The sequence below is a fragment of the Rhipicephalus sanguineus genome, unplaced genomic scaffold (genome assembly GCF_013339695.2).
Source record: "Rhipicephalus sanguineus isolate Rsan-2018 unplaced genomic scaffold, BIME_Rsan_1.4 Seq2699, whole genome shotgun sequence".
NCBI classification, from domain to species: Eukaryota; Metazoa; Arthropoda; class Arachnida; order Ixodida; family Ixodidae; genus Rhipicephalus; species Rhipicephalus sanguineus.
In genome coordinates, this window is record NW_023614909.1 from 1 (window position 1) to 59999 (window position 59999).

Consider the following 59999-nt stretch of genomic DNA (forward strand, 5'->3'; position numbering starts at 1 on the left):
GTAGCACAGTGGCAGCTGTTGGTCTCCCGTCACAGAGGAAATACTTGTTGTCGGTAAGTGGAACTGTCAGCCATAAAGTAAATCTATTTACAACATCGCCTCTTATCAATTGACGTCGGAGTTCTCGTTATTTTTATGCCCAAGTAATTCTCATATGATGTCAACTCGAAATAAGGCTTTTACATTGTGATTTATGTTTACAATAGCAGTTACGGTGTTTTTGTCGTAGTAGTGTCATGCATTACTGTGGGAAAAGTGAGGATTGGGATTATAAACTGCATTACCATGATATCCGCTGAAAAGTACCGAATTTAAATTAAATTGATTTATATGGTGCCTAGATTGCTGTGATGTGCACAGTAGAATTTTATTTCTACATTTCTTTGGGCTAGAAACATTGTAATCTCCCGGCTACGATGAAATGAGTTTTCCTTAACAACAAGAGTTCGAAAAAGAATTCATAGTTGCGACACGACATGTCTGCGATACGTTATGGGTTACTACAAGAAAAAGATTTAATTCTTGCTTCCTTTACGATGTAGTTTTAACGTGAAACTATTAACATTAAATCTCAAGGTTCCTATTTCGTTGATGCGTGATTGTAATCCTAGTCGTAGGTGTGTATGGGCAACAAACGAAGCAGTAATGCATTTAAGAGCATGCCATGTGTTAGAGAAATAAACAAAAACATCAGAACACAACTGCGAGAGACCACTCTGCTCTCTTAGGCATTTTGTTTCTGATGATTTCTGTATGCCTAGGATAGGGCGCCTCGCTGGCATAGCATAGGAGGGGGCGCGATTATTTTTATGAGACACGATGTACTCGAGTTCTTCGGAAAGTTTTGATCACTTGTGGCTCTTTTACATACACTGACATAGCACTGCCAATACCATGCACTGACATAGCGCACAGTACTCGAACAGCAACTGTCAACCTTGGTTAGAAGGACGGCGTCGCGGTCACTGACGTGCGTGACATTTCAGCAGACATCAGCACACGGCTCGTATTCGCAATGCCCATAAACTGTAGGGCCACCAAGGGAATCTCAGGAGAACCAACTGGAGGAGGGTTAGCAGACTACAAACCGGCAGCCGTTCCTTGTTCGGCTGAGCTAGCCTCATGTTAACGCGTTGGTAGGAAAGAAACAGAACAATTATGCATTTTTCGTACATCAGTGAAGAAACCGGGCACACTGCGACAAGATAAATGTGATTCTTTCTTGGGAGACGCGAAGTTCTTGTGAAAATGCGTGATGAAGCACCCTGCGCAAGTCATGCCACCAATGATGCCCCACAGCAAACACATTTCAGTTCCTCGAATGTTTGTGCAGCCATACAGGTTATTGAAATATTAGTGTCTGCCTTTTCCGTTTAAACTCACTCTGTCATGCTTGTATATAGCATCTATCGGTGTTGTAGTGCATGAAACCGATAACATTGTACGTGGGGAGTCGCATGAGCTCACGCTGTCTTCTGTACCTAATGAAGATCAGGGCTTTCGAGATAAAAAAATCGAAGCATATTCACGAAGTGAATGATGACGAGTAGAAGAAGCTTTGGGGGATCATTAACCTTGAATCCCCCCGGAAGTTGCCCACTCGAGCATGCAAAGACGTGACAACACGTGTGTGCAGTATATACAAAGTTGTTTATTAATCACACTGCGTATATGGTGTTTAGATGTGGGCGGCGTTATTCTTTCATTATGACCGCCCTATGATCGGTTAAATGTAAAGCTGAAGGTTTTTGTATGGTGAAATGTAAAGCCGAAGGCTCTTCTTTGTTTCTCTTCCGTTTTCTCTTTCTTCCTCTCTTTTTCTCTTTTTTTTCTATTTATTTATCTTTATCTGTATTTTTCTTCCGATTTTTTATTTCTCTCTCTATTTCTCACTTGCTTCCTCTTTTTCAATGTTTATATGCGATTTTACCTGCGCCCATTCGTCATGAATCACTTCGTGGTTATGCTGTGATCCTGAAATTTTCTCATTGAAATCATCATCAAGGCGCTCGAACAAGAGGAAGAATCCTTCTCTTTGGCGCCAGCGGAGCTTCGCTCACTCATCATCACTTACTTCGTGGACATGCTGCGATTCTGAAATTTTCCTCATTGGCATCTTCACCAAGGCGCTCGAAGAATAAGAGAAAGAATACTTCTCTTTGGCGCGAGCGCGACAGTGAGCGCTTCCAGTTCTAGCGTGTCACAACGAGGGAGGGACGTGGCTCGACCCTGAGGAGCTTCAACCCTACTAGGGGATATAATAAAGTAACAGGATTTATATTTTGTGAGAAAACAGCTGTATGAAACGTGCGAGCGACCGTTCTGTCTTTCGGGGCTGCGCGAGCTCCACAGCTATTCTGAACTATGACCAAGTACAGGCTGCGTTGAAGGTTAAATCTTTTACTCAGAATAAAAATTCCCGTGGATAGAGAAAGTACAACTTTATTAAGATTGCAGTGCAGACGCAGAGGTTGCCCCGTGCCACCCGGCTACTCCCACGCTGGGACCGGCAGGTCTAGCCTAACGGCCCTGTCGCGGGCGCACTGGAGGGCCAGGATTTGGTCCTGTAGGTTTGGGCTGCGCGAAAGCGCATCGCACTCGGCCTTGCTGTAAGTCGGGCCGAGCGACCCGCACTCCCAAAGCATGTGATTGATTGATGTAATCTGTGTATATTCACGTTAATGGACCCGAGGTGGCGAAATTTGATCGGCAGTCGCACTCTCACCGTCGTCTCTCACCCGTGTGTTGCTGTAAGAGCCAGCGCTGCGCTGCATTTTTGTACATTGTCGATAGGGGGCAGCACACAGCAAGCAAAGTATTATCTGAGCCCAGAACGCGGAGAAGGCGACGCGGCTCTCAGGAGAGGAAATAGATTGCAGTGATGTTGAGGAAGACCACCTTGACAACGAGGAATTTTACTGGACATGGAAGGTTGTAAAAGCACTGATAGTGCCTGCGCCGACAAAGATTCTGCAGCAAAGTCGTGATGAGCGAGTCTCATTAAAGTGCCTCCCTGCTTAACCATCTATACAAAGTGTTTTTAACATTCGTAAATCACTTCGAGTTTACTTGATCGAAAACAGTGTTGAGATCAAAATAAAAGTAGAATTTATCTGACGCGATGCACATAGCGCCACTTTTGGGGCCGCATGCTGCCAACAGGCTGGACGAGCGGAAGCGAAGCGGCCACAACAGTTCCGCTGAGTTGCCAAATGAACCTATGAACGGCATTGTTGCTGACAAATTCGTCGACGTTACGAAAAACGTGCGTGTGAATTTGTTTTGGGGTTGTTTTCAAAGCTGCAACATCCGAAGAAGTCAACTGTGCACCCCGCGTTCCTGACCACGCATGTAATGAACATGTTTATAGAAACCGTCGTCACGTTAAACATGTGGTGTCGTGCAGCAACGGTCGCGTTACTCGCTAATGGCCGATTGCTACGGCAAATCTATCAGGCTGTCGCAGTACGCATATTTGGAATGCCATTCAGTTCATACGTTTTCTGTAGCACGCGCAAGATTTCACCAAGCATTGCTGATACATGGCAATGAAGTTTAATTATAACATTTCACACCACGGTAATTATTGAGGTGGCAAGCATTTAGCGATTTCCATGATATAGAGAGAGTATTTCGGCCTAATATCTATTTCAGTGCAGCTTATGAACAAATCCGGGGGAAGTGACACAGGGCATGCCTCCGCACGTCCGATCCGACACTCCTCCGGGAGCCATCTTGAATCGCAGAGCTCGCCACCCATAGTTTGTGGACATTGCGAAAGCCCTTCAACATGCTGTGCTCTCAACGCGAAGACACTATGCCAAAACCGTTTCTGTCCCTAGAGCGGTCATATTCACTTACACCAGTGTTTAATAGAGTTACGCGAGCTGGATCTAAAAAAGTCAGCTGCCAACCTTACTTCGTATAACATTACAAGTTGTTGCTATCGCATTCATTACGTCACCCTTGCGGTGAAACTGCGATTTTTAACAGCGGAGCTCTTTAAGCCTGCCGTAAAAATTTGACCGCCATAGCCCTCGCGATAGCTACCACAGACACCAAGGTGATAAGCCAGGTATCACAGCACATGGGGCCAATATTGTTTATACGCTGGCAAACTATGACCCAATGAAGGCCTATTCAAGCCATTACAAAACCCATGTTGGTAATACCAGCCTATGGGGATGCCAACAATGGTCCATCGTAGCCAGCCAAAAGACAATATTGCTACCGCCATCGTAGAAGGATGGCAACAGAGGCCCATCGTTGCCAGCCAACACACAATATTGGCAGCGCCATTGTGTACAGACGGCAACGGAGGCCCATCGTTCCCAGGCAACATAGAATATTGCAAAGCCAATGGAATGCCATTACCAGCCAATTTTCACTATTGGCAGTGCTGTTGATAAAGATGGCGAAAACAGGACATCGTTGTGAGTCAACAAACAAAACTGCAACTGTCATTCTACAAGAAAGGCAACATTGGCACACACAAGGTCTTGATTACTAAGTTGTCATTCTGTGTGGCACAAAATATATGCTAAACAGTTGGTCAAACGTTTTAGATGCGAAGTATCTTAAGGCGGAGCTCAATACGGTGGTGGTGGTGTGCGGCGTGACCACCATTATTGCGCATGCGCATACCCTCTTCACACACCTCCTCTCCACTTCCCCTCTCCACTCACCCTCTCCCATTCCCCTCTCCACATTCTCTCTCCCCTCCACCTCTCACATACCCCTCTCCACTTCCCCTCTCCCCCTTTCCACTCTTCCTCTGAAACGCGGGCTAGACACGCCGAAATTCTCTCCTGCGCAACGCCGCGATGAGCTCGAGAAGGGGAGCTCGATGAGCTCCCCTTCTCTCTCCACTCATACGCTGCTCCCCTCTCACGCGCCTGTCGACCGCGTTCCCCGCTCGCCCTGTGAGAATTAACGGTCACGCTAGATGGAAGATATAACGCGCGTAGCGTCCCTCTTCGCGTTCCACGACGCGAGGTCGGTAGCATGCCCAACGAACACCAACGGAACGCGATCGTGCAAGTGCTCCGGCTTCGCATCGCCTCATGGTCCCCTTTAGCGGGAGATGGTGTAATTTTTACAGATGTTGAGCAATGTAAAATAAAATAAGTACCAAACTATCAATTTAGTGTTACGAGCTGCTGGAAATATTTCTATGATAAAGGAAATGCAAGACAGAATAAAATCCAACATCGCACTGCTTGTGAAAAGTTAACGTTATTTGTGTGATACAGCCAGCGTATACATCGCAACTGTATAAAAAACATGGCTGATCCCTCCGTCATAGGAATCGGTATAACACGAAAGTGAAACGTGTCTTCACAGAAGTAGTGCTTATCGTGTACTGATATATGAGAGCTTGTACAATGTCTATTGGTGTTTGGCAGCTACAGCACCGTTTTGACGTGGATGCACCCATGTTCACGGCATGTCTCCATCGCGACGACTAACGCCCATGATCATGATTAAACCGTTGTGGTAGCTGAAGTTGTGAACATATATTTGGAATCAGCGAATTGTGAATCGCGCGTAGAGATGACACCAACAAGCCCATAATCAACACTGGTACCCGATATGCACTTCTTCAAAACGTCGTCAATTGAGGAGAGAAGCGGCACGGTGTGCGCTTACTAGTAATGGGTTACCGAGGCCTGTGTTCATGCCTACACTACCACACTGCGCTTCAGCAACGCGGGAGGCAGAGGTTCGTAGCTTGAGCCGCAAACGCGTGCGTCCCGCTGGCCTCTGTCTCGCTCAACCAAGACACGACATTCGCCCGTCGAAATCGCGTCCTTTTAGCAACGCGTATTGCAGCAGTTTTGTTAGTCGGTGCTCTCGCAAACGAAGCAGTCGGCGGCGGAGAAACCCCGTTGGTGCATGTGGAACTTGCACTAATCCGATGAGACGGCGCAGGCTAACACGAAGCGAAATTCAAAGAACGTAACTGCGTCTAGGTTCCCTAAGCGACGCCAGCGCAGCAAGTGTCCCTCGCGGGTATCGAGACGCATTAACCATGACGTCCGGTATCACGCGCAATCTCGGAGTAAGCGCTAGTAAATGTCGATCGTGACGCATTACTTCTTTTTACCTCTCACAGACGGCGGCACCGCCCTGCTCCGCCCCGCCTACCTACACCGCCAACAGAGAGCACCGTGCGAGAGAGAATGTGTGAAAGATATAAGGCGCGTTCGTGGAGCGTCCGTCATCTGCTAAGTTGGCTTAGTTGGTTGAGCGTCGGGCGCTCACCGTCGCGGCCGCAAGGTCGTGGGTTCGATTCCCAGCGGCGGATCCTTTTCTTAGTTTTTTCTTTCTCACCCGTTGGCGTCCATTTTATCAACGTCATAACCGTGACGGAAGTACTTGGTGGACCCCGGCATAAAACACTTTCGTGTTAAAAACAAAAAACCCGAAACCATGCCGTTACATTCATTGAAGCTGTATATAGCGTTGATGATTTAATGGAGTAGAACGGAATTCTAGTTTGCTTCGCAATAGGCTTTTGCACTGGTGAGGCTTTTGTGCACGTGCACCGAAATTATTCAGGTGGCTTTATTAGCGCCGAACAATCAAATCATTTCACGTGACTTCAACCGCACCACGTATTCTTCTGTTTGCTACACGAATGGTTGCGTTGCAGGAACGTAGCTTTTTTGTGTAGGTGCTACAGGGTTGTGCCGTCCTAGACTGCGTTATCGCCCGCGGAATCTCCAAATGAGCGATCAGTTATGTTTGCACTCCCAACGCTTCATGCAACCAGACATGTGGAGTTCAAATAAATGTTGTCGATGCTCAGGAGGGCCGAGAAGCAGCGCGACGCCATGTTACGAGCTCTCCTCCCTGCAGTGGGGTAGCGCGGTGGTTGCTCGTCATAAAACACTTGTCACTTGATGATGCTTCGCCCACGACGGCTGAACAGTGGTTCTGTGCTTTCAATGCCTTTAAAAACGAGGGGTGGAGATGGCGGGAGACGACGGCACCTTGGAAGATGCGTACGCGTTTCGGCCCCTTCTGGCTGGCGACTATTCTTTGGCAGTCGGTGGTGGCAACTTTCCCTCGTTCGGGCTCCCGGTATCGGCGGGCGCGCGCCCCTCAGTATTCAGTCTGGAGTCATTGGGAAAAAACAGTCGGATACCAAGACAAGATGCCGAGATTCTACGGATACCGAGATTCTACGGCGATGCCACAGTGAGAAAGCAGCTGTCCTGTGCTTCTTCTAACCTGATTGTTTGACTTTTGAAGAACCATCCGCAGATGAGCGCCGATGTGTTTCGACAACTCGCAAACTTTCCGCTGGATGTTCCTGTTCGTATCGCGTTCAGAAAGTTGTTTCTTTCCTTCGTCGGATGTTACATTCCGTGTTTTTCGTATGTGAAATATGTGCTCCGTTTAACAATGTCTATATTACCGCGTATTTTTTTTAGATTTGTTCTTTTGTGAATACCCATGCGGTGGGCTTTGTTGTGCGCGTCGAAGTAGGTTAGTGAAGTCCTCGGCCTTAGCGATGTTTTCAGCATTTGCATGTGTTATTTTGTTCCTTTGTCGTGTTGTCGTGCGCCAGCTAAATATCCGTTTTGTATTTGCTCTTCGCCGCTGCTTTCGCGCCAAGAATTTATGGATTTGTAACACCCAAATTCTTATTAATTGTGAAGCTGTCGCATTCATTCAAGCTCTAGCCGTAGTCACCATTTAATAAATAAATAAATAGGGGACGAACTTTCTGGTATTTCAAGGTGGTTGTGGATTTCGGTTGTATCAAATGTCTGTTCAAGTGTAGATGTTCATTTCTTTCATTTTCTCTCACACTTCACTTTTCACTCACTTCCTTTTGAACCTTCGATGAAGTGACAACTCAAGCACTAACAGGGAGGCTGTGTGTATTTGTGAGTGGGCCCGTTTCCGCGATTTCTAATATAGGAGCGTTATTCTAGGTAGTTATTGTAGGTTCTGTGCAGCTGTTATCGGCGAGCAAGCGGCCAGCAGAGCAAAGCGTGAAATGCGAAATTATTTTGAAAACTTGCAGTATCTTTTCCAAATGTATAGACGCATAATAAACTTGTGTTTACTCTCAGATTTTCTACGCTGGTTATCCCTCTTGATTGCCTGAAAGCAAAAGTGTGGGCAACATGCATTTGTTTATGTGTACAAAAATCTACCTCATGTTAAACTACACATTCAGTGGAAAATGTCGTAAAGATATTGACATAGAAAACGACAACGCTGACAAGAACCGGCGTTAAACGCTGAAAAATAAAGAAAGATGGTGCAGCCATTATTAAAGGCTGACAAAGAATATTGGAGCTGCCAATACTTATACAATGTTGGCGATAGGTACGATGGACAATGTTGGCTACAGCCACCTTTGCCATTATTGGCAATATGTTGCAGGGACAATATTGGCTGGGGCCATCTTTGCAAACACTTGGCTATTGTTAGCTTCCAATATTGGACCAATGCTCATTTAGGTGTAGCAAACACCCAAAAGACAACGTAGGACGAATATTTCTGTCAGTGTTTGCCAACCTCGGGCCGAGATCGGTGCAATGCCGACGTGCTGCCTGGGAATAGGCGACTCGCAGGCGGTGACACGCAACAACGCCAGCGGCCGGATCATCAGCGAAGCGGTCCGCATTCTCCAAATTCACGAAGGCAACATTTGCCGCAAAAATGACAGTTTCCTCATATCGATCCTCTCCCACAGGGACCCTCCGCTCGCGGACAAAGCGACTGCCACGACGCAGCTCGAGGATTACACGCCGAGCTGCGACGCCTGTTCACAATCCCGATGTCACGCACACCTCGAGAGCGAAGAGGGAGTGGACGGGGGGGGGGGGGGGATCGCATGACTACTTTCAGAGACACCACGCAACACTACAGATTGAACAGATGAAAATGTCTACCACCCCACTCCAAGCTAAACTAGAAACAGCAGGTTAATTGGAGACATACAGACACACAGTACCCGAATCCGGTGATCCTGCGTCTCTGCTACCCAGACATTTCTACATCCGACCAGTGTAGAGCGTGCGGAGCTAGGGCGACGCTGCGGCACATGCTGAGGAAGTGTACAGATGACGAGCAGCAGCTCCCTACGAACCGCGTAGACATGGCAGTCTCGAATCGCGAGGTACGATGGGAGCGTACTGCCAGGTACGCCGATCAACTGTGGGCCGTCCGGCACGCCTAGGAAGCTGCCAGTGTCCAAGGACTCAAGGCCGTCACCTAAGCCGGGGTGCTTGTATTCCGACTCCGCTCAATGGATGCCGGACATGCTTAATAAAGTTTTTACTGACTCACTCCACAGTAAACCACTAGTGAGTATGCGCCACAGGAATTGGGCAAGCACATCTACCGAGTACAGCAGGTGCGAGCGTTAAACTTTGTGCTTAGCGAAGTGGAATACGTGCGTGAAACAGATGAAAGATTGAGAGAGAAAGAAAGAGATATAAAGAAATACAGTGAAAATAGAGAGAGATAAAAAAAGATAGCAAGAGACAAAGAAAGAATGCGGTAGAAATAAACAGACAGCAAAAAAATATCCCGCCATCTCCCCGTAAATGGAACCCTGAGTAGTATGCCAAGCAGCCATGAGTCCTACTTAGATTTCTGTAAATGCTTTATTATCTTCATCACTGTTCATGGTCCTTCTATTCGAGGTTCCTCTCATGTTGTTACTCGTCATATATGACTTTAAGCTCAGGGGAATGGTTCCCCTGATGTTGTTACTCGTCATATATCGCTTTAAGCTCAGGGGAACGTTTTCCCTTGAATATAAAGGCCTTGTGGTCCGTAAAGTATAAAGTTAATGGCTCTTGCGGCAAAGGTTGCAGCTTGAAGTTTGAGAATGCGATGTCAATGCGCCCGTTTGGCTTGGCTTCGCGGTCCCGCCGCTCCGGATCGGCTGGGGCACTGACTACGTCGACGCGACGCTGGGGAGACAGGCCTCGCACATATGCTGCTTCGCATCTAAGGGTACCTTGCATGATTTATGGCGTAGTGGGTACCTTGCATGACTGACGATCATTTATGGTGAAGTGGGTGCCTTGCATGTTTTATGGCATAGTGGGTACCTTGCATGATTTGTACTAGAGCGCGCGCCGCTGTGGAGCGAGAGCTCTATCGCACATCCATATGTCAGGCAAACATTCCTTTCTGCACACCATGCGTGAGCTCTCCGCTCGTGCGAAAACGTCGTTCTCTTCTTTCTTCCATACTTCTAGTGGCACGCGGGGCACTGGTCACGCCAATGGACAGGCTTCGTTCATAAGCTTCTTCGCATCTAAAATACAGGGAAATAAAGGGAATAAATACATACAAATATATGGACACAAAGAAATGTACAGAACGAGAAAGAGAAAGAAAGAAACAGACACGATAAAGAGGTATAAAAAACAGAGCAAGAGCTAAAGAGAAAGAAGGAAAAAATAAAGAAATACAAAGAACGAGAGAGAAAGAACGAGAGAAAAACAGAGAAAAACATGGAAAGATAGAGAAAGAAGCAGAGAGAGAGATAAAGAAGGGGAAGAAGGAGAAATAAAGTTAGAGGGAGAAAGAAAGAAATAGGGAGAAAACAAGAAATAGAAAGAAATAGAAAGTAACAGCGACAAAAAATACAAGAAACAGAGGAAAAGAAAAAAATGAAAGAAAAGAATAAAATAAAACAAGAAGGCCACCCAGCCCCGCTTTTCCTTCAGGCTTGGCACCAATAGTGCGAAGCTGGCATAATTTTGTTCAATAATGAAATATTGATGATAATGGCGACATTGAGACCTACGAGCCGCACAACATAGGCTTGTGAAAGGGTATAATTCATTATCATGTTATTACTGGTCAGTGGATAGATCACTAATGCAGAAAGGAGGTAGTATTGTATTTTACAAGAAAGCGTATACGTCGTCACCTGGTATGATTTGTCCGTCACGGTGACAGATATTCCGGTTACGCTCCACAACATCATAACTATAGTTTTCCTTGCACACCTTGTATATTGACGAATTATAGAGAATTGGAGTTATAATAAAACAAACGTTGGCATAACAGGGAGCTTGACAGTATTGCCCGGCACTTTTGAAAGTGTGAGACCAGGACTTCGTCCTGTTACCTATAACGGCGGCTACGTAAAAATAAAAGCTGCACTATTTGATCTTTTGCTTTAATTTAAAGTGCTACAAACGTTAGTGTACTTATCCCACTTTTTATTGTAGCTCAATATCCCTACCAGCCAATTTTCACCAAACCCTCGAATGTGGATTGACACTCAAGAATGTTCGAAACAACAAAAACTATACAGAAGACTTATTCGATCCGTTTTGTCAGTTATGCTTGGCCAAGAAAACAACGAAGATAACGATAGCTGCAGCAAGAAAGGCCAGAAGCAAAAGCACCATATCAAAGATGATGGAAGCGATCCTGTCCACAAAATTACCGCTGAGATTGTTGAAATAGAAATGAATCTTGCTAAGGTGAGTATCGATTTAAAGACCACCGCATGTAACAAATTGTGGATTTCCATCTGCCAGCTTCGGTTTGTTTCATTTGTAAGAGATATGCATGCTTACATATGCGCACAGAAGGAGCTCCATATGCATGAAAGGGGACTACCTGTCGAAAAATACTGTCCAAAACATATCTACAATACCACAGCAATGTTGAAGTTACCAAGTGGAATATTTTGCAAAGCTAATGTAGTATAAATTGAGAATGATACAATGTACATTGCAGGTAGTACAAGAAAAACAACAGATAACATTCAATATTATGAGGAGTGATACTGGCCAACGGCGATTGTCTAGTTCGCGTCCTTCAATTCAATTCACAAAGATTCACAACTTGGCACCGAAAACACCATGGCATGTACCCTTTTGGTAACACACATTTAAAGTTAAGAAATTGACAGATTCTTCGTAGCCCTAGTGACGTTGACAGCGGTGTTCGTAAACGTAAGAGAGAAAAACAAAAAAAAAAGGTATTATTTTCATGAGAAAGGCAGGTTTAAGCAACAGATAATATAAAATAGGTGATGCGCGCTATAGCTTGTTCTTACATTACACCAGCGCTGCTATTTCTTGTTATTTTTTCGTGTGAATGCCGCAAAGACGCAGTGAAGCATCTGTTGGCGTGGTGGCGTGATATAAGCTGGTATTCGCGCTTTCTGAAATTTTTATTCACCCGAACGTCGCAAAGACGAAGTGGACACACAGCATGCGTGCTCATGTGCTATTTTCTTTACCTCACTAGACCACCTTGAAACAAAAATATGTCAAGCTTTAGCCTCAAAATGGGATGTGCTTGCAAAAGGGAGGGTAAATGGAGATCATTGGTAGAGGCCTTCGTCCAGCAGAGGGCATAAAACAGGCTGATGATGATATCATGCAGTTGCTACACCCTGATTGAGCGTATAGGACATTATCGATAAAAGTTATCGCGCATCTGCATCGTTTTTGCCAAAGGTTTAAAGGGACTGTCTATTGTCCATCGCTTTTCTGTTTTGTAACGCAATAGAAGGCGTACCATCTGAAGTGTCCAACCTTGCAGCGGTTTCTCTGGAAAGTGAGTAGAAACTTTTAAAACAGAATTTTTCGATCTGAGTTCGGTCTTCTTCCATCGGCATGAAACATGCCCACAACACTGTTCGGTGGACGCGATTACGATTGTAGCGCCGGTAAAAATTAAAACCGAAAGCACGTGTGATTTCTGTACGATTACATTACTTTCGCTGAACACTAATGTAATAAATGTGAGAGTCGTTTACAGCGCGCTAGCGGTTAAATGAAGCCTTATTGTACGATTACAGAACCCTCGTCTTGCTGTAATCGCAGTCTATGCGTTTATTTTAGCACTGCTGCCGCAATCCAAGCATAGTTCATTCGTCAGAAGGAGACGATAAATGCACGCCTTCAGGGTGCAGCACATGTGTGACATCCTAACAACAATACAGCGGCACAGTACGACCAGCGCGGAGACGGCATGGTATAGAACATGAGTTCAAGCAGAAGAAATCGATGATGGCGCCGCAAGTAGCGCCACCGGGCGCCTTTTCTGATGGATGAGAAAAAAAAAAGCAAAAAGTTACTTTCTGACGCAACCGAAGGCTGCCTTAAGTGCGTAAAATGCAATTTCAAGTTATACATGTTTGTTTTTAAGCAAAATAAGTCTACCTGCGAGTATTTCTTGTCCTACCTGTGGATTGAACCACATCGCCATCGTGTGACGCTAGCGGCCATTCTTTCAGAATTTTTGAACATCAAATTTAAAAAAAATATTTTTTTATGGGGCAAAATCATGCTCGTTGCCGCCGATGTGACGAACGATCTTCTCATTTTCACCACAATCAGAAAACGTTTTCCGAGCAGTAGACAGTCCCTTTAATTTTACTGGTGATACGATGGAGGAAAATGCTGCTGAATTCATGTTGGTTGCACTGCACTACACTCTTATTTTCCAACCTGGACAATATTACATGGGACAATACATTCTTGACAACGTAATGATGTGGTCTCCCAACAAATAAATACGAATGGGGTTCTACCTTGAATTATTTGCAATAGAGTACTTATGCCAAACTTGTGCTTACAACTTTCAGTTCGCTGGAAATCTTCCTGATGTTTTATATCTGTATTTAAATCCATTTTAGATGTCTCTGGATGCAATACAGGAAGCCGAAGGCAGTTTCAGTGTGGACAGCATAAAAAACTGGCAGGAAAAATTTGGTGAAGGAGTAAGTGACCAAATAAGGCTGTGACGTACTTTGCGACGTTCAAGAAAACGTCATATGCTACATGACGGAAGTGATGGTACCGATCTCGTACCGAATGTCAAAGCAAAAATTTAGTATCATTATTGCGGACCACCACGCGATATTTCTGTGACGTCGCTTCTATTATTGCGTGGGTGCAACTAGGAACCTATAGGCTTCCCAAGCACCGCTTAGCGGCGCTGCTGCTCTTGACAGGCAGCGCCATCTCTGGCAGAAAAAGAGAAACTGAGGTGTTAGCAGCGCGCGTTTTCCCTTCTCTCCGCCGCGTTGCCGCTCACTTTGCACGTGCAGAGCTCTCGCGGTGCACTTGCGCCGCCTCACAATGTACCGCTTGCAGTGTGGCTTCAAAAGGATTTTCAAGCTTGACTGGCACTTCCGAAAAGCGAACTTGATAGAATGAGAAAGGCTCGTCAATCACGTTAACGGTGAAGAGCAGACGATCGATAACAACGACGCCCAACTCAAAGCGAAATGCATTTCCCAAGTCGCGATTACACCGTGTAGGACGTATACCTCGAGGTAAGTCTCATTCTGTCATGTTAAAGATCAATAATGGTTCACATGCACTCCGAAATGAAGCCGTACACGCTATCGATGTTCTGCGGCGTGGACTACGAATCATATGATTGTTGTTTTGATATGGCATGCTTACAGTAGCAGCCGTGTACTTTCGTGAACAAACGTTTGCGGCGTGCGAAAAAAAGATTATACGGCCATGGCACTGCTTCCTGAGAAGGTTAGAGTCAAGTCCTCCGTGCCGCTGGAGAATCACCAGCCGATTAAGACGCGAGGCAGCTAGCTGAGCTTTAACCACTGTGAAGCAATATGAACTGCTCGCCTCGTTTTCTCGGCTCTCGCGTCATGCTTGCAGTCTCGTTTTATGATACCGACTTGACAGGCGTATAAAACCTGCTGCGTGAACGCGGCTAGAAAATCGCACAAAGTCAGAAGGTGGTTACTTCAAGGTTGCAATTGCAAAGCATGTATTAAGTGCCAGTTGTATTTAGCGGCTTAAATATATATCACCCTAATAAAGTGACAAAAACAAAGCAAACCTGCAGAACGATGTCAAAGCTTGCTGCAAATGCACAGACGTCCGTTCCGGCGTGATAAAGCAGCCTTCCCGACCCGTGAAATGCAGGCGCCGAACTTGTGACGATGTGCCGAGTTCAGTTGAATTCAACCAACCGCGCAATGCTAACGGTATAACGCGAATGTGAACGTTCAACAACGACTGGTAGGTCTCACGAACACGGGGAATCAAAACACAAAGTTGCTTCACCTACAACCGTAACTGGACTTTAACAATACGAGAAGACAGCGAGTAATCATTAATGTGGTCGCTGCGTGCATGCGCCGCGTTACTTACCGATTCAGGTAGTCGGAACGAACTAAAGCGATGAACTCAGACAGCCAAAATAGAAGGCGAGACAGCGCTGTCAGCTATCCACGCTTGCCGCCTTTATTTCTCATACGACACGCCCGGGAAACGATACAGTTTAACACGTGAATCGCGTGCCTTGGTGTTGTCTGCACTGTTGTGGCTGGCCGCTAAACCGCAATACTTCGGACCACGCTTGCGCTTCCGCGGGGTCGCTTCTGCCATCGCTGAAATGCGCAGCTTCGCACAGCAAGCCTCTCGGTTCAACGTACCCAGCTGACGGCCCCCTAGTTACCCGCACCGAGAGAAGAACGCGTGCGCACGTGCGCTACCACTTCCGTGAAAGGGGCTGAGTCGGCCGCGCCGAAGGTTCAGAGCTTTCCGACAGAGCCGCAGCGCGGCTGGCGCGGCGCTGTCGTCGCGCCGCAAACTTGAGCTTGGGTTCCCTATATGACTTTTCCCGCAGGACATTCTGACCTACGCGCCAATTTTGTAAGAGCGCTGTCGAACGGTACATGTAGCATTTTTGCTTTACCATGTATGCTCAAGAATAGGCGCTAGCGACTTTTCTCAATAGCAATGAGCAGAGCTAACAGTAAAATACTTTTTTTTTCGAAAATCTGCAAACCAAGGCCTACGTTGTCCCTAGATTACTTGGTTAAGGAGTTGCTTCGTTCCCCTTAAAAACAGCATCCTTGTAAAGATGCACTCGCCACTCCGCAACAGTTACTTATTTGTGTTGTCTTTAGTACCGAGACCACAGGTTCATCACAGCTTACATGACGACCCTACACTGCGCACCTCTGCTTCTCCCGTAAACTTGCGAGGTTTCAAGAAAACTATTACTGACTGCATTTGCACGCCCACGTCGCAAAATAAGTCAAGAAGTGCTAAGCTTTCCGCAAGGTAAGACACCACCGACGAATATAGTTGCTTTCCAGCAGCCTATCTAACATTTCTAGACCCTGTTCCAGTAGATCGGGATGGACTTATTTCCGCCGCTTACGACATCAACTTTTGGTAGTGCATACATTGCCGTGGTTACTAACTGCCTCTTCGGGTATGCCAAAAGGAAATCCGTTTCTTATGTAATGAAGACGGAGCAGAAGAACAAAACTTTATTTGCCCAAAAGACTCCGTTTCCTCTAAAACAGGGCAACGCCGTTTGGTCGCGCCCCTATTCCGAGGCACCGCTGGCCCTCGCCATCCTTTCGGCCCTCCGGACCAGCCTGAGCTGGTCTTCTAGGGCAGGGCTGTATGCCAATGCTTCCCACCTCAATCTCGTATAACACTCTTCTTGCACTTCGGTGCGAGCCGTGGATTCCCATGTAATGTGGGAGAGCGTCGGTGTGCTCCCAGGTGAAGTAGCGAAATTCTTCGTCGGAAATATTTGTGTTAGGGCACGTTAACCTAGGAAACCTCATCGTTATAGCGCAGGAGCAATTTTTCTCCCTTCAGGAAGCTTGTTCCTTCAGGAACAAGCTTCCTGAAGGGAGAAATAATGGGAGAAATAAAATAAAATGAGGTATTGGGCAGAAAGGTGCCAGCGCTTTTCTTTTCACTTGCTTTTTTAAATGCCAGGCATTTCTTACCGAACCTTTGGCACTTTGAGCGTATCTCTATCTATCTATCTATCTATCTATCTATCTATCTATCTATCTATCTATCTATCTATCTATCTATCTATCTATCTATCTATCTATCTATCTATCTATCTATCTATCTATCTATCTATCTATCTATCTATCTATCTATCTATCTATCTATCTATCTATCTATCTATCTATCTAGCCGCCTACGCCTGGGTGCTCTCATGATCGCCCCCTTAACATTGCATGGACCAAAAATGGCATTGGAAGCTAAGAGGATTTGATGAATGTGACTGTCGGGTCATGACACGAATAACATGAAAATCCTGTCACGTACGCCGTCAAACCCTTTCCTCCAGACACGTGTGGCACGTACCCGTTTACCACGGGCCGCGGTGTACGAGTATGCGCCACAGGTGATTGACAGCTTATATCTGCCCAGGAACGGCGTGAACAGACATTGGTAATTTAAATGAGAAAACATTAAGGAAAATCGACATTGGCAGCGTTCACCCGAGGAATGGCATGCATAGAAATTAGGATCCAAGCAGGAATGGAACCCAAGCATTCTGCGTGGCAGTATTCTACCATTGATTTACGTCAGGTCTATAAACTGGTTTGGAAAAACAGCTGGCTGTATAATTTTACAAGAAAGCAATAAATACTCTATACGTACTCCTACAAAAAGGTGTCGTAACAGGTTAATGTCTGTGGTTCCACTGTTGACTCCGCTTTTATAGCAGTCTAATAAACATTACGTTTGTATTCCGATGCTTCAGCAAGCGATATTGAAGCATCGCTCGACCCGAGAGGAATACATTAACGAACGTTACATGTGATATTCCCATGATTGCAACATAAAGTACCCTTATGTTCGATATTACTGACGTATGTACTCTAAGGTGAGGGCTGACAGTTACGTTGACCATAAGTTACCCTTGAAACGCGAGCGTTCTCGACGTGTCGTTGTCGACTACACTTACAAAAACGCGTCAATCTACCTCGTAACGTGGCTCAAAGCCATAAAGTACAAAATAGAAGTACTTACTGACTGTTTCATATGAAACCGATTCCCACAACGCGTCGGATCTGACAAATTTTTTCGTTAACATTCTTGCCGAAAATGTTTGTTTTTGACTTTGCCGGAAAACTGCAATCTGTAGTTTCATGAGACAGCTCACCAGAAGAGAACCCCTATCCACCCAAAGAAAGATGGTGCAATGAGCGTCTAAACAGGACTCTGGTGGATATTGCGGTTATGTTGACGTTGAGCATGAGACGTAGGATTCCATCTTGCTATAGGTGACTTTGCCAAGAAGTCGGCAGTAGAAGAAACAGAGACTCTGGCTTACGGAGAGAACTTTGCAATGATGCTTGTTGCAGTGTTTTCGAATGTCAACGACGAACACAACCGCGGCATCGCCACGTATCTGAAATGAGCCGGAAAAGCTAGAGAGCTTACGAGTCTGTGAATTAAGAACCACAAGACGAGCGATAGACATACTGCGGTCTTCAGGGACGCTGTATGAAGTACCAATCTGCTGACCGTGTTTGTGTTTTGACGCCAATGTAGCGGCGTGCACTCAGAGAGGAACGTCTAGACAAATATCTTCAACCAGAATTTAATTTGAATGCCTCCCTAATTAATTCGCCAGCTCGAATCTAAAATATATGCTTCGTGGCATACACGAGTTTTCATGGCTTTGGCGAAAGGGACGATGAGGTCGGGCAATGATCCCATTATTGAACTGTGGCATCTTTTATTTGTTTGTCAAAATTACTGCTGCATTATGAAAATTTCACTTCAGAATTCATTTCTTCAGGAGCGCTGACGGTATACTTCGAAGACACTAGCCCGTCCCAATTACATCAGCAAACCATTCATGACAAAAACTGCAAAGTCAGCCACAGCATGCTGGCCTCGTTGCACTTTTTTAGGAAACATCTAGCTGGTGGCTTCTCTGTGTTTCTACATAAATTGCAGACTGCCACTTCACAGTGATTGATTTTGTGTGAGACCATTACGTATATGCACAAAACGCCCTAAAGCAGCACAGGTAGATGTCGCGGACGGATGGCTCATTTTTATGTTTGTTGTTTAGTGTTGCAGATCTCGTATTTCAATTTACAAAGGGCCAACACTTATTACGCTAAAATATTGAGGTATTCCCCTCGAAATTACATTTCCCCAAATAAAATGTGCCACTCATGACCTGCATTTTACTGAGTAAACATTTATTTTACATATTGACTTTCCTCGAATCCATTGGTATATGTTTTTTAAAATTACCGACAATGATCGACAAAAGTTTATATATTGATCAGAATTTACTAAAATTGCGTCCATTGCTCTTGAGAAAAATTTAATTGTGTTATTTTTCTGCAGATATTACTTTATGAGAGCCTTCTCGCTGACATTAGCAAGGCAAGGGGTGATTTGGAGAAATCAGATGAAATAATTGTTCACAACTTGAAATATTTTCAATCCTTATCTAAATATCTGGAGCGTCTCGACAAGTGAGTTTCACAACTTCTTTATTTTTTCTAAATTACGCCAATACTTTTTCTAGTTACTGATCTAACATAACTGCCACATTCCTACGACATTTCATTTCGTATTGCCATGCGTGTTTATAACAGTATTTTGATGTATTCGGGTTTCAGCCACCAGAACTGTTAGAAACGCTCGGTACAGACCGCGCCACAATGCTTGAGAAGCTTCGCGATTATTTGAGATCATTCTGTTAAGATAACGCGCGGGACGCGAACAGTCAAGTTCCTTTGAGAGTTTACGCGAGCAGCAGCGATAACTCTAAGGTTCGATGATTGCTTCAAAAAAGACGACGCGGTCCGCCGACTATCAGATTACTCGACGGCTGACGACTCTTCATGCCGCTGTCATTTTGCAGTGTGAATCGTTTGCATGCTGTATTTTCGTTGTCCGGGTGCAAGTTCGACCAAATAAAAAAGTTCACCCCCCGTATTTTAGAACATTCCTTCACTCAACGATTCACTTTGACTTGAGAAAGTCGATGGGAGCAGCGTCTATAGGCAAACAAGTCACTGCGTATCAGTGATAATCTGCAGCAATTCTTGAGGAGCGCGGTGTCATTTTCAATCGAGGAGTGGCGCCGTGCTCAACTCAGTCAACTGAAGGACGAAGTTCGAGTCGATGCTTGTCTGAGAATATGGGAGTGAGTCTTTAACATTCCGACTGCTGTCTTCGTCAACGTCACGATCACGTGACAATATAGTTTGAAACAAGGCAGAGGAAGTTATATTACTTTCTTGTCGAAATAAGAACGTCTTCATTTTGTCACAAGATATGCCGGGAGCCCTGGTGCCTATCTAATATATTAATTTCGCACCACATTCGTATTGTAAAACTAGATGACTCAGCATCGAACTCTTGCATTCTAGTGTTCGTATTGGTTTCCAGTTTCCTATATTCATTGCTGGAAGGCTCCGTAATTTTACTCCTCGTATAACTTGGTGCTCCTCAAGCTCTCTCTACATCTGCCGAAATTCGAGGACTGTGTGACGCACTCTCTACGGGGGAATCACAGTGTGGACGCGAGGCACGCTCATTGGAGGGCACAAAAGTGGCCTCCAACGCTCGAATGATTTATTCCGTCATATCGGAGGAGAGGCGGCATATATCGTCATTATGCTCCCTGCTCCCATTGCTAAGTTACGGAGTTTATAAACGGCATGGCTTTGTTATACTCCCCATGGAGTTTCATGTCACGTGGGAGAAAACTCTCTATGGGATCCCCATTATGCTCCCATTGCTAAGTTATGGAGTGAATAAACAGCACGGCCTCTTTGTACTCCCCATGGGGGGTCACTTGGTGAGAAACTCTCTCCATGGGATATTGCAATGACTGTAATCGGAGCCAGCTCCCCGGAGGACCAGTAGGTTATTTGGCGGTGAAATAGCAAGAAAAATCTTTGTCTGACGTGGTTGAAGCTCACGTTGAAGCTCCACAAAAATTACGCATGCTGGTTAGCTACCCTCATCGAATCGGCCTACAGCTGCTCGTGGCGGTGGTCGTCACGCGGTATAGTGACGGAGGTCGAGGCTTTCTTGGCAGAACATAAATTGACTCCAGGATTCCGAGGCCACTATGGCGCAAATTTTCCTGGCATTTCCGGTAAATGGTTGCAGAAAGCAGCACAAAAGGGGAACATCAACAGGGCCAACTCAGTTCTTAGAGAACCACGACAGAACCCTCGCGTGGTACGAATAAGTAGCATCTAAAGAACCTAAAGAAGCAGGATTGCTCGGATAAGTAGGAGAACCAGAAAAAAGGCTCATAGTATTAGAAAAAAAGCTTAAAATACGAGAGAGCGGAGCTAGTTGGTAAACATTCATGCTAAAAGACTGAGCAGGCAAACACGGACACAAGAAAAAGGTCAAGACCACACAGAGGCCGGCTAACGGAAAAGGCGCACAGAGTTGGTAAAGACAGTAGGCACATTAGTGGTAATGGCTGTGGCGCAAGCGTCATCCAACCATCGATTAGCTGACTTAAAGAAGAAATCAAATGCCTGAACAGATATCAGTTAACAGACAATTTGATCGGACTAATTCGTAATGATCCATCATTAATGTAGGGCAACACTTAACGAAGGAAGGACACAGAAAGGACAAACCGTCCTTCGTAAAGCCTTGCGCGACTTATATTATTGGACAGCTCTCTTAGCAGAGACCCACGCATGCCGGATTGATAGGTACCACCTCTTGCCTGGGCAGATGAGTTCTTGTGCTTATATACCCGGAATTTGGTTGCAAATTGAGTAAGTGTGAGCAGATACTTCGGCGAGTGATAAGGATCCATGATGATGATGATGACGAAGATGATGGTGGCACCAGACAGCATGAACGCTCGTTCTGTGTGATACTCTTTCTTGTGTCTCTTGTGTTTTTTCCCTTCTAAGACCATCGAGTAGGTGCAATTATTGTACGGTTGCAAATCGAGCATAATCATTCTGGCCACATTCTCATCCAGGGCATAGCGTTTCACTCAGTCACTGCCGTTTTCTTCTTCACAATATCATCGGCACTTATCTGATACGCAGTCCTTGGTTGAACGGTTGTCTCTGCCACTTCGCCAAGTCTACGTGCCGCTTCAGGTGACTTACAAAGGAGGTGGAAGTGGGTGTTGGCGGTCGCAGTGATGGTCCACAAAAGCTGCATAAATCCTCAGTTTGAGGAAATTCGGGACAGAAGTTCTATATAGTGCTTGTACTAGCCGGCAACCGTGAGCTTTGACGCGGTTTCATCTATGCGAGGGTCGACTTAGGAGTCGCACTCGCTTTGCACAGGCAGAGCACGTGGACGTCAATTGAGAGCCCTAATGAGTGCTCTGAGGGTGCAGTCAATGCTTGTGCAGTTTGCAAGGTTTACTGAGGAGAACTACTTCTACTTGCAAACCCAGCTACAGGACATACTCCAAGCGCCTGAAGATTCTAAGCACGCTTCTATAAATTTTGCTTGAAATATTCAGGACCGTTCCCTCTCACATATCTCAGCATAATTTGTAACACTTTTATGTGTTATATATAGTTCTTATGACCAAATGGTACTATCGTGGGTACAAGAGAGAACAGATCACTTATTGACGCGCGGAAACTGACGCGCGTCATTCTTTTTTTCGCCTGGTTAATGGGAGTGATGGCCACCAGTTCATTACGGTGATTTCCTACAGAATAATCGCTGCACTTAGCTGCAAGAGCTTCCTCGGCCCCACACACATTTCCGCGCGCTCGGAACTACGCAGGAACACCGATACAGCCAATTTAAAAGCACTAAAAATGAGCAATTATAGCACCGTTGAAGTTGAAGTGTAAATACTATGCGACATTCTAATTATTACACGTTCTGACTACATTACAAAATTTTATGTTTGAATATATCCAATAATAAAAGTGCTATTCGAATGGAATCGAATAAGAAGCAATTATAAGCCAATATTTGAACTTTGGAATATTCGCCCGCTCCTACCATATGCATGTGTCTGCACATTGTCATCGGTGCAATTCTTCGCGGCTCGTCAATGAGCAAGTTATTTTGTATAAGCATAGAGGTACATATGCGAGGTAGAATAGTAGGCGCGGCAAGGCACTGACAGAGTGTAAATGCACTCATTACGCAGCCAGCCTTGCGTCTTTACACTCTGTCTCTGCACTCTCTTCACAGGAATTAGCATATCTTGAAAGTTCCAAGCGCTCATCATCAGTAGAATTACTTATGGGACCCCTTATTTAGACCTCAATAATGCAGAAATTGAAAAAAATAACTTGATACCCTCATTCGAAAGACCACCAAGGCTGCCATAGGGACCTTTGAACGTGCTCCCACACAGCTACTACTACGCTTAGGTCTCCACAACACCTGAATAGAGCTCGTGGAAGCACACAGAGTAAACCAACTCGAGCGACTTAGACTAACTGAAACAGGATGGGCGACACTTCGAAGATTAGGCTATTCTGAATCCATACAACGTGATGAGAAAAGGCCTATCCCAGCAACAATTCGATAGTACATCTCGGTAGCCCGCATCCCACGAAATATGCATCCTACCTACCATCTCGAAAGAAAAAAAAAATCCAGAATAGAGAAACTCCGACAAGACGACGGCCGAAATGCGGACACAAGATACACGAATGCAGCAAAATGCTCATGAATCCCGCTGTGAGCGTACTCGATAGCAAAGGAAAAGAGAGAACGGCAGCTAGCATCTTAACTACAGAAATCGATACGGCTGAAGAAACAGCTACAGCCTTGGCCATCTCAACCTGTGCTGAGGAAGCAGTAATACTAAACAATTCACAAGCAGTTTGTCGAAATTTTCAGAGAGGACGAATTTCCAGGCAAGCCTTAGAAATACTCACAGCTACAGCAAAGAAGAACCTACAAGAAACGTACATCGTTAGGACTACGGGTCACGATTCCCTGATGGGAAATGAGGCAGCCGACGCTCATGTTCATGTTCACCGGGCCTTCCCACAGGACGCACTTAGGAGGTAAGATGATGTATCCAAAAAGTACAGCGACATCTTACAGCACTGCAGGTTAGGCCGAAGAACTTATCCACCAGCTCACCTCAGCCTAACTAGGGAAGAGACAGTAACCCTCAGGGAATTGCAAACAAACACTTACGTTCACGCTATATTACTTCACCGTATCTCACCGACTGAGCATTCGTACATCTTGAAGTACTGAGGTTGTTGTTATGTGATGTTTTGTGGCGCAAGGGCCAATTAATGGCCAAAGAGCGCCAGGTCGGGGGACAAAAGATGTAAGCAATGAGTATGGTAGCTGGCTGTATAAGGGCCTTAAAATTCCACGCCATAAAGGCGGGTAAAAACATATATCTATTAAAATCATGACAGTGACGTGAAATATGTGAGCAGATCTATATATATATACACAACGAAATTATGGCGATGACGTACGGAGTGAATAGCACTTGCGCCTCCTCAGGTCCTTTGTGTCCAAAGGCCTGGAGGTAAGTGCTTTCTTTGGAGAGAACTACCGCAGCAGCGGCCTCTGTTGGGAGGCCGTGCTTCGGTTGCTTGGGAATATAACATTAAAACTATGTATATCTTTAAGGAAACCGAGGAGTGAATTGTATTTAAAAACAGGTTCGCTGCCTATGAACATTGAGGGATGGAGTGGGAGATGTCGGCGGTATGATGGAAAATGCTTTTCTCGGATGGCATCAAGATGGGTGCATTGAAGGAGAATGTGGAGTACAGTGAGTGGCGTGTCGCATTTCTCACACATGGGTGGGTCACCGCCGGATAAAAGGTGTGCGTGTGTACTGTGCGTGTGTCCTATTCTCATTCTACAAAGTGTGACTTCTGTATATCGTGACTTTGACACCGGTGACCAGGCGCCAAGACGCGGCTTGATGACATGCAATTTATTTTTGGTTTCTCTATCCCACAAGCGCTGCCAGTGTGCCCTTAGTGATTTCTTTATAACGGGCTTAAGGTCCGATGCAGAAAGTACAACAGATGTATTGGCAGAGCTTTGTTGGACGGATGCAGCTAGTTTGTCTGCCATAACATTGCCTTGTATCTCACGGTGTCCTGGGACCCAGCACACTACAACATGCTGTTCGAGTGTGTAAACGGTACATAGCAGTGAATACAGTGAGACGATGACAGGATTTTTGTGTTTCTTGAGAGTTTTCAATGCCTTTACAACGCTTAATGAATCAGTGTATATGACTGAATTTCGTAATTGTAAGTGCTTAATGTGTTTAACGGCAGCATATATCGCATATGCTTCTGCAGTGCAAATACTTGTATTAGGGTGCAGAACGCCGGCATCGGAGAAAGAGGGGCCGACCGCCGCATAAGACACACCAGTGTGAGATTTTGAAGCATCTGTAAAGTATTCAGGGCAGGAATATTTGTGCTGTAATTCAAGAAAGTAAGCGTGGATATGTGCGAGTGGTGCGTGTTTTGTAACCTCTACAAAGGATAGGTCACAGTTAATAGTCTGCCACTGCCACGGTGGAAGCTCTACTGCAGGAGGCATCACGTTCTGCTCAAGAAGTGGAACACCCATTTCCTCTGCCAAGCCTCTCACACGAAGTGAGTAGGGCTCTCGCACCGAAGGACGGTTGTGGAAAAGGGCAGACGTGGACAAATCATTGATTGTGGCGTGTGAGGGGTGTTCCTTGTTTGCGTTCACTTTGAGAAAATATTCAAATGATAAGTAGGATCTCTGTAGATGAAGCGACCACTCATTTGATTCGACGTAGAGGCTTTCTACGGGGCTAGTGCGAAAGGCGCCCGTAGATAAGCGAATGCCTAGGTGGTGGACAGGGTCAAGCATCTTTAAGGCGCTTGGTGTCGCAGATTGATAGATTATTGCCCCGTAGTCTAGGCGAGTGCGTATGAGGCTCTTATACAAGTTCAACAACACTTCTTGTCACTACCCCACGTAGTGCATGACAACACTTTTAGAACATTCATTGTTTTTATGCATTTGTTTTTTAAATATTTAATGTGTGATACGAACGTAAGCTTACTATCCAGAATTAGGCCTAAGAATTTGTGCTCCGTCTTCACGGAGAGATGTTGACCACACAGGTCAATATCTGGATCAGGATGAAGGCCTCTCTTTCGAGAGAACAGGACACAGGTGCTTTTTTGAGGATTAAGGCTGAAACCATTCTCGTCTGCCCATTTGGAGATCTTGTTCAAACCTAGCTGGACCTGCCGCTCACATATCGAAAGGTTGCATGATTTAAAACCGACCTGTACATCGTCGACATATGTGCAATAAAACATATTTCGTGGGATGCAAAGACGCAGGGAATTCATTTTGATGATAAAGAGTGTACAGCTAAGTACACCACCCTGTGGCACTCCAGTCTCTTGAAGAAACGGTCTCGAGAGAACATTTCCTACTCGGACACGGAATGTACGATTCGACAAGTAGCTCTCTATTAAATCTAGCATTCTGCCACGTACACCAAGGTGGGACAGGTCTCTTAGTATTCCAAAGCGCCATGTTGTGTCGTAAGCCTTTTCCATATCGAGGAACACAGAAAGAAAGAACTGCTTATGGACGAATGCGTCACGGATTTGTGCCTCGATACGTAGCAGGTGATCAGTGGTGGATCTGCCCTCGCGAAATCCGCATTGATACGGGTCCAGTAGATTATTTGTTTCCAGGAAATGCATAAGTCGGCGGTTTATCATCTTTTCGAAAAGTTTACACAGGCAGCTTGTTAGTGCATGGGCCTGTAACTCGTAACGGAGGATGGATCTTTGCCCTGTTTCAGAATAGGGATGACAATCGCCTCCTTCCAAGACGAGGGGATCTCGCCGGAAAACCAGATGACATTGTACAGGGATAGTAAGGTTTTTTGCGTTTCGGCAGGTAGGTTTCTTAACATGTCATATACCACACGGTCAGAACCTGGGGCTGAATTACTGCAGCTGTTTAGCGATACCTGTAGCTCAGCTAAGCTGAAAGGTTGGTTGTATGCCTCGTTTTTTGTACTTTTCCGCTGTAGTTTTTGTTTTTCTATTCTTGTTTTGTACCGTCGGAAGACTTCAGAGTAATGCGTGGAACTGGACACTTGTTCGAAGTGTGCGCCTAGGTAGTTCGCCTGGTCTTCCAAGCTGTCGCCTTCTGCGCTTACTAGAGGGAGTGAATACGCTTGTCTTCCTACTACCCTAGTGACCCTGTTCCAGACCTTTGCCTCCTGTGTATACGAATTGATGCCTGATAAAAACTTCCGCCAACTTTCCCTTCTAGCCTGTCGGCGCGTCCTCCTTCCTTGGGACTTTATGTTCTTAAAGTTTATAAGATTCTCCGCTGTCGGAGCATCCCGAAACAACCTCCATGCTTTGTTTTGTTTTGCTTGTTGCGTGCAATGCGACAATCATTATTCCACCATGGGACACGTTGTTTTCCAGATATCCCACTTGTTTGCGGGATGCATTTCGTTGCAGCATCGATCAAAAAGGCTGTAAAGTAGTCCACAGCAGCTTCTATACTTAAGGTACACATGTCAGTCCAGCTTAAGTGGGCAAGTTCTTGAAACTGTTTCCAGTCGGCTCTTTCAGTCTGCCATTTAGGGACAAGTGGTGGATATTGATTTGTTATTACTGCGCTTAGAATTATTGGGAAGTGGTCGCTTCCATAGGGATTCCCAATAACTCTCCAATTAAGGACTGGAAGAAGGGATGGAGATGTAATGCTAAGGTCTATGGACGAGTAAGTATTGTTGGCAAGGCTGTAGTATGTTGGCTCTTTCCGATTCAACAGACACGCGCCGGAGGAGAAGAGAAACTGTTCAATGAGACGACCTCGCGCATCGCAGCGAGAATCACCCCATAAACCGCTATGCGCATTTAAGTCCCCAAGGATCAGATAAGGCTCCGGCAGTTCGTCTACCAAGGACTGGAATTCTTGTTTTTGTAGGTTGTATTGTGGCGGTATGTATAGAGAGCAAATCGTGATCAGTTTATCTAAAAGAACTGCTCGAGCAGCCACTGCTTCTAGGGACGTTTGTAGTGGTAAATGTGTACATGCTACGGATTGATTGATTATAATGGCTACACCACCAGATGATACCGTGGCATCATCTCGGTCCTTTCGAAAAATGACGTAGTTGCGTAGAAAGTTTGTGTGTTGTGGTTTTAAATGTGTCTCTTGTACACACAGCACTTTTGGATTGAGTTCGTGGAGGAGTTCTTGAATGTCATCGAGGTTTCGGAGAAGGCCTCGGATGTTCCACTGTAATATTTGTGTCTGCATATCAGTCATAGAAAGGTGCTGGGTGTACAATAAGAAAGTGTGGAGTATTCAAGTGAAATACTTTGTTTCAGGAGGCAGGACGGTCGTCCGGCCCCGTTATTGGTTTTCTTGTTTTCTTGGCGCGGTCCAGAGAACTGCGCCGGTGTTTCGGCACCCGAGGTGCCAATGACGTGTCCATTGCCTCCTCGGAGGCACTGGATGCCCGCACGGGCGGGCTAGTGGCTCGAGTTTCCGGCCTCGCCTGGTGAGACGAAGCCTTGAGACCCGACGGCCCTGGAGTCGCCGGTCCCTGTTCGCGGGTTGGCGGAGTAGCTTGAACTACTGCCGCCTTGGAGGCAGGTGCCACAGCCGACGGTCCGCTTAGCACGGGCCGGGCGAGTGGCGGAGGTCGGTGCGACGCTGCCCCCTGACGCGCCGCATCCGCATAAGTTGTGCCATAAAAGGGTGCGCATCTTTTCCTGGCTTCTCTAAAAGAGATATTTTCTCTCACTTTCAGAGAAATAACGTCCTTTTCTTTCTTCCATTCAACACAGGACCGTGAATATGCAGGGTGGTCATCACCACAGTTGGCACAGTGAGCTGCAGCCTCACATTTGTCTGACATGTGATCTTTAGAGGCACACCTGGCACAGGTGGGTTGTCCTTTGCACGTTAGTGAGCTGTGTCCGTACTTTTGGCAGTTAAAACATCTTCGTGGGTTGGGAATGTATGGGCGCACTCTTAGTTTCGTGTAGCCTGTTTCTATTGTCTCTGGTAGTTCGCTCGATCCGAATGTTAGTATTATGTGCTTGGTTGGTTTCTCTACATTGTCCCTTCTTATTTTGATTCTTTGAACGTTGACGACATTTTGTTGTTTCCATCCATCAAGAAGTTCAGGTTCGGAGAGGTTCAAGAGATCTTCATCTGAGACGACACCACGGACGGTGTTCATGGACCTATGTGGGGTGACTGTGACAGGGATGCTTCCGAATGATGTGAGGTTGGAAAGATTTTCGTATTGTTTTCTGTCTTTCAGCTCAAGAAGTAGATCGCCACTGGCCATCTTAGTCGCCTTGTAACCTGGTCCTAGTTTTTCCGTAAGGCTTTTTGCCACCAGAAATGGTGAAATGGTTCTGGCTTTTTCGTCTGACTGCTCGCTGTGGACAACGTGGTACTTTGGATAGTGTTCATGCGTTTTAGAAAAAAGTTGCATGGGTGCTTCGGTGCGTACCCTTTTGAGAGTACGATCGGTTTTGGAAAAAGATGAACTTAACATAGCATGCTTTATGTTTCGGCGACGGTGCCAACCGCCCACCACCGAGCCCAACAAGGGGACGCGACAGGAGATGTGCGAAGACAGGTCTGCCAGCGCCAGTCGTACACCACCGCTATAACCATATATGGTGAGCCAAGACTGGTCATCCACACAAGGTTAACCCTTGCCGCCAGGAAAAACGGAAGTAAACGGAAGTGAGGAGAAGACAGGAAAGATGTAAAGTGAGAGACAAAGGCGAAGGTGTGAGAAGAGAGGGACAGGAAAAGGCGACTGCCGATTTCCCCTGGGTGGGTCAGCCCAGGGGTGCCGTCTACGTGAAGCTAGGGCCAAAGAGGTGTGTTGCCTCTGCTGGGGGGCCTTAAAGGTCCAAACACCCAGCGTCGGCTCAACCCCCAGGATCCCCTTTTCCCCGGACACGGCAAAGCCACGCACGGCTAGGCGTGGGAGGGGGTCGAAACCCCCCCGTTAGCTCGGGTCCGTGGTGTCGCTACACACCAAACGCCTGCTTGCGCAGACGCCCCTGCGGGGGAAGTACTGAGGTGTCCCGGACAATCTATGCCATATGTTATGGGGGGCATACAAAAGCCTAGCACCGCTACGCTAAACGAAGATCACTGGGAGGCCAAGCTATCGGACCCAAACCTGAAGAATCAGCGAAGCCTGGTTCAACGTGCACGAGAGATGGCGAAGGAACGATGCTACCTGGAATAAAGAGGCCGCCCAGCTTGGGCGCAGAATGCGCTTGATCAAACCAAACGTTTATTCTCTCTCTCGCTCATTGCGGTATTGGCTACTCTGTAGTCACGTGTTTGGCTTCATATTCTTACGAAATATCAGCTGTGTTATGCTCTTCTTTTGGGAATGAACTAAACTGTGAGTTATCACTCCCGCTGTTTTCAAGCCTTTGATGATGCCTGTATTCTTTCGCGCTGCTCATTTCTGTATTTCCAAAAGTGCAGATAAAGCACCTCTACTATTTAAATATTTAAATATCCAGGCTGCCATATATCTTGAGGCTATTGGCTAAATATGATTCGTGCTTTATTTATTCAAGAGTAGGTACGCGCAAGTAGTGTGTTTGCGGATGTGTTTTATCCTCCTTCTCAAATGACAGTACATGCATATTTAACCTTTGTAATGTTTCATTTAAATGCCGACCTCACACGTTTCCATCTACATCCGAGCTATTTCAAACATTTTGTTTACACTTTCAGAAGGAAATTCCACAATTACGTTGGCTGGTGGTTCATACGTGAAATTGCCGACGTATTAACATTAACTGTACGTGAAAAACTTAACCAGTTTCTACAACAGACAACGAAGCCTGGCATTGCAGTGACACTTGATCAGAATACCTGCGTAAAAAAGCTCATCGGTTATAATGGCATAATGGCTAAAGGCATCGCTTTCTTGTACCTCAAACGTTATTTTCAGGTTGCGTCCGTGAGAAAAGTAAGTAACGATTTCTGCACTCTTGAACGATCGGAACGGTGGCTGCTTGAAATATTCCCACAATTTCTTTTAGAAAGAGAGCACCCCTGATACCCTGTCTTTCAAAAGACAGTTGAATGCATACACTCCTTGTATACAGAAGTAATCATCATCCGCCTGTCTACGCCCACTGCAGGGCAAAAGCCTCTCCCATGTTGCGCCAATCAACCCGGTCCTGTGCTTTCTGCTGCCAGGTTATACCTACAAACTTCTTAATCTCATCTACCCACCTAATTTTCTGTCGCCCCCTCACGCGTTTGCCATCTCTTGGAATCCAATCAGTTACCCTTAATGACCACCGGTTATCCTGCCGACATGCTACGTGCCCGGCCCATCTCCATTTCTTCTTCTTGATTTCAACTATGACATCCTTAACCCCCGTTTGTCCCTGACGCACTCTTCTCTCTTCCTGTCTCTTAAGGTTACACCTATCATTTTCCTTTCCATCGCTCGCTGCGTCGTCCTCAATTTAAGTTGAACCCTCTTTGTAAGTCTCCAGGTTTCTGCTCCGTAGGTAAGTACCGGTAAGATGCAGCTGTTATATACCTTCCTCTTGAGGGATAGTGGTAGATTACCAGTCATGATTTGATAATGCTTCCCGAATGAGCCCCAATCCATCCTTATTCTTCTAGTTATTTCACTCTCATGGTTCGGCTCCGCGGTTACTACCTGTCCTAAATATACGTATTCCTTTACAACTCCCAGTGTCTCGGCACCTATCGCAAAGCGCTGTTCTCTGCCAAGATTGTTCCACATTACTTTAGTTTTATGCATATCAATTTTCAGACCTGCTCTTCTACTTTCCGTATCCAGTTCAGTAATCATGAGCTGTAATTCATCTCCCGCGTTACTCATCAATGCAATGTCATCAACGAATCGCAGGTTACTGCGATACTCTCCATTAACTCTTATCCCTAATTCTTCCGAATCTAGGACCCTGAAAATCTGCTGTCAACACGCGGTGAATAGCATTGGAGAGATCATGTCTCCCTGCCGTACGCCCTTCTTTAATGGGATTCTGTCGCTTTCTATATGGAGGACTATAGTGGCTGTGGATCCGCTGTAGATTTCTTCCATTATTACAGAAGTAATATATTTCCCTAATATAGTGTTCATGGGAGCAGATTTCCAGAAACAAATGTGATAAAACTGTAGTGATAATAATGGTCTTACCTTGGCTAGTGAGGGTCTTTATGATCCCGCTGGTAATCGATTGCATAACATTTAGGCTGGTACGAGCAAATACGCCAAGTGCACCGTTAATCTCCAAGCATGTAAATATTCTTAGCTGCATTGTCGCGAAATTCAAGGTCACTATATTAAAATCAGGATTTTCTTCCCCTCATCCCCCTCTATGACGGTGAAGCGTGTGAACCATTACTATTACATCGGCAAAACATATTTTCTAAGGAAATCAAGAAGAGTATATATATATATATATATATATATTGTCACGTGGTCGTGACGTCGACGAAGGCAACAGGCAGCACGTCCGAGATGAAACTGTTTATTTGGCCGAACTTGTGGCCGAGAAACTGAGAACTAGAACTACAGCAATACACGCTGTACAATGATAGCGGCGAACAGGGCGTCGTCCGTCGATCAACTGACAAGCGGTCAAGCGCGTCGGCTTTTATACAGGCGCTATGGAACTTTCCAGCAATATCGCTGGTGGCGGCGTTATCTCTCGACAAAGCTGGAACATTCGCGTGCGGCGCGCAATCTTAACAAAGCGATCTACTAAAATCGTGAAGCTTCTCGAACACTGCTTCGCGGCCAGCGTCGAGCGTTGATAACCGTCCTTGCTGGTCAAACTCGAACACATCAAAATAAAAGAAGAAGCGGGTGTGGCAATATATATATATATATATATATATAATGATACATACATGCCGTAAAAATACCGAGCAAGCGCCCTTCCCCCCCTTTGGTGAAGTATAAGCCGACAAGATTGGAGGGGCGTCCCTTCCCCGGTCGCGGATGAAAATTCAAGTGGGCGGTGGAGAAGCCGCTAAGAATAAAGCATGCACACCCGTGCATATAACTAACTGCTTTATTAAATACACATTCATTCACTGTTTTTATTCGCCCGACGAGGGCGAATAAAATCAGTGAAAATGGCGGGTGGGGAGATGGGAGGCGCATATTTTAAATCTCCCGAAAAAGGGAGGTGGCACTTACTAGGGAATTTACGTATATCTGGTACCAAATGCACGGACCGCATTCGCAGGACGCCTTGCCATAAATTGGAAGACGGTCTCGTGCTTATTAACGTAGATGCATATTTATGTTCTGCACTCTTTATTCGATTCTGTTTGCATTTCATTGTCCAGGTAGCGAACTTGGTCTATTTTCTCATTTGCCGAACTCATGTTAATTTGGGAGAAGTGCTCTGTGCAGTCTTTATCACGTTGTACGCGTAGTTATGATCCATATTACTTGTGAAAAATTTTTATTCATCTTTTCTGTCACGTCTGTCATTCCTAGCGAACATACATTTTTACAGCGGAGCTCTCAAGCTTTTCGCTATGATGTGTGGCGACAACAGAAAGCTATCATAATTATGAACCGGCAAGCGCTCTCTTCGTCCTCGTTTTTTATCTTGGTGTCCTGCTTCGCTCCCAGAACACGTGCGGCGATTGGCCCGGCGTTTGATGTAATAACTTTGATGGGGGAGAGAAGTATGTTCCTGAACTACACAGGCATCACCGACCTAAAGCATTTTTTTTTTCGGGAGACACCCCTGTAGTCACCAAGTGTTGCTACATAACCGTGAAATAACTTTATTTCAGAATCTGTGTCCAAACTGTAGTCATTTTAGAGATGTGTATCGATCTCTTGTAGGAATTTTTGCGTCAAATGCCCTTCAGAAATGGCGTATATATGTAAGTGGCAAGGGTAGCTGACATTCCTCAAAAACTGCCTCCCCGCCCTCTCCCCCGCTCCTACCTTCTATGTCCGGCCCGTGCGGGTCTTTATTCCGTTACTTTTGTCCGCTAGCTGAACTGAGTTTCAGGCCCCTGGTGTAAATACTGCCGTATAAATTATATCAGCCTGCCTTTTTGAGCATATAGACGTCTACGAACAATGGAAGGTCCATGTTTAACAAATCACATACATGCACTTTAACAGACAATATTGCGTGAAAAAGCAATACCTGCTGTTGAACCATAATCTGTCAAATCAATATTTTTCAGGCCGGCAAGGTGGCGCGACGCATTAAAGAGGGATTCTTGGAAGTTATCAGTGATAACGCATGGATGGATCAAACAACAAAATATAAAATGAAAACGTGGGTACGTTGAATGTATTTTTTTAAATATTTCTTTTTATACTAGCGAAAGTGGTAAAACTGCTTTTAGGTGCCTTTAGCTGTCCTTAACGAAATGTGTGTGCTGATGATGAAATAACGAAGAGACAAATAAAGTTAATAACAAAGTATGAAATAATGCATTGTTAAGCATATAGCCGATGGAGCTCAAATGAATGCTCGAAAGAATACGCAACACGACTATTTTAATGTACAGGAATTATATCTAACCGGTAAACTACAATAAAAAAGGTACATGGTTTACATTATAAGAAAATAAGATAACCTAATTTAGATCATCGTTGAGCTAGTTTAAGATGACCCCCACAATGCTAAGGGCTAGTTCGCACCAGCGACTAGCACCAGCCGCGCGAACAAGTTAGTCGCAAAGCGACTGGTCGCAAAAGGTCTCAATAGGCCGCATTAGGCGCAAAGCGAATGGTTTGGCTGAGTAACACGATGCTCGATTATTCATTCGCGCGACTGCACACGCCAACCTCTGAACCCGTCAGACGCGCAGGAACAGGACGCCAGCTTATTTTACGGGGCAATGGCAAAGCGAGCCTCGGTGCGAGCAGACGTGTTTCGGTGTGGCGGAGTGTAGGTCGCATTGACCGGTGTGAGCATCGGTCACCTTTTGGTAGCGCCCACATCGCCGGTCGCGCGACCTGTGTCGTTGCTAGTGTGAATGAGCTTTAGCACTTGCAAGAATCTGAACCTAAAGAAATTCAGCTTTTGAGCCCAAATAGCTATAAAATTCGATTTAGGATCTTGTCACTTAATGTTCACCTTGCTAAATAAAACGTCAACGTTGAGAGGTGGTCAAATTACACATTGCATTTAGTCTATGTTAAGCACAGAATGGCGTTTGAATGACGTTGCGGCTAATGTCAGGAGAAACGTACGTTTCCATTGATGCCGGCAACAGCGTTTCCTTACTTAATATCTGCTACAATAAATGGTGCAGCTTTAATATGGAACGTCACATTCAAAAAAGTAAGTTAAGTGAAAAGTCAAGATTAAAATAACATTTTGTTCAAAGTAAGCATGTCTTATTTAACTTAACCAACTGTATCAATTGCAAAAATTCTGTATGTTATTACTTCGTGGGTAGTTTTTGTCATGAAAAGTCCTAAAATACCAGTCACGTCAGGAATTATAAGTAACTGATGAATTCCTCAGCTGAGTAAAGCTGTGGCATTTACGCAGCTAATTGTCGGAACATGAAATAGAATAAATGTAATAAAAATGTTAGTAAAGCAATGTTAAATGGCTGTGTGAAGTTACAATTGCCCATTTGGACCAAATCTATTGTAAAATGAACTGTGAATTCAAACATGCTGCATGAATTTCTTTTATGCTAGTTCATTGCACAAATCTGTGTTTCAAAAGTGAGTGTGCGAAAATATTATCCCAAAATACACATTCAAAGTGAGATTATTGTTTGCTCAACGTAAGGTGTAGCAAGATCTGCTTTTTGTAAAACCGCAAACGGCCTTCGAGGACTGGGCGGCCGCCTAGTAGCCGGTTCTAGAGACTCTAAGGCAATTGCAAACCTACAAATGAGTGCGAAGCTACTTAACGCACTGAAAATAGAATAAAAAGTTAATATAATAGTATTAATTTACTGAAATTGTTCTTTTGTGAACCAATGCAGTGGGTTTCAGTTTTGCAATACGAGAGTATGGGTTAATAAATAATTGTTGGTGTTTTAAAGTCCCAAACCACGATTTGATTATTATAGACGCCATAGTGGAGGGCTCCGGAAATTTCGATCATCCGGTGTTCTTTAACGTGCACCTAAATCTAAGTACACGGGCCTGAAGCATGTTCGTCTCCATCAAAAATGCGGCCGGGATTCGATCCCGCGAGCTAAAAAAACGAAAAAAAAACAATTTCTTACATCATTTCATGATTGGTAGACAGAAAAAGTGACTGCTCTGCAATTTGAAGGTCTTTGCGACAGCCGGACAGCTGCTTTAACGGACGTATGATGTTGAATGCTCAATGTGCGACTCGAACTTTGGTTTCATGTTAACTAGGCATGGTAATTATTACTCATGTGCTCTAAAATGTATGTGTTCGCATGCTAGAATATAATTTTAGTGTGGTACAGTGCGCCAGGTTATTTGGAGAACAGAAAAACTATCGTATCTAGGACTCATTTTCCCAACCCGCAGTCACCAGGTATGAAAAGAAATGTGACGAATTCGTTGTTTGTTATACACAAGGATATTGCGACAAGTAAAGAATGCGAGGAAAGATTAGGGGGCGTTTTTTGTATTTTTTAAGTTTAACGGCAGTAACTAATAGTGGAAAGAACATGGAACCAAAGCGAAGAACAAACACGCTATCGGTGGCAACCGTACGCAAAGCAGTTGCATTGCACGCGCGATATGTCACATCATGTGCACTACGGTAGTTATTCCTATACCCCCCCCTTTCCCGCACAAAACCTATTTGTTATACATATATAACAGAAACGAGTAAACAAAGGGGACGTGAAGCTGTTTATTCACATGGTTTTGTTTTTCTTAGGAAAATACTGGGTACTCAAAATGAAGCTTTATAGTTTTCTTACGATTCAGCACAGGGAGGTACGTGAGAACCATCTTTGAAAATAGGTTATGTATCCAGGGGGACAGAGAGTATAACAATAGCTATCGCTGTCAGGTGCCCAATCAACTAACATTAGATAATGAACGTTTTAATGAGTGCAGCGAACAAGGCATGTTTGTAGTGAAGAGTTGGATGCAGTCGCGTTTCTACGCTGTTCCACTTGGAAGAATTCTTCTAGCGTGTCTGTGTCCCGAGATATGCCGCTGTAAACATTAATTGGGGTTTGCATGATTACGCATGCAAGGCGGTGAGGATCGGCACAGTGATGCTCCCTGATGGGATGAGCAGTCACTGCTTGCTATCGCCAGCTGGTAGCAAAATGGTAACCGTTATCATCTTTGCCTATGCCTTCGACCCGTTGTCAGAGTAAACGCCGCATGCAAATGTCGCGGCGCATCCGACAGGAGATTTGCGCCAGTGCCTATTGTCTTGTATGCGTAATTATAATAACCGCAATTAAAATTTGCAGCGGGAAATTTCGGGGCACAGACATGCTAGAAGAATTCATCCAAGTGGAACTGCGTAGAAACGCGATGGCCTCCAACCTTTCAATAAAAAATGGCCGCTTACTGCACTGATTAAAAAGTGGAGACAGAAAACTAGGTGGGTAGATGAGATTAAGAAGTTTGTAGGTAATACGTGGCAGCAGAAAGCACAGGACCGGGCTGATTGGCGGAACATGGGAGAGGCCTTCGCCCTGCAGTGGGCGTAGACAGGCTGATGATGATGATGATTCGATCTTAGCTAATTGGGTGGCTGACAGCGACAATGATTCTCACTTTGTGTCCCCCTGGATAAAAGCTTATCTCCAAAAAGGTGGTTTTGACGTACCTCTCAGTGCTGAATTGAGAGAAAATCATAAACCTAATTTTGAACACCCGGTATTCATATTGTCACGTAGCCGTGACGGCAGTCCGAAGACAGGAGACTGGGAAGCTCGTGATGTGGAAGAGAATCCGTTTATTAGGCGGACTTGCGCCCATAAGAGCAAAATGCACACCTTGGCTTCAGCGGCGGCGAACGAAGTCCTCGGCAGCCGTCGGGGAACAGAATACACGCTGTAATCACCCGGGCTCTATTTTAAGGCTGTATCGAACGCTCGGGATACGCCCCCAAAATCAGCTAATACATTCGCCAGCAGTATGGGCCTATCTCATCGCCACCGCGCGAGGCCACGGTCATCCCAGATAATCGCGACGCGTCTCGCATCACGATCCGAGATGATAAGGCCGCATGCAGGCGGCTATCGGCATGCATAAAACTGGCGCTTCGCGACATTACTCCCCCTTCAAAGAAGCATCGACCCGATGCTAAAAAAGCAACAAAACAGCAGGTACAAAGGCAAATAGGGAAATAAGCACAGACCATACACACAAAAAAGAAACTAGAAATGCAAACAGAAAGCGTCCGTTAGCGCGCATGGTGAGGCTTTAGGCGGGCGACATGCACCATTTCTGGTCGGGAGCGGCGTCGCTGGGATGCGCTAGCCCCATCAGGGACTACCTCGTAGTCGAGTTCGCCAAGTTGGCGGATGACCTTGTACGGGCCGAAATAACGGCGCAGGAGTTTTTCACTTAACCCGCGGTGTCGAATGGGAGTCCAAACCCAAACTCTGTCGCCTGGCTTGTATTTTACTTCGCGCCTTCGGAGGTTGTAGCGGCGGGCATCGGTGCGCTGCTGATCTTTTATGCGTAGCCGCGCAAGCTGCCGGGCTTCTTCTGCCCGCTGAAGGTATGAGGCTACATCTAGGTTGTTTTCGTCGGTGACATTAGGCAGCATGGCGTCCAGAGTAGTAGTGGCGTCCCTTCCATGGACAAGCTTAAAGGGTGTCATTTTGGTGGTCTCCTGCACCGCGGTGTTGTAGGCGAAGACCACGTACGGTAGTATTAAGTCCCAGGTCTTGTGCTCTGTGTCCACGTACATCGCGAGCATGTCTGCGATGGTCTTGTTCAGGCGTTCTGTGAGGCCGTTTGTCTGCGGATGGTACGCCGTAGTCCTTCGATGATCTGTATGACTGTAATGTAGGATGGCCTGCGTGAGATCCGCCGTAAACGCCGTTCCCCTGTCTGTTATTAGTACTTCAGGTGCGCCGTGCCGGAGGAGAATTGATTCGACGAAAAATTTGGCGACTTTTACTGCTGTGCCGTTCGGTAGAGGCTTTGCTTCAGCGTATCGGGTCAGGTAATCGGTAGCCACTATAATCCACTTGTTACCGGAGGTTGACGTGGGGAAGGGTCCAAGCAGGTCCATACCAATCTGCTGGAATGGTCTCGATGGTGGTTGAATTGGCTGTAGAAGTCCAGCTGGTCTTGTTGGGGGTCTTTTCCGGCGCTGACATTCACGGCAACTCTTGACGTATCGCGCAACATCTGCTGAGAGATGGGGCCAGTAATACCTGTCCTGGATTCTGCGGAGTGTACGTGTAAAACCGAGGTGACCAGCAGTGGGTTCATCATGTAACGCTTGCAGAATTTCTTCTCGGAGGCTGCTTGGAACGACAAGGAGGTAAGCTACCTTATTCGGTGCGAAGTTCTTTTTGACGACCATCCCGTTTTTCATAAAGAAGGAAGATAACCCACGCTTGAGCGGTGCAGGGGGCATGGATGCCTTGCCTTCGATGTACTTGATCAGCTGTTGTAGGGTCGGATCTGAGCGCTGCTGTTGCGCAAATGTGCTGCTGCTGATGGGCCCCAGAAAGGCATCGTCATCATCGTCGTTTGGGGGTGCGCCGACGGGGGCTCTTGACAGGCAGTCTGCGTCGGAGTGCTTACGGCCAGAAGTGTAGACCACTTTGATGTCAAATTCCTGCAGCCGTAGGCTCCATCGAGCGAGGCGGCCGGAAGGGTCTTTTAGATTGGCCAACCAGCACAACGCGTGATGATCAGTTACAACCTTGAAGGGTCTTCCATACAAGTATGGGCGGAATTTTGACGTGGCCCATACTATTGCAAGACACTCCTTTTCAGACGTGGAATAGTTCGCTTCCGACTTTGACAATGACCGGCTTGCATACGCTATAACTCGCTCGCAGCCTTCCTGCTTCTGGACGAGAATGGCGCCTAAGCCAATGCTGCTGGCGTCCGTATGTATCTCAGTTTCGGCATTTTCATCAAAGTGACCCAGCACCGGCGGTGACTGCAAACGCTGCTGAAGTTCCTTGAATGCGTCGCGTTGCGCAGCTTCCCATTTGAAGGGCACGTCTGATTTTGTGAGCTGTGTCAAAGGTTCCGCAATGTGCGAGAAGTTCTTAACGAACCGCCGGTAATACGCGCACAGCCCTAAGAATCTGCGCACCGCTCTCTTGTCGTCCGGCTGGGGAAACTGTGCGATAGCGGTTGTTTTCTGCGGATCGGGTCGTACCCCATTTCTGTTTATAATGTGGCCAAGGAACTGCAGCTCTTCGTAGGCGAAATGACATTTTTCTGGCTTCAGCCTCAACCCTGATGACTTGATTGCCTCCAATACAGTCCGTAGCCTTTTGAGGTGATCGCTGAAGTTCGCGGCGAAGACGACAACATCATCCAGGTACACCAGACATATTTGCCACTTGAGGCCTGCCAGTACTGTGTCCATTAGACGCTGGAAGGTTGCTGGAGCGGAACAAAGTCCAAATGGCATCACTTTGAACTCGTACAGCCCATCCGGCGTGATGAAGGCGGTCTTCTCTCGATCTCTTTCATCAACTTGGATTTGCCAATACCCTGTTTTCAGATCCATGGACGAGAAGTACTTTGCATTGCTCAGACGGTCTAAAGTATCGTCGATCCGGGGTAAGGGGTAGACGTCCTTCTTGGTGACGCTGTTTAATCGCCGGTAATCGACGCAAAACCGGAGGCTTCCGTCTTTCTTTTTGACAAGAACGACCGGTGCTGCCCATGGACTTTTAGATGGCTGAATTACATCGTCGTGTAACATTTCCTCAACTTGCTCTCGGATGGCTTGGCGTTCACGTGCCGACACACGATAAGGACTTTGGTGGAGAGGGCGGGTGTCTTCTTGGGTTATAATTCGATGTTTTGCAACAGAAGTTGGTCGGACCTGTGAAGAGCTAGCGAAGCAGTCGTCGTAACTTTGAAGAAGGTTCTGGAGCAGTTGCTGCTTGTGCTGGGGCAGGGAAGGGTTGATGTCGAATGTCGGCACCGAGTTTTGGATATGTGGGGTCGTGGATGCCGGGTCTGAAAGGACGAGGGCGTCGCTCACTTCGACAATTTCTTCGAGGAAGGCAATGGTCGTGCCTTTGGATAGGCGACGGTGCTCTTGACTGAAATTCGTTAGCAGCACTGAGCTGTGTCCATTGCGGAAATCCGCAATTCCTCTTGCGATTGCAACATCTCGGTCCAGCAAAAGCTGTGTGTTACCTTCGACGATGCCATGGACGTTTTCGGCAGTGGCAGCGGTTACGGTGACTAGAGCAGTTGATCGGGGCGGGATGCTCACGTCATCCTCGAGCACACGGAGGGCCGTACGATTGTGCAGTGGCGAGGACGAATTTATAGCCTCATCCGAGAAAAGTGTGATGGACCTAGACCACAGATCGATAACCGCTCTGTTTTGAGTCAAGAAGTCCATGCCGAGAATCACGTCACGGGAGCACTGCGGCAGCACCAAGAAAGTCACAAGGTATGTGCGTCCGTCAAATGTCACTCTTGAAGTACATTGTCCCGATGGGGCGACGATGTGGCCTCCCGCTGTGCGGATCTGTGGGCCGTCCCAAGTCGTCTTTACCTTCTTCAATTTCGCTGCTAATGACCCACTGATGACTGAGTAGTCGGCGCCTGTGTCTATCAAGGCGGTTACCGTGTGGCCGTCGATAGATACTTGAAGGTCGGTGAGACGTGGGCTGGAGTTGCGCGTTGGTTTTGGGTTCGGGTCACGACTTCGTCGGATACTTTGACTATTGTTGTGCCTTGCCGCTTCCGTTTTTATTGGCGATTCACTAATGTCCCAGCGTTGTCGCGCCATCGTTGTCGTCGTACGTGAGGTGGTGTCGTCGTCGTGCATGGTCGCCGGTGGAAGGTCTTTGGCTTTTCGTCCTGAAGCAACCTCGCCTCCAAAGGTTGCTAGTTTCAGTTTCCCCTACGGGGGCTTGGGGACCTCCCTCGCGTAGCCGTGGTGGGGCTGCGGCCAGGGGACTCGAAGCGTGGGGATGAAGGGGATGGTGAACGGCTGGACAAGTACTCCGTACGGCGCAAGTAATCTTCGATTGCCGGAGGTCGCTGCCCAGGGCGTGGTCGCGGTGCCCCAGAGGAGAAGCCATGCAGTCCCATTCGCCTGTAGGGGCAGTGTCGAAGGATGTGGCCGGCCTCACCGCAGTGGAAGCAGAGTGGACGGTCGTCGGGAGTCCTCCAGGCGTCGCATTTTCTTAGGCTCGGGCGTCGCTCGTATGTGGGGTGGGCGGGGAATAGAGGGCGGCGGTTTGGGGCTGCTGGTTCCCGTCGCGGGGGGCTGGGCGCGTCTCGTCGAAGCGGGCTGCTGTGCACTGCAGCGGCGTATGTCATGGCTTCGGCCTCTGTTCCAGTCGTCGCTGACGCAGAACCAAGCGCCTGCTGGACTTCTTCGCGCACTACGTCCAAGAGAGATGCTGCTTGGGGGGGCTGTGAGGCAGACGGTAGCAGTCGGCGTAGTTCCTCTCGAACCACTTCACGAATAACTTCCCGCAAGTCGTTAGTGGTGGTCATTGGTTCCGAGCAGAGCGCATTGAGCTGAAGCGGGCGGTTGTATTGCCGAGTCCGGGCATCCAGGGTCCTCTCGATGGTGCGCGCTTCTTGAGCGAATTCATCGACTGTTTTGGGGGGATTTCTTATCAGGCCGGCGAAAAGCGACTCTTTCACCCCTCGCATTAGGTAACCGACCATTTTGTCTTCTGGCATGTTTTCGTCTGCTCGCCGAAAAAGTCGTTTCATTTCTTCGACGTACATGTTCACAGTCTCGTTAGTAGTTGGGTCCTTGATTCTAGCAGTAGTTGGGCCCTTTCTTTTCGCATAATGCTGGTGAACGTCCTCAGCACATCACGCCTTAACAATTCCCAGGTGGTCAGTGTGGTCTCGTGGTTTTCGTACCACGTTTTAGCGGGGCCGTCCAGGGAAAAGAAAACATATCGCAACTTCATTTCTTCATCCCACCTGTTGATGGTAGCCACCCGCTCGAATTGGTCGAGCCATTCTTCCGGGTCTTCAGTAGGGTAACCATGGAAGGTTGGAGGCACGCGGGGCTGTTGCAGAATGACAGGAGTGGGTGTCGTCGGGTTGCTCATGGTGGGTGTCGAAGAATCTTTTCGGGGTCGCGTGGGGTCCGGTAGCAGTCCCAGCTCAGGCGGCAAGTTTTGGAGACGGCGGCTGCTTCGAGTATCCGTGTCTTCGGTGTCCTTGTTCTCTGCGGTGGCTGTTGCAGGATCGGTCTTGTGCATACCCAGCACCTCCACCAGATGTCACGTAGCCGTGACGGCAGTCCGAAGACAGGAGACTGGGAAGCTCGTGATGTGGAAGAGAATCCGTTTATTAGGCGGACTTGCGCCCATAAGAGCAAAATGCACACCTTGGCTTCAGCGGCGGCGAACGAAGTCCTCGGCAGCCGTCGGGGAACAGAATACCCGCTGTAATCACCCGGGCTCTATTTTAAGGCTGTATCGAACGCTCGGGATACGCCCCCAAAATCAGCTAATACATTCGCCAGCAGTATGGGCCTATCTCATCGCCAACGCGCGAGGCCACGGTCATCCCAGATAATCGCGACGCGTCTCGCATCACGATCCGAGATGATAAGGCCGCATGCAGGCGGCTATCGGCATGCATAAAACTGGCGCTTCGCGACAATATTATTTTCAAGCAGTACTTGGCCAGTAAAAGCCTCGCTGTTATGTTACTCGCTGGTTTCCCCTGGCTGGTACATCGTTTTCTGCTGGTCCCGGCATAGCTTCCATAGGGTCCAATATACAGTAGACTCTCGATAATTCAAACTTGAGGGGACCGCGGGATTTCATGAATTATCAGAAGTTCTCATAATATGACTCAGGGCAGCACACCAACTAACACTGCGATGTTATTGTTTCTCAGTGCCGGAGGTGTCATAGACAGCTTTGCATGATTACCAGTAAATTTTTAGACACCAGCATATACTGGGTACTCCGTAATTATACAAGGGGTGTACGGGTGTGTATCAAGGGACGAAATGTGGTTGCATCCATGACAGTTGCTAGCCCCTTCTAATTCTTAGGAAGCTTTCTCGCATGGCATACTGCGGAGAAGTGACTTTAAGATGTTTGGCACACGATAGATCAAGGCCAGACCGTACCGTCTTTTTTTTTCTCGGGTCAGCACGCGATTAGTGGTGCGCAAGGTTCGGCTAGTTTGGCCATTTTGAATGAAGGCAATCAGCTTTATTGTGCCTGTTAGTAACAGAAAAATGTGAATGTTCAGCTAGAAGCAACAAAGGCAGCAAGATTTCAAGACATGGACAAGCAAAAGTTTGAATTAACCAAATTTGTGCAGTGAGGTAGTTTGAATTAAGCAGCTTTAAAATACCATTGAAAAACATAGTGGGGGCCACCTCAAATTTAAGATTTGTTTGAATTAACCGAAAGTTTGAATTATCAGAGTTTGATTATGAGAGAGTCTACTGATTTGGAATGCCCATAACTCCGCGAAGTACGCTCAGGCTGTGCCAAAAGAGAGCAGCCATGTTAACTTTCCGGACGGCTTGCTTGGCTTGACCGTAAGATTAGCTAGCTGCATGAGTTGTTGTGATGGACACTCATGAAGTACTTCTTGGTTCTCACGACCAAAACAGCCTTTGAAATTCGTACTGCAAAGATGATGTCTGTGACATAATTGGATGTAAACTTGTTTTTTGGCGCTCGCGAAAGTGAGGCCTTAGAGCAGGGGTCTCAAACTCATCTCAGCTTGTGGGCCACAGTCCCGAAATTTAGTGCAACAAGGGCCGGAACAGTGAAAAAAGTCGGAGCGGGGAGAGATTTGAGCAAAATGTCACATAGTGTTGCCATTTGGAAGAATGCCTGTCTCATATCTCATGTATGGGTCATATCCACAGGGGATTTGACGTTGGTTGCAAGAAAGATATCAATACTGGTCTGCAGAATGACTAAAATTCTGAAAGAGCTTTTGTTCAATGGTGATATTTCAACATAGTGACCGTATGGGGTGCCTCAGCAAAAAGATGCTGAGATCAGTCGCGTGTCTGGAACTCCGCCGAACAAAGCATTGTTAATCGCTATACACTCCGTTCACTGTGACTGGTGCGCACCACGAGGCCGTCAGAGAAGGCAGTTCGTGAGAGCCCGAGCAGAAGCGAACGTTTTCCCGCGCCCGCTAGCACGCAGTTGTAGGTGTTCTGTGACGCAGTCATGAACTGCTGCGTCGTCGGTTGTACGAACAGGTGCACGTCGTGCCCTGCGGGAACAACGTTTCACCGTTTCTCAACTCGTCCGTGCTTATGGGCACGGCAGAAGTGGATCACAGCTGTGCGACGAAAAAGTTCGCTTGGTTCTCGCTCCCTGTGCCATCTCGCATTCTGCAGTTTGTTTTCTTTTGCCGCTAGCATCAGTACTTTCAGCCATGACGGAAAAACTAGGAGCCCTCTCGGCACTCGAAGAGATGCAGTGCACATTTCGTTGGGGGTGTGCCGTCCAAGGATGTGTCGTCCCCATCGTAGTGCCAACGATATTTCCTGATGAGTATCGTAAGCGGTCCAAGCTTGCAGAAGATAAGTTGATAGTCAGCACTTGTGTCGTCGTATGGTTTCTTCTACGTCCCGTGCTTTACGTTCGCGCTGTTTCTGCCACGTCCATGATTTTAGTGCTGGCGGAAGCGCAGCTGTTCAAGTAGAGATGCGCTAACTGGGAGTCGATCCCCTTCCCCCGAGATGTTGAGGGACAAAATGTCAGGTGGTCATGGCTCGTTGGAAAGATCCTAGATTAAAGCAGAAACACGACTGGGGTAGCCCTACGGCACTCGGAAGCTTCGGAAGAGGTCGTGGGTCCCGAAAATGCTAAAATGGATAAAAAAAAGAACAGTGGTAAACACAGGACACAGTGAGAAGAAGACGACGGGACACTCACTGTGTCCTTTGTTTAGCGCTGGTTTTTTAATCGATTTTGACAATGTACCACTAGGCCAGTCCGCCTTGGTACCGAAAATGTTTGCGCATCTCTGTTCTAGAGCGTAGCTTCGGTTATACCAGAGTTTGTGCAAATTAATAAAGCGTAGTGAGCTCGCGCAGACGAGAGAGCCAAGTGCGCAAGTGGTTGATACTTGTAGTAAACAGCTGACCCTGTAATCATTCGGCGTTGATGAAACGAACAAAGTGTGCAGCATGTAGACAAATGTGCACACGGAACTAAAATCGAGGCTGTTTATTTTCATCTTAGATCTGGCTGTCGTTGCAGTTTTCTGCGAACGCTGTTGCGACGGAAGCGCAATGTTTGTTTCGGAAAGAGCGCATAAACAACGAAAGAGGTTGTAGTGAATGAGGGAGACTGATGGTGGCCGAAGTGACCGTGCCTTCGTCGGCGCCACATCCTTTGAAGCGAAAGACAAAGCGGGGCCGATCGTAACACGTTTATTTCTCGCCCACACCTCAAGCTCTTGGCATCAGCCGCACGAGCGGCGAGGTAGTAAACGATCCTGATGATTGTGATGATGATGCTGCAATAAGGTCGTTGCTACGCGCGACAATTTCAAGCAAAATACTTGGTGGCTGCGAATCGACATGACACGAAGCCGCCAACAAATAACCACGCCGCCCGGCCACTCGCCGAAGTTTCCACGGCGAGTGTCCGGTGGATAATTCTAAATGTTCTGAGGAAGTACAACGAGGGTACGGGCATGCACCAATAATATTCTAAGCATGAAGAATGACAGCTTGCTCGATAGCTATGGAGTAAGCCTCTTGTGTGACGCACGCATTTAGCCGTCAGTACTGACGACGCCGTCAGTACTCACGTCAAAAACGTGGCCGCTCTCGTGTAGGTTTCCCCCTTTTTAACGGTGGCCAGCGCGGAAGAACTATCCCACTACGATATCTTTAAATCAAGCTCGAAGCACTAACGGGCCAGCGACAGGCGCTTGCGCCGCCATAGCTGGTCAAAGCATGAGGCACTGTTGTCTGCTAAGGCTCTCAACCGTTGCATGCTCGCCGCACTGCAAGTGGCGCTGCGTGCGTCTTTCAAGGCGCCTCTATAGGTCCCGAACGGAGTGTATAGGCGAGAAAATATTTGAATACCATTTAACAAACTCACAAAAGTTATTATTTGTGAGTCACGGGCCACTAGCACAGCGACATTGACACATCTGGGGACGATCTCACAAAGGTATTGGCAAAAGTGATCGCTTGTGAGGCTTTGGCCATGGTGGCACTAAATTTTTTAGAGGATATGATACTGAAGGTGCTCGAAAAGCTTTTCAGCTTATCTGCAAGGAGTAAATCCCAGAAACGCACAGTGTTTTCATGCATAAGAATTCAAATTAAATCTGTGCAGTTGAGCACTAATTAATTTTTTTTAGTTTTTCCTGTTTTCAGCTCTTAAGTTTATTGCTTAGTACAGTCCCTTCAAAAATTATCAGCAGATTTCTCTGTATGTGTTGCAGTTCAATGTGTAGTTCAGGCTTTTGAAATTCAGCTCGTCGTTATTGTGATTGGGATGAATAAACAGTGCTGTTTCCTAAGAAATATCTTTTGTTTGTGATCGTGTAGGTTGACCAGCCTAACGGTTGGATGCTCTCAAGGGCCGCCTCAAAAAAAGGACTTTCATTTGGTTCAGCGGTCCACCATCGCAATATGGTGGACAGATGCCCGCGTGCATAGGAGCTTCCTGGGAACGAACCATTTTGCAGCAGAAGGTGGCCAGAAGCCTGCACAGCAGCCATTGTCCCCACACAAAGTGGAAGCATAGAGAGGTCAGCGAGAAAGCTTGCACATTTCAGTAGCGTGCATGTTTTCTGTCGATGCATGCATGTCGTTTATAACCCAATACCAGTTCGGCGACTTCGGTGCCCTATTTCTGAGCACACTGCAAGTTATATTTCTAGCCACAGAATGTACATGCCGAATGGTTGAAATGCTGAAGTACTTGTCCTACTTCAAGTAATACTGCAAGTCGGCCTAGTTGGAACATATTCATCTTCACGGATTCGCGCAAGCACATGGAGACAAAGAAGAGATAGCCCAACGACGAGCGCAATCTAACAACTTGTTTATTTTTTGAAAACCTTCACTTAACAACCCTCCGATCTGCGCGATCTGGTAAAAAAAGCTTGTCAAAAGCACACATGGCACAGCTCGTGATCACATGCCTTAATGTACAGATACAACAGCAAAATTTCTTTCTCAAGCAAGGCAACAGAAGGGCGCCAAACACACTTAGGCCTCCACTATCTCCCTCGAAGTTTGATTGCGATGCCTGTATTCACTGGTGGTGCTACTAAAACAAGGCGTGCATGCGCACTCATTGCAATGCAGTGCTAAATGTGTGTTAGGGCGACCTTTCAGAATAGACATATGATCCCCTAGCCTCGTGTTTATACATCTGCCAGTCTGCCCTATGTACACATGACCACACGTCCACAGGAATATTGTACACTACATTGTTTACACATTTAACAAACTGGTGCTTCTTGGTACACATTTAACAAACTAGCAGTGATTCTTTACGTACATGGGCTACCTCACAGAATAAAAAAGGTAGCTCGAAATTACGAAGTTAAGGTGGTGTTTTTGGCCAAGACCGAAATCGGAGGTTTGTGTGCTTTGGTTGACCAGACTTGAGAAACTGAAATGGTGTACAGGGAAAGGACTACTGTGGTGTTAATGTGCAAACAATGTAGTGTTACAATATTCCTTTGACGTGTGGTCAGCTGTACGTAGGGCAGACTGGCAGATGTAGAAACACGAGGCTAGAGAACATATGTCGATTCTGAAAGGTCGCCCTAACACACATTAGCGCTGCATTCCAATGAGTGGCGCGTGCACGCCTTGTTTTAGTACACCACCATTGCATACAGGCATCCACAATCAAACTTTAAAGGAAAGAGTGGAGCCTTATACATTGACAAGCAGAAAGAAAAAATTGCTAGCCCACCTTTCGTTGCTTTGCTTGAGAAAGAATTTGCTGTTGTCATCTGTACGGCGTGTGATTAACGAGCTGTGCCATGTGTGCTTTGAGGGAGTTCTTTTGGGCGAGATCACGCAGATCGGGATGGGTTGTCAAGTGAAGTTTCGAGAAAAAATTGAACCAGGTGGTGATTGCGCTCGTCGTTGTTATCTCTCAAATTCAAATTAGGGAAATCCTGTAATGAATTGTTCTTGCAGTCTCTTCCAGCACTACAGTGCTGCCCAAAGCCCTTCGGAAGAGGAAGCGAAACAGGCCGCCCAGAACACCAGGCTTTTGGCTGTCCCAGAAGACATCCAAGTTGAGGCGAGGGCAGAAAAAAATAACAGAGAAGTCATTTTCATTTCCAAACTACTGTGCAAAGCCTTGTGTTTTTGCCTGCGGCCATGTAAAGATGCATGTTTTCATTCACAATGCATTTAAGGACATAAAAAGGCGGATTACACCTGTACCCGTCGTGCAAAAACACACCAGCCCGGTTCTTGCCAAAACACGCCAGTCCGGGTCTCAACAGAACACACCAGCCCGGTTCTTGCCAAAACACACCAGTCCGGTTCACACCAAAAACCGGTCGTATACACCAGACCCGGGACACCCGCCAGAAACCGTGTCTGAATTCCCGCTCTGGTGGGAACGGGAAAAACAACACCAGACACGGCCTGGTGGATTTTTCGACTGGGTCGCATATCCAAAGATCGCGGAAACTGACTTAAAGGGCCCCTCACCAGGCCATATAGAAAGTTTTAGTTAGACACTGGAAGTTATTGTGTGTGCCGAATGAATAGCAGTATGCCGCAAAAATTTTTCAAATCGGTTCATCACGAGCTGAAAAAACAATATTTGTTGCGGCGCGAAACCATGATGCCAGGAGGCGAGTTTCAAACCCTTGCCACTCGCCCCGTGTAGCCTTCGCATGCCAAATCCCTTTCCTGCCCTCTTCACTTGACGCATACGCATGAACACGTCATGCGCATGAATGGTCCCGTGCGCATGACGTGCCCGAGCCAGCCCGAGCACGCGAGCGGCGTTGCACCGCTGCTACCTTTTACAGCGAAAGCTGTTATGAGATCATTTCAGCGGCTGTTTTTGGCGCCGTAGTTGTCTGCCACCGCCACCGCCGGGTTCCGTAATCACTATCGCTCGAAGAAAGAAAAAAAAAACGAAATAAGAAAAAAAAAAATTCCAGGATGGAACGAGGTTCGAACCCGGGCCATCTGCGCGGGAGCCAGCATTCAAATCTGAGCAATGCCGGTTTTTTTTTTTCTTTAGTGCCTGAGCCATGCCTGAGCCATAGCGTGGTAGAAGAGTAAAATAAGCACCAAGCGTCGCACAACGCGAATTCTGTAACCAGGCGTTACACAATGCGAATAGCGCAACGAGTAGGTTGTTGAATGCTTCCAACCCATTACAAAGGGCTCCGCCAGAATGCTTCATCGGCATCAGGCACAGCATCAACAATGCGCATAATGCCTTACATGCATTTAGCGGGTACCACGGCTTTCCGTAGAATGACGAAAAGTGGCATAATGCCTGCTTCCCTACTTTTCAAAACTTACTTGGATTTATAGCGTGGTGGGTTCCTCGCAAGTGCACTTGTATTGGTTGCCAAGGAAGCCCATAAGCGCATGATCCATTTCCTCGGGGTCTCAGCAAAGTTCTTTGCCCCGCCCCCCGTCGCGCTCCCACGTCAACGTATGTTATACAGCATGGCGGGAGAGGGAAATAACGACCGGGCGTCACCCAATGCAAATTGCACAACTGGTGGCCGTTTAAAGCTTCCAACCAATTGCAAAGGGCTGAGCCATAATTCATCGTCATCAGTCGCCGCGTCAACAAAGTGCGCATAATGCCTTACAGACGTGTATCTGGTGCCTCGCTTGTCCGCAGAATGACGAAAAAATGGCTTAGTAGGAGCTTCCCAACTTCATAAAATTGTGATTTATGGCGTGGTGGGTACTTGTATTAGTAGCCCCAAGACAGCTTACAACCGGCTCTAGAAACGCCGCTCTTCCAGCTTTCGCTGTGACTGTGCTGCGGTTTCAGCGCAGGCCTGACGTTTTTTTTTTTATGTAGCGGCCGTGGGCGTAGTGTCGGCGTCTCTGTGGTGTACTGCCCGTTTCTGCGGAACGGGCATGAAAGTTGCGACATTTGTACGGGCACGAGAGTGGCGGTATCATGAGCCAGTGCCGCATTAACGTTTACTTTGACGCGGTAGAATAAATTGCATAATGAGTGCTCGGACGCGCCAGAACATTACTTTAGTTTCCAGGGCTGGCGTCTGCTCGATGCGCTAACCGCGGGGACACGAACGCATGGGAAACGGAGGCACATTAGCCCTGCATTTGGCTGCAATTCACGAAAAAAAACGAAAAAAAAACGCACACATTCCCTTTGTTTGTCTCATTATTTCTCTCAAGTTTTTATTAATCTATTCAAGCAAACAATTACACAAACTACACATGTCGTGTCAAATACTTACCGCAGTGTCACGTGCTACTGTTGGCGACGTCAGAGCACAGTCGTCTACGTAGAGGAGCGACGTCACAGCACTACCATCTACGTAGGACCATTTTCTCACGTACGTCATCCCCTCATGCTCTGGGCGCGCGCCCGCGAGCGGAAGGGCAAGCAGCGTTCACATTGAAATTCGACCCATTTCCGCGGCGCGTAGCTTTGCAAATTTTGGCAGACGTAATCTGCACGCCCAGTGTATGCATTGCGCTCGTTAGCTCAAATTTGTCAAACCTGGTGAGGGGCCCTTTAAGCAGGAACCTTCAATGTTAGAAGCATAAACTATAGAAACCATGCGCACCGAATCCCGAAATAACTAACTTCCACCAGGCATATGCATGCTGTTGTTTTCGTCGTCAAAACAGAACACTGGGAATGCGTACAGAATACAATGCCGTCTCGGGGTGTACTTACAGAGCGGGCGAACTCGGAAGCTAAGAGCAGCGTCAAAAAGAAATGTAATGTATTGCAGTCCCTTATTCATTTGCCTAAGACGACTGGCAGGTGAAAGCCATGTTCTTCTATTTCTTCTGAGTCGCTTGTATTGATCCCACTCGTGAGCGTTCCTCACAAAACGTGGCTTTTGCGTAGCCTTCGGGACCGGAAGAAATGAACGATTTCTGCACCTCACGCGGTTTTCCACAGCCTCCATGATCGGCCCGCCTTTGACCATGCGACGATGTCAGGTGATGACGTAAACGTGATGCAATGTCATCGTATCGTGCCGATGAGGCCATAAAGTATTGCATATGTGACGTCATCACGTAGTGATGAATTTTTGCATAACTCGTGTTGACGACGCCGACGTTCACATTTAGCGCTTGAAGGGACATCTAAATCTTTCACCTTAGTAAAATTTTGCCTCCATAATAGACAGTTTTAGAAGAGGGTGTGCAAAGCTTTGTATTAGTGCCCGTCGCCACTACGCGTGCGTCATACCCTGTTCTTTTGGGTGCACACGTTCAGTTATGGAAAAAATCTCACCATCTCCCGCTAAAGGGGACCATGAGGTGATGCGAGGGAGTGTTTCGACATGTAGAGTTTGAGAGCGGGAGTGGTGAGGGGAAAAGGGGAGAGAGGAAGGGAGGAGTGTGAGGGGAGAGGGGAAGTGGAGAGGGTTTGCGCATGCGAAGTAAGGGTGGTCACGCCGCACACCACCACCACCACCGGATTGAACTCCTCATGGTATATCTTATTCAACGAGCGCAATCTATGCGTAACCTACTCCAAAACTTCGTAATGTCTGAGGGCAGTAAGTTCTGTTATCTCTTGCTCACCCGAAACCCGTTAAAGCGCAACTTATTCTTTCAAGTCGTTTTCGATTAAGTTAAATTAAAATATCATTTTCTCGCAGCAGTACCTTCAAGTACGCTAACCTGCGATTCTCTGTTAATCATTTTGTAGCGAAGCCCGCAAGAAAAACTCGCACGAACAGTTTGAGCGGTTGGTGCGGCTAAGTTTTATGAGGGGCGAGTATTGCCGTTCATGAGTCGGCTCCAACAGCAGTGCGGGTGTTGTCTTTCGTTGTTTTCGCTACCGGTAGTAATTAAGGGCAGCTGCATACAGCTCTCCTACACTGGGGTACACGGTACGTTGAAAGATTCGCCGTTTTACAGTGCCAAGCACTTATCGAATGAAGTCAAATGGCGTACATCCGTGACCACCCAGTTCAAAGCGGAGCCGCAAAGCTTCGCAACAAGAGCGCGTGACTACGGCCGGGCGGATGGCGTCCCTGTCGCGTGTGCTGCGGTGCTGCGTCGACGGACCGAGTGCGTCCGCTGTTATGGCTATGCCACTGCATGAACGCTCAAACTGCGCCACGGGCGACAGCGTCCCTCTCCGTCGGCTAAGGTCTGCGTGCTTGGTCTTTCCCGCCGTGGACTCCGCTGAGGAGGTTCGCCGAGAACGACAGCGCGCGCTCGCCCGCGAATGGCACTCAGCAGTGCTAAGCGAGCAGAGGAAGAACGATAACATCGAATGCTCACACTACTTTAGGAAAAGCGGACACATCAGACAAACGGCAGCAACGCAAGGAAAATCCCAAGGTGACAGCCAGAGAAACGCAAGCGAAACGCCGGTGTCCAGCCGATCCCGAGGTGTGGGCGCGAAAATATGCTGCGAAAAAAGAAACAGAGGGGCAGGAAGTGCATTCCTTTAGTGTAGCTGCCCACAGTTTTTATTACGGAGCAGGCCTTGAATACCTCATCAAACGCGAAAAATTATCTTCGGCGTCATCGCGAATGGTTGAATAAAGCAAGGAATCCAACGGCGCGCCTCGTAGTTCCATGCGTCATACAAGACGCTTATGTCCACTAGAGCAACACAAAGTGAAGTAGGAAGTGATCGAGTGTAATTAAGAAGTAATTGACGGAATTAAGAAGGAAAGGAAGCGTTTGAAAGTGCAGCCGTAAAGGATCTCGCGGTGACGTTGTCTTAGCATGCGCTAAAGTACCCTGGGAATTTTCCGACTACAGAAGGTTTAGTGCGTTTGTATTCTGGGTCAGCGACGTATAGCTCTCTGGTGGTATTCGGAATAGTCCTCCTTTTAAGTGATATGCACTTTATTGGCCCGGCTTAGTGTCTGATGTAATCTCACGTCCTGCGGTCGTCTCCTGACATATGCTTTCGCTTGGCGTCACACAGCAAAAACATAGCCACGCATAATATAGTATAGCAAGGTTACACGAAAGGGAAGTGAGCGTGAGGGCCAATGTGAGAATGAGGAGGGAACCGAGGACGGGAGAGGGTAAAGCGCAGCGTAGCCATTTAAGGCGTCACGCAGAAATACCAAGTACAACATAGCCATCTATAGTTAATTTTAATTAGGTACACATGACTTTTTTACCTATCAATAATTTTAAAACGTTAATAGTAAAAGCGTTTTTTTTTAAATTACTCATTTGCATGTAACTTTAGTTGCGGCAAAGTATTGCGCCCCGGCGTAGAGTTCGACTGCGATGACGACAGGAGCCTGACTGTCAAAGCATCTTGATAAAATATCGGTATTTTATTAAAGCAAACACCCTGTACAGTAAAGATGCGTTCTTTTGTTAGCAGGCACATGTGACTGTTTTGAGCAATGTATCTCTTGTTTTCTTTATTTGCTATGGAAGATCTTTTTATGTTATGTGTTCTCAATCAACTCTTCGTTAGTAAATGCGAAGCATTTCATAGCGAACCTAAGGCACTTCGAACGTTTCGGTCTATCTATCTATCTATCTATCTATCTATCTATCTATCTATCTATCTATCTATCTATCTATCTATCTATCTATCTATCTATCTATCTATCTATCTATCTATCTATCTATCTATCTATCTATCTATCTATCTATCTATCTATCTATCTATCTATCTATCTATCTATCTATCTATCTACCGTATTTACTCGAATCTAGGCCGGCCCCGATTCTAAGGCGACCCCCGAAATTCGCAAGGCCAGAAACAAAAGAAAACCTAATCATTGTACTCGAATCTAAGCCGACCCCCCCCCCCCACTTTCGCACATCGTTTTTTCGAAAAAAACATCGGCTTAGATTCGAATAAATACGGTATCTATCTAGCCGCCTGCCTCTGGGTGCTGTCGGGATCGCCGCCTTAGTTTGGTGTTGACGAAAGTTAGCATGGGAGGGTATGAAGGTTTGACGAATATGATTGTTTGGTCATGACCTGAATAACGTGAAAATCCTTTCGTGTACGTCGTCAAACCCTTTGCTCCAGACATGTGTGGCACATACCCGTATACCACGGGCCACGGTAAGCGGGTACGCGCCACAGGTGATTGACAGTTCATATCTTCTGAGGAACGTCGAGAAGTTATTGGTAACTTAAATGCTAGAGCGTAAATAAAAACAGACATCAGCAGCGTTCACCCCAATAACGCTAATTATAAAAATCAGGATACCAAAAGGAACCCAAGCATTCTGAGTGGAAGTCAGGTATTATACCACAAAGCCACGCCATGTCTTTAAGCTGCTTGAAAAAAAGAAAAAACCTGTGGAAGTGTAATATCGGTGCAGCGTCAGTTGTGGCTGCAGTGTTGGCTATCAGATTTTATAACAAATATATAAAATATATACATATACTCTATGATACAGGAGTCATGCCTGGTTAACGTCAGATGTGATTCCATTTCTGGCTCCGCTTTCATAGAAGTCTAATAAATACTAAATTTCCATTCCTACGATTCAGCAAGCTACATTAAAGCGTTGCTGGGCCCTGGAGGAATACGCTAACGAAAATTGCGTATGATATTCACATCATGACACCGCAAAGTGCATTTAGTTTCGATAACACTCACGTATGTGCTCCGAAGTGATTTCTAACGTTACTTCAGACCATAAAGCTACCCTTTAAACGCCAGTGTAGTCAACGTGCCTGGTAAGGCCACAATCTGCACACATTACGTTTAAAAAACACGTCGATCCACCTCAGAACGCTTCGCTGAAAGCCAGAAAATACAGCATAGACAATTACTCGCTGATTGCTTCGCTTGAAACAGATTCCCACAAGGCGTGGGATCTACCGAATATTAACGCGATAACGTTAAACACCTGGTTTCGCAGAAATTCCGGCGTCGGAGTCATTGGTTGTGAGCGCAAAATCATCGTCTTCTCCGTGACCGAAAAATCGAGAAAGCTGCAAATGAGATAAATATTAAAAATGTTGGGTGCGAGTGAGAATCGAACCCATGCAGTCTTCGTGGCAAGCAGGTGTTCTACCGCACAACCGCGCCTCTGCTGAAAGTAACTTTAATGTTTCACAAACATACGCCTCGTGTGCCCAGGTGTCACAGTAGGAGATGTAATATCGCAGTAATATTCTGCGGTACAAGCTTACATCGCCATCGGGCGCCACGCCATGTGAATATCATAACGACTTGGTGGTTAAAGCCAGCCACCCATTACAAAAAGCACGCATTACTGCGCGTATTCCCTTAAGACCACGTAGTGAGTGCATCGCGACTTCGAAAAACTTTCTCGCGCATAATTGCCGCTGGTTTAAAGCATGCTATCCATTACATAGGGCACACATGTTAGTGGCTAATACAGTTACGCACACGTAGTGGGTGCACTGATACTTGGAAAAATATGTCGCGCGCACAGACGCTCAATCACGCCGCCAGGCTCTTGACACGCTTGTGATGGATTCTGTGTCGCCTACAAGCGCCAACCACACTTTGGTGTCTTCCTCATCGGCGAGTTTTGGTGGGGCAAGTGACGCACGACTACGAGGGTGGCCGTGATAGACGGAGGCAGGGAAGGCAGACACGAAAGCGCGGCGTGCGGCGGCTATGCGACCACATTGTACTTTGCCAGTTACATTGCAGTAATACACAATCTGAACTTCTCGAGTGACAACATACAATGATAAGTATGCACTAAGTGGTCAAAGTACGCAGTAGGGGCAGGATATGGCTATCGCGTTCAACTCTTCTTAAAGGCGATGCTTAAGCGTCCCCAAATTTTTAAACTTATGCGACCGTTTCGTGACCAGAAAAACTACTGTGGGGCTATGATAACAGACAATTTTATTGTAGGGTACGGAAAGCTTTGGGTTAACGTTTGTCGCCACCGCGCATGTGTCGTCCGCTAGTGTCCTGGTTATCCACGTTAAGGTATGTAAAAAGATATCGTACCCTATAACCGCTCTTCCTGCGTACCCTTTTCTAACGTTTGACGGCATAAGGGTGGTGTTACCTGTCTCTCGCAAGCGAAAGCACGTTAAGCAAATCTAGATCCATAATATTGCGCAGCTTCTTTTCTACAAATAGATTTTGAAGAACTTAAATTAACATATCCTTTTTTATTAACGGAAACATCAAGAGCGCTGACCTGGCATTCACTCTTCATCAAATGGTACCGAAGCACACGAGAAAAACACGCAGGGAAACTTTGAGTGGTTGATACAGCTATGTTTGATGTGGGGCGGGCTTACGCCTTCGTAATTCGGCTCCCACAGCAGTCCTCTTGCCAGGTCGCGGAGAGACGTGTAGTAAATTGAGAGTACATGGTACTCTCAATTTGTATGCCTCATCAAACGCGAAGAGCGACCGTTGGTGTGATCACAAAAGGTTGAAGAAAGCATGAAAGCCACCGGCGTGCCTCGTGGTTTCATGTTCCACACAAGGATCGTTTCCCTTTGTCCACTAAAACACAACGAAGTGAAGTAGGATGTGATCGAGAGCATGGTATTAAGAAGCAGAGGAAGCGTTTGAGAGCGGATCCGTAACAGATGTCACCGTCAAGCCGTCTTAGCATGGGCTAAAACGCCTTGCGAATTTTCAAACCACAGGCCGTTTAACTTCTTAGTATTCTGGGTCAGCGGCGTACAGCTTTCCTGTGGTATTCAAAATCGTAGTCGTTTTATCTGAGGAGCACTTCAGGGGCTCGGGCTGTCCTCTCATGCCATCTTATGTCATCTGCTGTCGTCAGTCGTCTCATGTTGTCGCGCGGCGTTACGTAGGCGAAGCCATGTATAGCAGAGCCATGTATAGATAGTATAGCAAAGGGTCGAGAAACGGAGGCGAGGGTGAGGCCTGATGTGAGGGTGAGGAGGGAAAGGAGGAGGGGAGAGGATAAAGCGTAACATAGCCATGTTTGGCGTCAGGCAGGCACAATCATGTATAACATATCCATGTATAGTAGAGTATGGCAAGGGAGGCTTCGGGAAAGGGAGGTGACGGTGAGGAGGAGAGAAAGGAGGAGATAGGATAGACAAGCAAAGCATGACCTTGTATCGTATAGCATAGGATTGTGTAATATCATATAGCAATGGTTGTGGAAGGAAAGCGAGGCTGAAGTGTGATGTGACAATGAGGAGGAGAGGAAATAGGAAAGGGAGGGTAATGCATAATATATCCTTGTATGATATAATGTAGCAAGAAAATGGGCAAGGTAAGTGAGGGTGAGGATAGGCGTGAGGGGGAGGAGGAAGGAAAGCTGGAGGGGAGGGTAAAGCATATCACAGCCGGGTATAGTACGGTATAGCGAGAGTCAGGAAGAGTGGTATTGGGTGGGGAGCAAGGAAAGATCGATGTAAGATGGCGCCACTGCATCACAAACGAAGGTTTTGTTTCCCGCCATGGACGCCAAGCAATTAGGAATGGTACAGTCGATCAAAGATTAATCGATTAAAGGTCCACAATTATTGGATAAATCGTAATCGATTTCCGCCTTTCGATTAATCGAATTAATCGATTAAAGCTATTCGATTAATCGATTACGGCACCCCCCACTCCCGCTGCCAATATCGGCGTCATTTCACCCTATGCCTCGAGAATTGTTGTGTTCGAATTTTCATTTCTGCCTCATATGACTATTGAATGGAACAAAACTTGATGCCAGTGTATTTATTGATTGTGAATCAGCTGAAATTTTTCAGCGTCATTTGGAAATTATTTGTACATAATATTGTATTTAATGTTGTATATTACGCTTTCCCAACCCTGTAACAGCCCGTGAGGGCTTACAGTATTGTAAATAAATACATGACCCTCCCCCCTTGGCCGGAGCGCATGACTTCGAGGTGCGCTATCCTGACACCAGTGTTGCGGAATGGGCGCCTCCATTGCATTCCAATTCCATTCCGGGGAATTACAACTTACCACGATTCCATTCCTTTCAATTCCTCGGAATGAGAAAACTTAGCCCATTCCCACTCCGGGAATGGCCGGGCAGCTCAATTCAATTCCTCTAATTCCTCAATGTAGGAAAGGCACCTTGATAGTTTTATCGAGTTAAGAATGGACATAAAGCTGATATCATCAGATGCAATAAGAACTGGGAAAGTACGCACAACACGTTACCAAGGTCAAGTAGCTTGGTGACATATCTCCTGCAGTACAACTACCCTACTAATTCCCATAGGGGCAGTTCTCCCGCTACCTATAGCATTTTCTTGGTAAGCAAGTTTAAACGAAGGGTGATGTTAACATTGTAGGAGGGTAGCGAATTGGGCGAGTTGGAAAATGCTCATGATGGTTAGTGCAAACGCAACACAGACGAAAGAAGAAAAAACGACGACACAAGCGCTTGTGTCGTCGTTTTTTCTTCTTTCGTCTGTGTTGCGTTTGCGCTAACCATCATGGGTTATATTAAAATTGTTTAAGCTTAAATGTGTGAATGCTAAAATGACGACAGCGTAATTTTATGCTGACAAAAGTAGTGTTCAAGAAAACTAAGCAGTTTTGCCATGCGTCTGGAGCGCCTAGACAGGGGCACAGTATTGCAGAATGGTGAGGGGGGGGGGGGGAGTATGAGCTGAGGCAAGCTGGTTTACGAAAGCTTGCAGTGAACACAAGCATTGCGCCACCGTCAATACGCATCACGACGTACGGAAGCGCTTTTTCGAATATGCGTCCGAGTCGCCAACGGCGACAGAAGCAAGAACAATGAAGTGAAGGGTGGGGAGTCAGCAGGCACTTGAGGCGCCGCCGAGTGAGTGAGTGAAGAAACTTTATTGGGTCCACAAGGGGAAAAAATCACAAGGCGTAAAGGGGAGAATACCGCTGCCGTAGTTCCGCACAACGGATACCAAATGCACAGAGCCGCGGTTGTGCGAAGAATAGACAAACTTCGGAGCAACACAGTCTATATAAGGACAGAATTGTGGTAGGCGCGTTGCTTATCGTACTGGTATAGCGCAGCTCAGTTTGAG

The 59999-nt window shown here is 46.6% G+C and overlaps 1 protein-coding gene and 1 long non-coding RNA gene across 2 annotated transcripts; both read left to right on the forward strand.

Annotated features, from left to right (window-relative positions):
- Positions 1-11: 11 nt before the first annotated feature.
- LOC119376892 (membrane metallo-endopeptidase-like 1) lies at positions 12-34085 on the forward strand. The gene is made up of 6 exons (XM_037646566.2): positions 12-53; positions 11220-11477; positions 13649-13732; positions 19128-19258; positions 30504-30741; positions 33978-34085. The coding sequence occupies exons 2-6, from the start codon at positions 11259-11261 to the stop codon at positions 34083-34085; spliced, it is 780 nt and encodes a 259-aa protein (XP_037502494.2). The 5' UTR covers positions 12-53; positions 11220-11258.
- Positions 34086-47464: 13379 nt separating this feature from the next.
- On the forward strand, positions 47465-49181 carry LOC119376893 (uncharacterized). Its single transcript, XR_005180690.2, has 2 exons — positions 47465-47619; positions 49031-49181. It is a non-coding gene; the product is annotated as an uncharacterized LOC119376893 (long non-coding RNA).
- The last annotated feature ends 10818 nt before the right edge of the window (positions 49182-59999 follow it).

Excerpts from the sequence above, each read along its gene's own strand:
- LOC119376892 (XM_037646566.2), top strand. The coding sequence starts at position 11,259 with ATGTGGATTGACACTCAAGAATGTTCGAAACAACAAAAACTATACAGA. Across the intron at positions 11,478-13,648 it reads TAGAAATGAATCTTGCTAAG|ATGTCTCTGGATGCAATACA; the intron begins GTGAGTATCGAT and ends AATCCATTTTAG. Across the intron at positions 30,742-33,977 it reads AGGTTGCGTCCGTGAGAAAA|GCCGGCAAGGTGGCGCGACG; the intron begins GTAAGTAACGAT and ends AATATTTTTCAG.